This window comes from Labeo rohita, unplaced genomic scaffold (assembly GCF_022985175.1).
Source record: "Labeo rohita strain BAU-BD-2019 unplaced genomic scaffold, IGBB_LRoh.1.0 scaffold_57, whole genome shotgun sequence".
Taxonomy (NCBI): domain Eukaryota; kingdom Metazoa; phylum Chordata; class Actinopteri; order Cypriniformes; family Cyprinidae; genus Labeo; species Labeo rohita.
The window spans coordinates 56283-128371 of NW_026129493.1; the positions used below are offsets into that span (position 1 = coordinate 56283).

Consider the following 72089-nt stretch of genomic DNA (forward strand, 5'->3'; position numbering starts at 1 on the left):
CAATGACACACACAAATTTTGGTGTCATTATGCCAAAGCTTTACAGAGATACAGCCTCAGAATCATTTTGGCATCAAGCCTAAAATCTGCAGTGGCGCTGTTCGAAAATGGTTTACTCTATCAACACGAAATCCATAACTTTGAGTCAGGACAGTCCGAAGATGATCTGACTCAATTTTGGTGAAAATCCGATCAGCGGTCTAGGAGGAGTACGAACAAGTAGGTTTTGTACATTAATCAAAATGGCGGAAAGGAAGTTCGGCCAAGTATGGTAAAATTGGTATGTATATTGTCGGCATGACCCAAGGAATATTTTGAGACCAGTTTTATTACATTAGGCTAATGCAATCACAAGTTATTAGCATTTTTGAAAATTTCATTATTAATGTTTAATGAATGGTGTATTACTTCTGAATTGATGTGGCGTGGTCAGGGTGTGGTGATAATAGCACATATAAAATTTGGTGTCAATATATGTCAATATGTCAAGGCTTTGCAGAGATAGAGACTCGGATGTAGCTTGGCATCTTTCCAGCAAATTTGTTGATGCGCTAAATGAAAACGGTTTTGTGTATCGACGCAAAATTCATAACTTTTTGCCAGCTTGCTCCGAGGATGATCCGAGTCAAATTTGGTGCAAATCATACGAACAGCCTAGGACGAGTTCGAAAAAGAAGGTTTTATGAACAATTGAGAATAGCGAAAAAACTAAACCTTACGATTTTTGAATTTTGGTGTCCATTTGACTCGGCATAAGCCAAGGAATCAGAGGAAAAAAATATTTTTGTTGTGTGGCTTACAGTTCAAACATTATTAGCATAAATCTTTTGAAAGTTTGGACAAGTGGTGGCGCTAGAGAGTTTGAGTTAGAGACTCCAAACTTGCTATGGTTAATGTTGGGACTGTCCTCTATCAGTGTGCAAAATTATACAACTTTCCCGCAAGCGGTTCTATGGGCTGCCATAGACTTGCGGCGGAAGAGGAAGAATAATAACTCCAACGGATACAATAGGTGCCACCGCACCTTCGGTGCTTGGCCCCTAATAATGATAAAAGGCAAAATGTCTTTTATTATTTATCCAAAAAAAGTCTTTAGAGTTAACAGGAAAATTGTAGAATTTGACAGAAAATGAAAAGAAAATCTTGGTAACACTTTACAATATGTGTACAAAAATATGCATTAATTCATGCTTAATTAATGCACAGATAATCACGAGTTAATGTATAATTCATGATGCACTAAAGCATTTATTAATGATTACTACATCAGCAACAATTGAACATTCTGTATGATTCATAGATTAAGTAATCATTAAATTGTTATTAGTAAACACATGCTAAATTCATATGTTAATTACCACTGTGTTCAAAGCTATGTACTTCAACTTCCAGTTGTCTTTAAATACTCATTAGTTAATGATTTGCAAATGTATCATTATATTGTGACTTTACTTGTTGAGGCACATGACTAACTAACTAATTGTAAATCCATAACCACAATGACATATTACTTAACAATTACTTACTAATTCTGTGCCTCAAAAAGTAAAGTCATAACATAATGATACATTTGCAAATCATTAACTAATGAGTATTTAAAGCAGACAACTGGAAGTTGAAGTACATAGCTTTGAACACTGTGGTAATTAACATGAATTTACATCATTAGTTAATAAAATAAGTGATAAAGGAAATTAATGCATTATGACACATTTATTATTACTTAATCTATGAATCATACAGAATGTTCAATTGTTGCTGATGTAGTAATCATTAATAAATGCTTTAGTTCATCATGAATTATACATTAACTCGTGATTATCTGTGCATTAATTAAGCATGAATTCATGCATATTTTTGTACACATATTGTAAAGTGTTACCAAGACTTTCTTTTCATTTTCTGTCAAATTCTACAATTTTCCTGTTAACTTTTTTTTGATAAATAATAAAAGACATTTTGCCTTTTATCATCATTATTCTTATTATTATGAAAGGACACGTCAGAAATGACAAGAAGTGACATGGGGGTGGGATCAGGAAAGGCCCCGAGTAGGGATTCAAACCCAAGACAGTGCTGCCCACAAAGCTATCGGCATCAACATCTTTGAAGGATATATAAGAGAATATAACAATATACAGGTGCTGGTCATATAATTAGAATATCTTCAAAAAGTTGATTTATTTCACCAATTCCATTCAAGAAGTGAAACTTGTATAATGTATACATTCATTCCACACAGACTGATATATTTCAAGTGTTTATTTCTTTTACTTTTGATGATTATAACTGACAACTAATGAAAACCCCAAATTCAGTATCTCAGAAAATTAGAATATTACTTAAGACCAATACAAAGAAAGGATTTTTAGAAATCTTGGCCAACTGAAAAGTATGAACATGAAAAGTATGAGCATGTACAGCACTCAATACTTAGTTGGGGCTCCTTTTGCCTGAATTACTGCAGCAATGCGGCGTGGCATGGAGTCGATCAGTCTGTGGCACTGCTCAGGTGTTATGAGAGCCCAGGTTGCTCTGATAGTGGCCTTCAGCTCTTCTGCATTGTTGGGTCTGGCATATCACATCTTCCTCTTCACAATACCCCATAGATTTTCTATGGGGTTAAGGTCAGGCGAGTTTGCTGGCCAATTAAGAACAGGGATACCATGGTCCTTAAACCAGGTACTGGTAGCTTTGGCACTGTGTGCAGGTGCCAAGTCCTGTTGGAAAATGAAATCTGCATCTCCATAATGTTGGTCAGCAGCAGGAAGCATGAAGTGCTCAAAAACGTCCTGGTATACAGCTGCGTTGACCTTGGACCTCAGAAAACACAGTGGACCAACACCAGCAGATGACATGGCACCCCAAACCATCACTGACTGTGGAAACTTTACACTGGACCTCAAGCAACGTGGATTCTGTGCCTCTCCTCTCTTCCTCCAGACTCTGGGACCCTGATTTCCAAAGGAAATGCAAAATTTACTTTCATCAGAGAACATAACTTTGGACCACTCAGCAGCAGTCCAGTCCTTTTTGTCTTTAGCCCAGGCGAGACGCTTCTGACGCTGTCTGTTGTTCAAGAGTGGCTTGACACAAGGAATGTGACAGCTGAAACCCATGTCTTGCAGACGTCTGTGCGTAGTGGTTCTTGAAGCACTGACTCCAGCTGCAGTCCACTCTTTGTGAATCTCCCCCACATTTTTGAATGGGTTTTGTTTCAATTCTCTCCAGGGTGCGATTATCCCTATTGCTTGTACATTTTTTTCTACCACATCTTTTCCTTCCCTTCGCCTCTCTATTAATGTGCTTGGACACAGAGCTCTGTGAACAGCCAGCCTCTTTTGCAATGACCTTTTGTGTCTTGCCCTCCTTGTGCAAGGTGTCAATGGTCGTCTTTTGGAAACTGTCAAATCAGCAGTCTTCCCCATGATTGTGTAGCCTACAGAACTAGACTGAGAGACCATTTAAAGGCCTTTGCAGGTGTTTTGAGTTAATTAGCTGATTAGAGTGTGGTACCAGATCTCTTCAATACTGAACCTTTTCACAATATTCTAATTTTCTGAGATACTGAATTTGGGGTTTTCATTAGTTGTTAGTTATAATCATCAAAATTAAAAGAAATAAACACTTGAAATATATCAGTCTGTGTGGAATGAATGTATGCATTATACAAGTTTCACTTCTTGAATGGAATTAGTGAAATAAATCAACTTTTTGAAGATATTCTAATTATATGACCAGCACCTGTATAGCTATGTAATGCATTGTGACACTGCCATTCATTTTCTGTAGAAATTCTACACTAAAACATCGTGAACACAGATAGAGACATGATTGTTTAGAGAAAGAATTTATTGAAATGTTCATGGTAACTCTGAAGAATTTTTAATAATGCATGTAGAAAAAAAGGAGCAAACATTAAGTGTTAGAATGTATTTTAACAAACTTTATTTGTTCAGAAAACTTCACAGTATCTTCGAATGTAATATAAGTGTATCTTCTATAATGTACAATATAAATACGTTTTGTAAATACTTTTTCCCTGTTTTCGGGCACATTTAGTTTTTAACCGCTGAAATATTGATGTTCGTCAGCTTTTTGGCCGCTTCAGTGTTTCTCACAGGTTTGAAGGCAATGTGTGGTGGTTAGCCCTTGGGGGGGGTTAGATGTTTGTCTGGGAGGGGGGGATGGGGGGGTTGCAAATGAAAAGAAGGATTGGATAGGGGATACGATTGGATCCCCTAAAGGTATTTCCTAATTCCTAAAGCTACTACATCTTTTTGTCCATCTCACCTGTTGCTTCAGCTGGTTCTCTCACAGCAGCATGTTGGATGCTGTCCTCCTCTCCTACTCTTTCTTCAATGCCTAACAAATCTATTTCTTTCTCTCCCTGACCTTGTCTTTCTGCTTGACCAGCACTAGTTGAAGCCTGAAAATATTGTAAACAATAACATAACTAATTACACTGGTCGAACTAAGCTCTGTTTCAGACTGATACCTGCGGTTCAGGATGGTCCTCATCCTCAACACGTGCCTTTTTCAGTCGCAGAAAATACTTTTCAGTACTCATCTGGATTGAAGCAGCAAACATTCAGTGTAATAGTAAAGAAACAACATAATTTATAATACGTTTATTTGATTCACAGCTGCTACGTATAGTGCTTTGACCTCGACAACCCAACTAGACTAGCCTACATTTTACCGCAAACTTGCAACTAGTTCACTTTCTAAAGAAGGCGCAATCGCGTTTGCTAAGGGTCGGGACTTACAGTAACATCAACACACTGAAACTATTGTATTCAGAATATAAACTATTTTATAGCACTTTTTAATCTGTGATTGTGTGTTAAAAGTGTTCACGAGATGCCAACCTTTCGCCAGCCATCTTCTCTCCACAGATGATCCAGACAGATGTGGTGTGCACGGAGGGGAGAGGCTGTGTGTGTGTGTGTGTGTGTGAAGGGAGAGACGCCTGAGTGACAGAGAGATGAAGAGAGAGCAGGGAAAGGAAATGCAGTGGAACGAATTCGCTGCGTGTTTTAAATAGCATACAAAAGAATAACGAAACGCAACATGTGACGGTCGGTATTGATTTTTTTTTTTTTTTTTGTCGGTGTTGAATCTGTGGCGGTCGGAATTTAATCTGTGGCACACCGCCACGGATTCGTCTATTGCTGCGTCCGAAATCGCATACTTCCCTACTATATAGTACGTGAAAAACAGTATGCGAGGCGAGTAGTATGTCCGAATTCATAGTATTCGAAATTCAGTAGGCGAGAAGTACCCGGATGACCTACTGCTTCCGCCCGAATTCTGTAGTACGCATATCATGGACACTTTCCTATCCCATGAGGCTCCGGGAGAGGAGGCGTCATATTCGAAAAATGGCGGAAATTGGAGACGCGGCTCATTTCAAGTTTAAGTACCTCAGGAAAAAAACGTTGTTTATTGTGATTAAATTACACTTGTTTAACACAGTCTAAATAAACGGATGCTTATTGAAAGTTTAAACATTGTAAATCGGCTGTAAGAAGTTGTTTTGTACATCAGCTTGTTAACACAGCTTTTTTTTTAACGGAGACGTTCGTTGTTAAGCAGTTTAATGAGATTAGAAAATTAAACGAAATTAAAACGATTTGTTTCCTCTTTTACTAGTGTTAATTTTTAGTTGATATTTTGTTGGTTACATATTAAGCTAGTAATAAGTAACGTTATGCTTCAGCTTGTCAATGTAAGTTAGCATTAATGGATTGATCATGACTAATGATTACTGTTTTGACATTACAGGGACTGATGAACACACTCGGCTCCTTATCCAGTGGAGAGTGGCTAATGAAGCCCTCTTCACTGGAAGGAGAAATGCTGCCATCAAAGGATTTGAGTAAGTAAACAAATTCTGTAAAATGTACTTTTATTCAGGTGCTGTTGACACTGAATGTAGTACACACTAACACTTCAAGCAAAGGTTTTACTGCATTATTTTTATGCTTGATTTCTGTGCATTTATTGTGACAGAGCAGAAGCTGGATGGTAAAATTTTAGCTGCGCAAGTTAAAAGAAAATGGGAAAACCTAAAACAAAAATATAAAGTAAGAATTAAAAAAACAATTGGTTCAGCCCAAAATTTGAGTTCTTTTATGATTTGATTATGCTAATGTTGTTAATGTTATAGTTATCTAATGAATATAATTGTTGTTGGTATTTTGCTTTTACATTTTTTGTAGGATCTTAAATGTCCACAGACTGGTGTGAGCACCGAGGATGGTGAGGTTACAGCAGCATCTTGGAAATGGTATGCTGTCCTGGATGAGGCAATAGGGGGCAGACCATCCATCACACCACCCACCCTTATTGCCTCATCCGGATCAGATGTTGCTGTAACCTCACCATCCTCCGTGAGGTCAACAGCTGAAAGAGCAGGGAGGAAGAGGAAGGACATAGAGGAGCTTATGTATGAGATGGAGGAGAGGGAGGCAGAAAGGGAAATTGAAGCAGGAGAAACGGAGGAGAGGCGATGGAGAGAGATAATGGAAAGGGAGGAAAGAAGAGAAAGAGAGAGACGAGAGCGTGAGGAGAGACGAGAACAAGAGGCCAGGGAAAGAGAAGAAAGAAGAGACCGAGAAATGAGAGAGAGAGAGGAAAGACGAGACAGGGAGACAAAGGAGAGAGAGGAGAGATTTCTTCAGCTTTTAGAGCTTTTTGCAAAAAAATAAATAAAGAAAAAATATTAATAAAAACTATGCCTTCTTTCCATTTGTTTATGCTAGGTTTTTCATTGTTACATACTGGTTATCAAGTTTTAATGCAGTGTTAGTTTCCAGGGATTTACAGTAGCTAGATTTTGTCAGTTGTAAAGTGTCAATTAATAAAATGTAGCATTGAGTAACAACAATTTTAAAGCACTTCTGTGCACACTAATTTTGTGGTCGTTTCCAGCTGTTTTTTTAAAGCACAATGTAGAAATATCTAAAAAATGAGAATGAGTGTCGTACTGTAGAGAAAACCCAGACCAGACAGCTTTAAAAATTATTCATTTTAATTTTGTTTTAAATATAACTTTTACATAAATATGATCACAAAGATTAGGGCAAAAGCATTTTTGTATCAAGTAGTATATAGAGTTTAAATCAAACGGAAATTTCTTCAAACATTTTTATAATGGGTGCCAGGAAAATGAACTTCAGCATCTTCAGACAGGTAACGTTCACATACAGTTTTTAAGTCTTTTGAGGTTAACGTGTAGTAATATCATCTATTAATCTCACTAATCTTATTTATAGGGCTTCACTTTATTACCCTAGAAATAAAGTAATTTATAAAATTAAGCTTTAATATAAAAATAACCCACAAGTGCAATTCATGCTATGTAGCTAGAATTTCAAAGAATTGTTATACAAATTTACACACACACAGCCTTAGGCAGTGTGACAGTGGTTGGTGGGTGTCACCTCTGGGGACCACTGCAGCTCCGAGATCCCCTGTCGATTAGCCTGGGACTATCCCCAGTTACCATGTGCAGCCACGAGGAGGCCCGACAGGAGTCTTGGTGATGGAGAGGCTGTGCACTGACAGAGGAAAAAGTGTTTTTCAGGTCTTAAAAAGTCTGATTCGTCATTCCACAATTTTATGCTGCAGAAAGCCTTAGATTTATCAATGCAATAATGCACATGCTCTGCCAAAAACTAATGTCTTCCAGAGTTTTTGTCCCAATACAAATACTAAATATAAATATTACATAAAGATAAATTTATTTAAGATGCAAAATGAAGAAATTGTCTTGTTTATGCTTAAAACAAGACTATTTCTGTCAATGGGGTATGAACATTTATTTTTCCATTTGAATTAAGTAAAAACATTTCTGAGCTCACAGGCAAATATTTGTCCTTGTTTTAATCATGAACTTCATTTTGTTTAATTTCACAGAAAACAAGGCTTGTATAATTTTTTAACAAAAAGAAATATTTTTATATTTTCTAGCTTTTCTATTTTTTTCTGTTTATTTTACAATTAACAAAAAAATTGCTTGCTCTATTCTTTTTCTATCTGTTTTCTTTTTATTTACTATATAATTAAAAAAATCCTTGCTACGTATAATGCATTAAGCTAATCTGAGACTTGTCAGAGCTTACATAGCATTGTTCTTTTGTTGATTTTGATTGCTTCCATTGTCCTCATTTGTAAGTCGCTTTGGATAAAAACGTCTGCTAAATAATTATATGTAAATGTATCATAATTTTGCATCCTAAGTACTGATTAGTTGTATTCCCTTTAACTTTTCATATATTTACTTTCATAAAACCGTCAGAAACACTGAAAAAACTGCTTTTTCATCACATTGCCAGTGGCAGTGAGCAGTAAGCATGAGGGATGCACACAGATGCTATGCACTTCCACCTCTCTCTAACTACTACTGCTTTTTTTTAGCATCACAACACCCTGTGGGCTGTGCCCACCCACACACACCTAACTATTTACATGTTAACTAGCAAACGTAGACAAGCTTAAACAATGTCAATCTGAGAACAAGAACTGATTTGCAGAGTCTTAACCTGTTAAATTGTCTTACAGGTAATCATGCTCATGAAGAGCAGGCACACAGTTGTCTGGTGCAGACACAGCTGCAGCCAGATTGTCCCGCACATCCTCTCCAGCGCTGGCTTCTGTGTTTTGGGGTTCAGGTGGGTCATCCTCAACAACCTCTGCATCAACAATGTCCCCGTTCTGAAGACAGAGGTTGTGGAGCACTGCACAGCAAGCAACAACTTCTGGCACAAATGCAGGGCTCACTTCCAGGGCCTTGAAGAAGATGGACCTCCGGTGTGTCTTCAGCAACCCGAAGGCTCTTTCAACAATGTTGCGTGCACGAGCATGCTTGGCGTTGAAGCGAGCCTGTACGGGATTCTGTACAGGCTCTCTGTACGGGGTGATGAGGCAGATGGGCGCACTCAAACAGGGATACCCACCATCTCCGAGGATGCATTTTCCTGCAGGTGGATATAAGCGGCCAGTGTAAACAGGGCTGTTCTTAAGCACCCTGGCATCATGCACCGACCCAGGATACCCAACAAAGATGTCAATGAACTTCCCTTTGTGGTCGGTGATGGCCTGCAGCTGAACAGAGTGGAACAGCTTCCTGTTAAAGTAGCATGGGGCGTCACTTGCTGGTGCTTTGATCCGGATGTGGCAGCCGTCTATTGCACCAGCTACCGTGCAGAAAGCTGGAGACCCAGCCAGCTGGGCAAAACCTGCCCCCACTTCCTCCAGATCATCTGGGGTCGGGAAAGTGATTACCCTCTTCAAAATACAGATAACTGCCCTGCTAATTCTGTGCACAATGTCATGCACCGTGGACTTTGGGATGTCAAAGGCCATTGACACCACCCTATATGATGCTGCGTGGGCCAGCCAGTACAGAAACACCAGCACCTCAATATCTGTTTCCCAGCCATGGTCAAAATCTGACCTCAAAGCAGCGATGAGGGACGTGATGGACTGTCGTGAAAGCCGCAGGCTGGGACGAAGGTCAGATCCATCTTTGAAAAACAACTGAAGAATTGGCACAGCAGCATTCAGGCGGCAGTAGGTTGTAGGGCTCACCGTCTGTAAAAGTGTATATAGTTTTTTCTTTAGAATATGAATACTTTATTTATTTTATTTATTTATTTATTTATTTATATACACACACACACACACATAGCTCACCATCTGTAAATGTATAGTTTTTTTTTTAGAATATGTATATATTATTTATTTGTGTATCTATGCATAATATATTCATTTTAACTATGTATTTATCCATTTATATAATATATACACACACACACACACACACACACACACATATATTTATATATATATATATATATAAAGTGTATATATTCATTCAAATTTATTCATTCTTGTTTTTTGTCCTGTGTATTCATTCATAACAAGAATACTTTGTTGTTGCTTCAAGTCAGCCTCTGTCGTGGTGTTCACAGAGGTGTTTTTTTATTCTGAGGTAAAATTTGCTAGCTAAATAAGTAATTATACTTACGTTATTTGATAAATAATCTAAAAGCTGTCTACGAAGGCGTGATCTGCGAGCAGCTGACCGACGCCTTCTCTGAGCTGTCTGTCCAATCAACGTTAAAACGCCAAACATTGCCGGTGCCGGTGTTCGTGCAGTGGAGCGGTCTCTTTAAATTTTCGCGCTGTTGTGACGACGCATGACACGTGACAACATCAATATGGCGGATGTAGTACGTCCGAATTCTTTAGAAGGCGGTACTTATTCGCCTTTACGGACACGTATGATGAGCACAAAACAAGTCTGTAACTGGTCGCCATTTTGTGAGGGTCATTCATTCGCGGTTCAATCAGTTATGGGGTGATTCTTGAATGATGTCTGTGTCTGTGCAACCAGAGTCGGTTTATTGTGTGTATTTAAATTGTGATGAAAGTCAGCATTTGATCGTCGTCATTCGCGGACGCACAAAACAACTTTGAACACACACATCACAAGAAACGGTAAGAGCCAGTGTTTTATTTTCATATTTAATGTTAAGTGTTAGCTTCGTTTAATTACCATTATTTAAAATAGAATATTTAGTCACCATAAAATGTATATCTCACCGATTATTTTTGCTATAGTATTTACAGTAAATTGGTGTAATACTGAGTAATTGTTTTGAGGTAAAAAAAATAATAAATATTTTAATTAATTCTAAGACAAATTTTAATCTTGCAAATTATTATTTTGTATGTTCCAATCGATTTCTAATGTTCCCGCCCAAAATCCATCTGTAGTGTCGTCCTAACATTAAAAATGGTTGTGGACGCCATGCTTTCCTGAGAGGGTCCTTCGCGGCAGTTTGGTCGGTTAACGGTAAGTTCAGTTGATTTTGAAAATATATGCATGCCTTAATATAATTAGGAGCAGGACTTGCATGACACAAGCCTTAAAACGTGCAACCAAAATGTTTTCTCTTTTGTGGTTTAGCTATTCCATTTTAATATCAAATACACTAAAAATTGTGTCAAAATGCTCATTAATAGTGCAATCATGTAAATTAAGTCGGGTTTGTCTTACCTAAACAGTTGTTGAAAACCAAAGTTTGTCAGTTATCTGTGCTTTAGGCTTTAGTGACAGCAGCATAATAATCCTGCTTCTGTCTAAATGTTAAAGTATCCTGCAGTCACCAATTCTATTACTTAAAACTCATCTTTGATGATCAAAATTACATATGTAAACGTTTTTCCCATTGAAATATATTTCTTTTGTGTGTCTTAATTTTGTTAATGGTTATGGCTATGTCAATCACTGTAATTTTGAGAGTGAATCTATGAATGAATTTATTCAAATTCTTATAGCCTAGAAAGTGAGAACACTTCCTTTATAATCACTAAAGCTGTCGCTCATCTGTTATTGTACAACAATCTTGTGTTATAACTGCTATACATTATATATAAAGTGGTGGCCAATATTACTAGAATAGTTGTATTTTAACCAGATGAAACCAGATGATGGTTTTAAATCAGTTATTTCTATCTGTGTCAGCTTGAAATATCAGTTTACATTTCCAAACATTCATTTTGCCATTAATTGTAATAATCCAATGAGATTTTTGTTTGCTCCACACAGATCTGATCTCATCATCATCCAGTCTGTCTGGAATGACATGAAGAAACAGAACGAGACAGACTAAATCCAGAAGATCTGTGGCAACGTCTTTAAGATGCTTCAAGAGACCTACCTGCGGAGCTACAGTACTGTTAAAAGTTTTAGACACTTGTGTGAAAATGCTGTAAAATGAGGATGCTGTCAAAAATAATGCCATAAATAGATCTTCTTTATCATTGAACTTCTATTAACTAAATTTAATTAACATTTGGTGTGACTATCCTTTGATTTTAAAGCAGCTTTTGCCCTAGGTGCACTTGTGCCTAGTTTTTCAGGTAGCTTTGCAGGTAGGATTCTTTAGAATCCAGTTCTTCTGGATTTAGTCTGTCTCAGTTTTTGTTTCTCTAGTCATTCCAGACAGACCCAATGATGATGAGATCAGATCTTTGTGTGGAGCACTGACTGTTGTCAGACTCACTGGACTATTACAATTACTAATGTAAACTGATATTTCCAACTGACACACTGCAGCAAAAAATAGAAATAACTGACTTAAAACCATTTTTTTTAGCTGCTGAAAATACTTGCGTTCTAATAATTTGGCCACCACTGTATATACATTATATTATATTTTTGTAGGTTTATCACCTAAGCCTCCTTGGAGGCAAAACACCTGGAGATGCCATCCGGATGGTGTTGCGAACAGTTGGAACAAACAGTGTTTGGTGTCAATACAGCATTAAAGGAAGGAATGGGGGAAGAGCTGGACATTGCGGCATGATCATTCATAAGTATTACATTTTTAACTGACAGAATTAACACAAAGACATTACTCAGACCAAGCATCACCTATTCTTTTAAGAAATATTTCGGTAACACTTTCTATGAATCCCGTATTTATAATACATTATGATGGTATTCTTAAGGCATTATAATGAATGCATAATGCATTATAAAAAACCTTATAATATGTTATATCATCTCTTGAGTATTCATAAGAACAGTTTTAATGTATTATATTTTTTACTTATTTGTGGTTATAGTTTTTAAAAGTATGATTACCTCCTCATAGTTATAACGTATTATGAGTCTAATATCTTGCCATGTTACTCATGTCACTTTACTTAAAGCATACAAAGACCACTTATAAGTAATTCTAATAATATTTCCCAAAGAACCCTAAGATCAGGCATCAGATCAGATGAATGTGTAATGACACATTTGTATTATCAGTTTGATTATTTTGATGGTACCTTTTAGACAGCTTTTAATAAGTAACTCTGCTACTCCATGTCAGCTAGCAGTAATCATTATTAGTAGTATGCTAAATATAAGCTAACACTAAATTTTGATGTTTCCTCAAAAGACAAACTATTATATTATATTAAAAGTAACTTTGCAAGTATGTGAACCTTCTACCTACCCTAACCTTAACCTAAGTCTACTAATACTCTAAGGAGTGTTAGTTGACATGTAGTTGGAATGTTTAAGCTTATAGTAAATAAGACTAAGGGGACCATCAAAATAAAAGTAATATAATGTAAAAAATAAATGTAATATGATATAGTCCATTATAAATTAAGTAGATTTAATATGGTGTCCATTGTGTGTTATAAATAATCATAATCTTAAAAGGTATAACCTGAAATACTCATATTATAATGTATTATAATTGTTGTTATGATTATTCATGAGATATAACATATTATAAGTTTTTTTTATAATGCGTTATGCATCCATTATAATGCCTTAGAAATACCCTTATAATGTATTATAAATAGGGGCTTCATAGAAATTGTTACCAATATTTCTTTTAAGGGGGTCATGAAGTAGATTTTTTTTTTTGAGGTCCACATAATTTTTCCCAAAATTAATTGTGAAGATTTTACTAAACATGTTTCTTAAATTATGCCAAACTTTTCTTTCTAGAGGCTTGCCAAAAGATGCATCCAAAAGTGCCAGTTAAGGTGTTAGAAGAGTTCATCTTGAAGTATGCTCCCCATCGTGAGTCAAGGGTGAGTCAAAACCCAGAATCATGACAAAAGTAATAAAAATAAATGGTTCTACACAAAATGTTTTGTTTAAAAAGATGCATCCAAAAGTGCCAGTAAGGTGTTAAAGATCTTGAAAGTATGCTTTATATCGTGAGTGAGTCAAAACCCAGAATCATGACAAAGTAATAAAATAAATGGTTTTTTTTGTTTAAATAACACATTATCAATTCTAAAGGAAAAAAAAAAAAACTGCATGACAATTATACACTGTTTCGTTTCATTTTCACGATCATGCTACAAGTTCACAGAAACCAAGATGTCTGAAAGTATATTCTGTTTGCTTTCTTTATTTTACAAAGACACAATGTTTGTTTTTATTGTGGGTGTACACAAATAAAAGTAGACCCTTTACAGCAGGCATCACCAAACATAGTCTTGGAGGGCCAGTGACATGAGTGAACTATAAAGCCTTGCTTACATAATAAATAATAGTTTAACAAACTAGTGTTACATCGCAAATATTAAAACATGTATTTGTGCTCAGTGAGAGGTGCATGTTTCACTTGTTTTAAGTAAATTCATTTTGGCTAGATATTTATTTGTAATTTATAATAAATGCCATTTATAATGTGTTTTAATTTGTAATTGTGTCAATGACTTTGTATTGTAGTTTTATAGTTACTTATATTATCTGTTATTTGTCTTGTTTCAGAATACTGATACAATTTAAAGGATTAGCTAACAACTTATGAATAACTTCCCCTTCTTTTTTTCCTATTTCCTTTTTGACCCTGCAGATTTCAATTTTTTAAATCCATGCAGCAATTTTTTTTTTTTTTTCAAATGTTTTATCTCTGAATTTGCTCCCCGATTGAGGTCAAGTGATAGTTTATCAGCTAATTACATGTAACAAGGCAACATTTGTCATTTGTTAACTTTATTGATAACTTCTAAATGTTAATATTTTGAGTTTTTTTCTGTTTAAAATTGGTATAAAATGGAAACTGCATTTGACTTAACTACCCTATTATGACTATATTTCAGTTGTATGCATGTGTATACAAATCAAGATGAATAAATTGTTAATTTAAGCCAGGGATGGGGAACGTTGATCCTGGAGGGCCACACTCCTGCAGAGTTTAGCTCCAACCTTGAAAAAAACACCTCACCTGACTGTAGCCCTAGTAATTCTGAAGACCTTGATTAGCTTTTTTTAGGTGTGTTTGATTAGGATTGGAGAGTGGCCCTCCAGCATTCCCCACCCCTGATTAAGGATTACCTAAAATATTTTTTAAAAATGATGTGATGAAAATGTATTATTTGAATGCTTATATTTTTTATAATCTGATGATGCTTCAGAAGACGTTTTTCTTAATGCTGCTGTTGTCTTTAAAAGTAGTGTATGCCAAGTCAAATGAGTATAAAGTCAAATGAGTTTGGCATCTACAGCATTTTGACAGCATTTACCTTATTTTCTGAGTTTTCATTTTGGGGTGTACTCTTTTACAATGTTTTCTTGAACCGTCCTATTGTATAACTTTTTTTGTAAACTGGATTTGACTTTTGAGTGATTAAATTTTTGTAGAACTTGCAGCACAGATCCTAATAAATGGTTTTGCATAGCCACACTAATGACTTCATAAGCATTTTGTAATAACACAATTTGTAACATCAGCCAATCTGTTTACTTTACAGATGGAGTGTGAAGAGACAGGCCATGGACCACAGTTCCCGCAGTGATAGTTTTTCAGCACCCACACACAATTCAGAAGTTCTCACTGATTAAATGTTAATATGATAGTTTACGTTTACCTGTGAAGTTGTCCTTGTCATGAATATTAAACTAAATGTAAAACTTTTTTACATGATAGGCAATTTTCACTAATCTGTTTAATCTGTTAATGAGTTTTTTATTTTTTTTTGAAAGTGTGCATCTTTATTAATTAAAATACCTGAAATGCCTGCAATGTGCTTGTATCTGGAATGTTGTAATAATGATGTTGAAAGATGATGTTGCAACACTGCTAATCTTAAAATAACATTTTATTAAACTATTCTTTGTAAAGTTCCAAATAATTGTTTTTAGAACTTTGTATTTTTAGTAAAATGTAGGTAATGTTGTAGGAATGTTATGCTAACAATAAAATAACACTTGTTCTATTTTTAACGTTTAGGTTGCAAACTGGAACATTTTATTGTTCTTGGAATGTTTTAACGTTCTTGGAAATAAACGTTCATAGAACGTTATATTTTTAATGAAATTTAGGTTGCAAGAACATTGTAGGAACGTTATGCTAACCATAAAATAACGTTCTAGTAACGTTAAGCAAACTGGACATTTTAACGTTCTTGGAATGTTCCAAATAAATGTTCATAGAACGTTATATTTTTAATTAAATTTAGGTTGCAAGAACGTTGTAGGAACGTTATGCTAACCATTAAATAACGTTAAACAAACTGGACATTTCCACGTTTTTGGGACATTCCAAATAACGTTCCCACAACCAAAACAGAACGTTAGCAAAACGTTCCCAGAACAAAAATTTGTTAGCTGGGAAGGTGCTCACTCTTTGGGTGTACAGCAATACACAATAAAGTGCTATATTAATCCCTCATTCATTCAGTCATGAACTTTTTCTGACTTACAGTAGTTACACAGAATATTGAAAAGCTCCTTAAAACATAGAATAACTGAATACATGTATATGCAGTGGAAAGAAAAACAACTCTCTAAAAATGAAGACACCAAGGCTAAACCTAACCCACTTAATCCATACACTTACTTCATTTACAAATTCTCTCCCCTGATCTGAAAGAATTCTCTGGGGACAGCCATGTCTATAAATGATGGAACAGAGATGTCTTCCAACTTCAGCAGCTGTTTTTGTTTTTAAAGGAAAGGCCTCAACCCACTTTGAGAAGTAGTCTGTAGCTGTGAGGATGTATTGAAAGCCTTCTTCAGTTTTAGGTAATGGTCCAGTTAGATCAATTCCTACAAGCTCCCAAACTGTAGAAACCTATAAAATGTAAAGTAGGTTGAGTGTGTGTATATATATATATATATATATATATATATATATATATATATATATATATATATATATGACAAGTTCAGATGCAAACCAGCTAAAAGCCAGCTCGGTCAAAGATGAGATAACAATACTGAGTGAATGCTTCTGACACATATTATACATCCATCAAATACTTTTACTTCATACTCACTAAATTCCAGCCTCAGCCCAATCAGAAGTACCAGTACTTGCATAGAAACCTATACAAAGTACCCAGAAAGAAATGCTTATTTTAAAGAAATGCATTAGATGGATTTAGAGGCTTTTATGATATTATTATTATGTTTCTATTGTGTTTTATGTGTTAGTATAGTTATTTTTACTTAATTAAAATAACCCAACTGTAGTATGATTGAGATTAACTCCAATGCACAATGAAAAAAAAATGTTTTTTGAAAATTTAGTTAAATGTTTTTGCAAATGAACTTTTCATATATAAATAACACATACCCAATTTTCAATGTCAACTGACATGTCATGCCAGTAATATAATATAATTACCCTTTAAGTTGAATTTGAGTGCATATCTACGAAGGTTCTGCCTTTTGGATTTATCATACTCTGATGGGTATGATCCAACTGACACGAGATTATAAACTAATTCCCATTTACCTTCCACACCTGTTAAAAAATGCACAAAAAAAAAAAAAAAAAAAAACAAAAAAAAACACACACACACCAATAAACAGAGAGCTATAAAGAAAATAATATTTAAAAAAAAAAAAGATATTTTACACCAAACAATCAATTAAATTTGAAATGGTTCACTAATCAATGATGCATGCCCCATATGTAGCCTAATGTTAACTTTTCCATGAAAAATGCTAACAAACATGATCACTGATGCTACATGAAAATGATGCTAGCTTGCTTCGCAATGTGACCGTAAACAGTTCTCATTAGCTGTCTTGGTATAATAAAAACTAATAAAAACAGAAACAGCCAAAAACTGACCTTACATGAAGAAATAGTGAAAAACTTACCTTACATGAAGAAATCCACACGCAAGTAGTAAAAAATTATGGGCGTGTTTTTCAGCATGACAAAAATTATGCGATATTGATGTGCGCACCCTGGTAGGAAAATCTGACGGGTAGGATGAAATGTTAGAACACCGGAAATAGGATCAACTCATCACTAGAGTCAATTATATTAACTCGCTGTAATAACACTGACTCTGAACAATGACTTACACTGCAAGTGTTCATGTCGTTCAAATCAACACCAGAATCAACACTTTTCAACATTAGAAAATTAACACCATAAAAACAACTCTATACAACACTGGAAATTTTGCTGTCAAATGTACGTGATTCGGCACACATTGCCTGGGAAATTTTCGTACATGGGTCGTACACCAAGTTTCAGTGAAATTTCCATTGTCCGATTTATCCCGGAAATTAGTGTTTTAATGCACTGGATTTTATTCATGATACAAACATCAATTAAAATCTGATCTCAAGTTGATTTGTCATTGTGTTTTATTATTTCTGCACAAAAACAAGAGAGAGAAATGAATTACATGTTTGTGACATTTTTACATTTTGACAGTAATAAAACAAATGATAAGACACGACAATAAAAACACATATAGACTCATACACACTGTTACTGTCTGTATGAGGATTTCTGACACATTTATTGACTGTTATTTGAGTGACAGAAGTTGAGCTGCAGTATTAATATCATGAAGAGACTCCAGAACATCTCACTCTTACTGATTCATTATCAGCTCAAAGCATTATGGGTAGAATCTCTCATCAGTCTATTCTGATTCATCAACACAGTTTCACTGATGATCCAATAGAAACCTTAAACCCATGATAGAGCGTCTGAGTGAATGTGGTCTGGACTGTGTGGATGAGACTCATTGTATCAGAGACGCTGTAGAAGGACAGAGTTCCTGCACTCACATCCACATACACTCCTATTCTATAGATATAATCATCATCATCATCATCATCATCACATACTCCTATTCTACTGATGATGGGCTTCACAGGGAGATCAGTCTTTATGTTATTGTGTCTGAATGAGTATCTGTCAGGAGAGCAGATCAAACTCCAGGACTGATCATTAAATCCAAACACACACTCATCACCCCGTCCCTTCCTGTTGATGCTCTTATATGACACTGATATAAACACATCTCCACTCCACTCAATCTCCCAGTAACAGCGTCCACACACACTCTCTCTACACAACACCTGAGGATTATATCCATCAAATCTGTCTGAATGATCAGGATACGACTGATACTCAAACACACCTGTCACTTTTCTGTTCTCCTCAGACAGACTGAGTTCAGTGTTTGCTGTGTTTGGATCCAGTGTGAGAAAACAGGCATCTGAACACAAGAACAGACACATTTATAACACAACAATAATCACTACAGCTGTGTGTGTGTGTGTGTGTGTGTGTGTGTGTGTGCACCTGGTATTCATCACGTTATGGGGACCAAATGTCCCCACAAGGATAGTAATTCCAGTAAATTTTGACCTTGTGGGGACATTTGTGAGGTCCCCATGAGGAAACAGGCTTATAAATCGTACAGAATTAGTTTTTTTGAGAAAGTAAAAGTGTGCACAGTCTCCTGTGATGGTAGGTTTAGGTGTAGGGTAATAGAAAATATGATTTGTACAGTATAAAAACCATTACGCCTATGGAATGTCCCCAAAAAACATGTAAACCCAACATGTGTGTGTGTGTGTGTGTTTGTAGACGTACATTTGTTCAGTCCTGCTGTAATCCTGGATTCTCCTCCATGATCAACACTAGAAAACACACACACACACACACACACACACACACATTTCAGTCAGTTAACAAACTGTTGCTATGCAGTTGCCAAGGTACTCAGGGTGGTTGCTAGGGAGTTGCTATGTAGCTGCCAAGGTACTTGGTGGGTGCAGTGATGTTGATAGTATGTTGCTATGGTGTTACTATGTAGTGGCTAGGGTGTTCTGGGTGGTTTTTTAGAGTGTTTCTATGCAGTTGCAAAGGTGCTTGGGGTGGTTGCTAGGCTGTTGCTAAGTTACTTGCTGTGTGGTTGATAACACATTCTGGGTGGTTGCTAGAGTGTTGCTATATGGTTGCTAGGGTACATGGTGTGGTTGCTAGTAGGGCTGTGTATCTGGATATGGGACTGCAGTGAATTTCAGCAGAATGAAACAGCTGTTTATTACACACTGTAGGATCATTGACAACTACAGACAGAACAGACAGTTGATTTCATATATTTATAAAATCATCTTCACATTGCTGGTAGGTGATCACTGCACAAATAATAACACACTCTCTACATAAAAAATAAATAAAAATGAGAAGTGTTGTAAACACTCAGGGTCTTCACTAGTAGTTCACACACATTCAATCACATTGAAACTTCAGCGCTGACCCACAAATTGTTAATAAAAATATTTTAACTTCTGAAGAGCCACATGATCTTTCTCTGCAAGGAGTTTATAACATCATTGTTATTTGAATCAGTTAAAGTCACAGCTGCACTGTTAAATGATAAACACAGCAAAATGGAAGTAATTAATTCATACACAGTCTCTCTCTCATAAACAAACACTTGATCAATGACAGTTTTCTGAGAAGAATATGAAGTGTATGTTCACTAAACTCTGAGTTTCCTGGTGTTTTCAGAAAGCAGTGCTTTTATCTACAGTGGAGAGAGAGCACATTCACATGGTTGCCAGGTTGACAAAAATAGGTAACACATTTAGCAGATATTTCAATATTGCAAATGCGAAGCTCTGTTTCAGGGATTACGTCTCTTTATATCAGGCAACCTCAGTTGTGTTCCTTTGTGGCCAGATTCAACTTTGTAGTAGCCTATAATATACTCTATTCACTGTTTTTCTGTTTTATTCAAATTAAGTGAGCTCCACTGATGTGGAACTGATACAGAAACAGCTGCATCAATATCCTTAACATCAAGTAGTACATTGTCATATGTATCGAATCCTAGTTCCTAGAGTCTTGCTATGCTGTTGTAAAAAATAAATAAAAGTAGTTCAATAAATTGTTGTGAAATTGCAATTTACAGTAACTTACAATTTACAATAAATTACAATTTAAAATAACTCAGAAAATGATTTCGATGATTTCAAAAATAAATCTAAAGGATCGTGTGACTGTGAAGACAATGAAAACTGAAGTAATGGCTGATAAAAAAAATCAACTTTGCATAAGAGGAATACATTTTATTTTTAAAGTATTTTAAAATAGAAAACATATTTTATATTGCAATTATATTTCATTATATTACTGTTTTATCTTTATTTTTAATCAAATAAATGCAGCCTTGATGAGGACCTTTTTAAAAAAAAAAAAAAAAAAAAAACATTAAAATCTTACTGATCCCACAGTGTATAAAGTATATATACATTATATTAGTGCTGACAGTTGATTTTAAAAAATAATCATACTTTTTTCTAAAATGAACTGCGATTAATGCAACCCAACATTAAATATACTTTTATATTGCAATAATTTTGCATTCAATCTTCAAATGAATTTACAAACAACATATACAGTATCTGTTTTATATTTGTTTAATGGCATCCTTTTTTGTTTGTGTTTTTAAAAAAAGGTCTGTATCAATGATACCAATACTACTGATGTCTTTAGAAAGTTGTTTTATTCCTAATATTTAACCATGAACTATAGACATTCAACATTATGTATGGAAAGCACACACTCTTTTTCTCGCACTCTCTCTCCTTTACAGACGCACACACAGAAACATACACTTTATCAGTATAGTTTAGCAACTTAAAAGCTGCATGATATATTTTTTTTGCTTTACAGCACTTAATCTCTCTCTCTCTCTAATAACTTTCATAAGTCTGCTATCAACAGGTCAAGCCTTCGTTATTCTAAAATGAGGTTTCTGAATTAGCAACGGAGGCACTGAATGAGATGCATAAGAAGTTAATCCTACTCATGTGTTTTAAGTACAAAAACTGACAAAAGCCTTGAAATAAATCACCTGATCTATGTCTTGAGGTGTGGTAACTGTAATATAAGCAGCATAATTAGTATAACTCCAGGTAATGCAGCCATGACCCAAAGCAGAAGGTGTGCATTATTTTTCTAATAATTCAATGGCCTGGAGTCAATTATTCCTTACATAATTGAGAGCTTTCAATTTTAACATTTATTAGACTTTAAAACATAATTTCTAATTTAAATGAACTTAAAACAATCTTTACCTAAACTCATAATAAATGTCATATTTGGCCCTTCAGCAAGTAGGAAATATACAGAAATTGAATAAAGTTAGCAAAAACTAAACTCTATGATTAAATATAGATGAATCCTTAAAGCTATAAAGTTCTATTATTAGTTTTATTTTATTGATTTCCTCTTTTTTGTTGTTGTTCTTTGATTTATAGACATCACAGCAGCTGGGTTATTAGCTTATTTTGGCTGCTATTTCTTTAAGATCTGCTGCTGCTGAACATGACTTAACTGATGATATAACTACCACTGCATGCTCGTAGTTTCTTTCGTGCTTTGATATGAAATGACACCACCACCACATTTGTGCATGCAACTGAAGAGTACACCAGCACAATATAACACTGATAAAAACAGGAAAATTCATTTTTACTGACATATGACCTGACAACATCTCATCCGACTGCAGTTATCACCTGTACCATTTCTGTGCTTGTTTGACTAGTGCCTGGTGCTGACATGAAGTTGGAGAGTGCATCTGAAAAGTCCAATCATTACGATGTTCTGTGTCTAAATAAACACACTTCTTGTCAAGAAAAAAAGAGACAGAAGCAGCAGTTGTGAGTAGGGCTGTCACGATTATGAAATGTGGCTGACGATTATTTGTCTAAGAAATAATTGCGATGATGTCAATTAATTGTCTGGTTTAAGGCATCGACAGTTATGACAATTATGGTGATTAATTGTCTGTTTTATTTTTTTGACATACTTTTTTTTTTTTTTATGCACTTTCATATGTTGAATAAATTGTTAAAAAGGATTGTGATTAGGGACAAAACAACATATGAATGTGTTTTACCATCAGACACACATTCATATAAACCCCCACACCAATATTTAGATTTTTCTTCTTATATTTTGAGAATCATGAACAATGAATTTGCTGTGCCCGTGCAGTATTTTTTGTTACTGCATCTATTCTGTCCTCTCTGCGACTGTTCTGGCCACATACATACTGCAGCAAAATTCAGTTGTCAGTTCACCTTGTACTCCTTAATAGCATTCTGTACACACATAATTAAGTAAAATACAGGAGTGACAACCGCATTCGACAACCGAATTGCCTTCTGAAAAATACAGGTAACGTTAGTGACTGACAACCACCTTTACAGAAATGCTATGCAGTGAAAAGCCCTGCATTTCAGCCCGGGCCCGACAGGCCCCAACTTTTTTATGACCCTAGGACTGGGCTTCGGGCCAATTTTCATGCCACAGCTCAGACGTGGCAGGGCATTGGGCCTGTTTTAGGCTTCTCCTTATTTTTATATTTAGACATCCATCAATGAAAAAAAATTTGTTGAAACAACACAAGACTTAACTTACGCTTTGACTTTCAAGACTCGGATGGCATTTAGTGTCTCAGGCAGCAGCAATGCCTTCAGTGCAGCTGGAAGAGATCCACGTTCAAGTGCACACAATAGGCTGAAACTTGCCACAAAGCACCAGCAAAAGTAATTACAAATGAATGTGTCGGTGGGGAAATAGTAAGGAGATATTTTAATTATTTATTAAAAAACTAGTGTACTCTGAGTCAATGTCACAAAGATCCTGACTCACAATCTTCTCTTTGGACACACCTAGAAAGAAATACATCTTTGTCGATTACATAATGAAAAGGTTTTTGTTATCAATTTGTTTTATTTCATTCAGGAATAATTTACAGCTTTCTATTTATATATACATATATATATATATATATATATAGTATATATATACATATATACTATATACATATATACTATATATATATATATATATATATAGTATATATATACAGTCATGTGAAAAAGTTAGGACACCCTATTGAATTCCATGGTTTTCTGTATCAGGACATCATTTAAAAAAAAAAAAGGGTGCTTGGCTGGTCTTATTTTGAAAATAAAACCTCAGATGAACAACAACACATGACAAATTGCACCGTGTCATTATTCACTGAACAACAATAAAGCCAAAATAGAAAAGCCATGTGTGACAAAGTTAGGACACCCTTACTGTTAACACTGGAATTAAGAGGGTAAATAACCGTCAAGCACTGATAATTAAATACCTTTGATTAACCGATCATCAGCAAGTCTGAGCGCCTCTATAAAAGCATAAGCTTTGTCAGTTTGCTGGTCTGGAGCCTTTAGGTGTGCGTTAACACATTGCCAAGGAGGTAAGACATCAGCAATCATCTTAGAGAAGCAATTGTTGCTGCCATCAATCTGAGAAGAGTAATACAGCCATTTCCAAACAATCTGACCTTTATTCACAAGTGGGAGACATTTAAAACAGACACCTCTCCTTCCAGGAGTGGACGTCACAGAAAATTCACCCCAAGATCAGACCGTGTAAAGCTCAGAGAAACGGCAGACAACCCAAGAACTACACCTCAGACTCTACAGGCCTCAGTTAACAGGTTAAATGATAAAGTTCATGACAATGGCATTAGAAAAATATGGGACGAAAATGTCATGTTTGGAAGGCTTGGTAGAAGAAAACTTCATTGGAGCATTGCAGCACAGTTTAGGTCTGCAAAGTTGCATCTGAACAAAACACAAGTCTTCTAAAATAATATCCTTTGAACAGACGAGACCGAAGTGAGGATGTTTGGCTATAATGCACAGCACCAATTTTGGTGAAAACCTAAAAAGCATATCAGCACAAACACCTCATACCAAAAGACAAACATCCTGGAGGAGGGCTGATAATTTTGGGCTTGTATTGTAGCCACACGACCTGAGCACCTCACAGTCATTGAGTTATCCATGAACTCCTCTGTAAATCAAAGTATTCTACAGTCAAATGCGAGGGCATCTGTCAGACATCTAAAGTTGGGCCAAAACTGGATCATGCAACAGGACAATGATCCTAAGCACACCATCAAATCTACAACAGAATGGCTGAAAAGAAAAGAATCAAGGTGTTGCAACAGCCCAGTCCATGTCTAAAGCTCATCCTGGCTCAAATGCTGTGGTGAGAGCTGTGCATAAGCAAATGCCCACAAACCTCAATAAACTGGAGCAATGTTGAAAAGAAGAGTGGTCCAAATTGCTCCAGAAAGATGTGAGAGACTGATAAAGTCACACAGAAAATGAATGCTTCAAGTTATTGCTGCTAAAAGTGGATCTACAGGCAATTGACTCATAGGGTGTCCTAACATTGTCACACATGGCCTTTCCATATTGGCTTTATTGTTGTTAAATAAACAATGACACAGTGTGCCAAGGACCAGATAATTTTTTATTATGTCCCGATACAGAAAACTATGAAATTCAATAGGGTGTCCTAACTTTTTCACATGACTGTATATATATATATATATATATATATATATAAATTTATAATGTCTGTCAGGCATGTTTTTACTGAGTTTCGGTTAATTTTTATGAAGTGCTCCTGTTCAAGAACAAGACGGCAGAAAGCTTTACTTTATAAAAGCACTGTTTGTAATGTTTTGTTAATATTGTGAGTGCACACAAATAAAAGTAGACCCTTTACAGTTCTGAATGATGTATTACTCTTACCCTTGTGAGCAAAACATTTTAATTGTAAATTGTTTTTTAATTGTCTCCACTGAAAAAAAAGTGTTCGCACTGGCACCTCCATGTCAAAGCACACTTCAGCTTCCACTCTCTGCACAAACTTTAATGTTTAATGTTTAAACTAGTATTGTTATATATTTGAACTGTTTTACATCTATAGATTTTATTTCAGGCAAGTCGTGATGATTTGAGAAGGCAACCTGATAAAAAAAAACAGTTTTCTGCTGGCCACTGTTCATTAGTTTAAAAAAAAAATGAATATTTAATGAACAAAACATGCTCCAAACGTTTTTTCTAAATTAACTTAAAAAAAAACAAAAACGAAATATTATCACTTTGCCATTACATACAAAACAAAATAGCTGAAATAGTAGTAAAAGTTGTTTTGGGAGAAGGGGCTAAAAAGCTTGGGTCAAACTCTGGCTTAACCCAGGGGTCACCAAACTTGCTCCTGGAGAGTCGGTGTCCTGCAGAGTTCACCTCCAACTTTCCTCAACACACCTGCCTAGAGGTTTCAAATATAACTAGTAAGACCTTGATTAGCTGGTTCAGGTGTGTTTGATTAGGGTTGGAGCTAAACTCTGCAGGGACACCGGCCCTCCAGGACTGGATACGTGACCACTGCTTTAACCCTTTGATGTGTACAATCACACCGGTGTGATCATTCTTGGCTGGTCCCTGAAGTCTACGATAACACCCGTGTGATTAGAACGTTGAGGGCGTCACGTGATCAGCTGCTGAATTCAAATCTGCATTCGCGCTTTGGCTGGTGCTGAGCCAGATCAGACGCGCTGATCTCCTGTCATATTATCACAACTATTCAGTGTTTTCAACCATATAATGCTTATTTTAGGTTTCAGACATTTAAATACACATAAGTACTAGCAAAATCATACATTTACAGTTTGTCAAAATACACGCTGATGTCCTTGGAAGCAGCAATAACGATCCTACAAATATAACCTGATGTTTTATTAATATTGTTTTATTAATATTGTGTAGGTAACTACAAGTTCAATCTGCTCTTCTCCCAGTTCACCGGAGACTTAGTTTAATGTCTTAGTTTAATGTCTTTCGGGAGGAGAGAATTAATTTGCAGGCTGTAATTCCTACAGCTCTGATTCAGCGTGAACTAACATGGCGGCGCCAATCACCCGTTATAGATCAACTAACACGATCATTATAAAAGTGTTTAAACTTCCAAATACATTTACTTGGGCATATTTCAGAATCGGAATATCAGATATTTCATAATCTAACAAGCAAATTTGTGAATGTTAATAATAAAAAAGAAAAACAAAATAAAATCGATCCATGTGCCTTACAGCTCTATTGGGCATGCGTGTGTCATGTGACAAGCATGATGTGTCGCCATGAAAACAAAGCGATACGTTCTAAAATAACAGTCACCTAAAAAAACTCCCTGGGGGCTCAGCTAGAATATTTTAAACTCACGTGTTAAAGGGTTAATGCAGTGTGTGCGAAACGGAACTGAACAACTGGTTGCTAATGAGGTTTTTAACGTGCATAGATGTGTCTCTCTTCTGTAGTATGTGTAGTGAATTCATGGTTGAATCACAGGAAAAGCAGTACCAGAGCAACAAGAGCCTTGACTCGCTTGTGTTGCCAGATCTTGGTAGAAACCATAAAAAACGTAAATAAAAAAACAAAAAAAAATAAATAAAAAAATCCGAATGCTTTATGCTAAAAATAAAACCAAATATAGTGACTGGTGTCTGCTTGGTTTGATAGTTCCATAAACCTGATTGCTTTTCCATCCGAGCTTAAACAACAAGCCCAAAAAAGTGCTTGTAATGAGTCATCATGGCAACACAGACAGCACACACTCTGTGAAGCAGCATGAACAAACATAAACAAAACACAATGCCTCCGTGCACAATAATTGCGTTTGTCTGACTTGACCACGGTTGGATGAAATAACCGATCAGACTGTTATTTAATAATGACGACAGGCCTACTTGTGAGTGGGGTGTCTAACCCTATCCCTGCCCCTGCGTTAATTGTGTTAAATATTTTTAATACGTTAAACTAAAAAAATGAATCGCTACATACATATATATATATATAATTGTTTTATGTCAGTCATTTCTGTCTTATTTCTATCATCTATCTCCATTAATTGTAAGTAATCCATTGAGATTTTAGTTTGCACAAAGAATCTGATAACAGCCAGTGGTCCACATAGAGATCTGATCCCATCATCATTCATCATTGTTTCTTCATGTCATTCTAGATGATGATGGGATCAGATCTGTGTGGAGCACTGGCTGTTGTTAGACTCCTTGTGCAAACAAAAATCTTAATGGATTACTACAGTTAATGGCAAAATTAATGTTTGGAAATGTAAACTGATATTTTCTACTGACACTACAGCAGAAGATAGAAATAACACAAACCATTTTTAGCTGGTGAAATACTACTAGCCTAGGACTTACACACAGTATATAAATATATTTGTGTGTGTGTGTAAAATATGTAAATATGAGTATATGTATACAGTATATATATCACATAGTCACTAAGGAAATGAAATAGAAAAGTCTAAAATCTTCCTGTTAGACATACTTCAGTTTGTCCAGTGAGCAGGTTGAATCCAACAGTTTTTCAGTGAGTAGTTTGACTCCTGAATCTCCTGGGTGATTGTAGCTCAGATCCAGCTCTCTCAGGTGTGAGGGGTTTGAACTCAGAGCTGAAAACATATAACGACAGCCTTTCTCTGTCACCATACAGCCAGACAATCTGAAAACACAGCAATAGTCAACATGACAATCAGACAAATCTCTTTCACACATTTTAGCCATGAATTATTCCTATAGGGCTGTGTTATAAATAAATGTATATGGAAAAACATCTTAAATGTCACGTACACATTATAAATCATACGATGGAAATGCTGTCCAGTGTCACCAGTGTTACTGGAAAGACATCACTTAAAAACACAGTTTAACATAACTTTTTCATCTATTTGATGTCATTTTCTCAATTTTCTAATTTGTATAAATCAGGTACGTGCTCTGGCATAGTGATCTGCGCTTATACATCACTCATTGTTTACACTGCACAGAGATTGTGGGTATGACGGCTATTCAAAATGGTATTTAATTGCGCTTATCCTGATTGTTCAAACCAATTTAAAGCTGAAAGATTACGTTTTCTTCTGCAAACTCATGCGGGATTGTTGACTTTTCACCAGTTCTCAAATTCTGAGCCCGATCGCTTTAAGTTATGGTTCTTGCTCTTCGGCTGGATACCAACACATGTCATTTGCCAGACGCTGTGCATGCGCTCAGGACAGTAAGTTGAGCAGGTTGGATTTACTAGGGATGACTTTTCTTAACAGTGCACACACATACTCTCAATCATTCACTTCTTTAATGTCATGCGCGCTCTCGATTCTGAAGCATTATGGGCAACTATTCTTAAAGGGGAACTGCCCAATAAATGAATACTTAAACTATTTCTGTTCTTATTATTGAAAACAATTAATTAAATGTATATTAAGCATTTATGACTAATATTTCTCTAATTTAAGTCACAACATCCTTTCCCCCATGAACAACTGTTCGTCAACTTAAATCTTTAATGCATAAAGAACAGGTCTTCTCAACACAGTCCCTTGAAGGTGCGAACTGCACAGGTTCTGACTTTCCCCATCTCTGCCTGGAAACAGCTCTTCAATTTTTCGTAATTTCCGGGTTTGTTTGGGCATGTTGGCATATCTGATGAGAACAATGTCACCTGTTTTGAGCTCTGTGGGTTTCTGGGGGCTGCAGGAATGTGCAGATTTCAGGTTTAGCAGGTAGTCTTTTCTCCAGCGATTCCACAGGTTGGTCATGAGTTCTGTATCTCCACCTTCTTGTCATCTCCTCCTTACTCACAGTGGGATGATCATGATCTGCAGGGAATGGTTTTGGCAGGAGTGAAATTGGTCGTTGGGTGGTCTTTGCTTTAAATCTTTTGCACACAGTACATTTTGACAGGATAGTTTTTACTAGTTGTCTGCCTCACAGAATCCAGTATCTACATCTGATTTGTGAGACCAGAATGCATGGTAACTTCATGGTTGTATTGAACCAGCAGCTCGCAATATCTGCCTTTGCTAGGTAGAATCCATGGATGTTTTTCTCTGGAACTGATGTCCGACTGTTGCAGTCTGCCTCTAACACAAAACAATTCGTCAGCATCAGAGTAAGGTTTCAAATCTCGGATTTTTGAATCCAAGTTCAGGGTTTTACCAGCTTTGAGCAAACTTATCTCAAGACTAAAGCTGCTAACTTGTGTCACTTTGGTCCAGTACTTCTCAGCATCAAACATTTCTTCAGCAGTCAACTCACCTCGTTTCTTGGAGTTGTGCAAAAACCTCTTAATCCAAGCAGTGACCCGCAATACTTTCTTCATTTTACTGTACTTCAGTAAATCTAGCACAGGTTCTGTTTCACTTTGGTCGTTGCTGCTGCTGAGTTGCACAGTGATCTGCTGGACTTGTTTGAGCTCATTAGTCACGTCTTCATCACTCTGATCTCAATCGCTCTCCTCATGCAGGTTTGGTGTAGTCAGAAATGGGGGTCCATTCCACCATAGTTCACTTTCCTTCAGGTTTGCTACAGTCTACTGGATTGTCTTTGCTTTTACAGTGCGACCACATTGCAGGGTTGGTTAAAGACTCTATTTCTGCTACTCTGTCTGACACAAACTGTTTCCATTTGTGAGCTGAACTGCGAATCCACTGTAGCACGATCATTGAATCTGTCCAAAGACTCCAACTTGTCGGAGCTCCATATTCAGAGGCTTTGGCTGGTTGTTTCCTAGTTTCACTCCAATCACTGCTCCCATCAACTCAAGTCGCCGCAGGGACATCTTCTTCAGCGGAGCTACTCTGGACTTTGAAGTGACGAGGCATGTAGTCTTTGTTCCATCATCTGCCTCTCGCAGCAGGTATGCAACTGTACTATAAGCTTTCTTGCTGGCGTCACAGAACACGTGAAGTTGTTGTGCATCATGCTTGCGCTCAGACTTTATTCTATACCAGTGGGGGATGACAATGTAGTGGATCTGTGTAAGTTCTGAACACCACCTTTCCCATTCTTGTGCAAGATCTGTAGGCAGCTTCTCATCCTAGCCGAGGCCTCGTATCCATATCTCTTGATAAAGGCATTTCACACGCACAGTGAAAGGGGTATTGAATATATGCGAGCAGAGAGTTTCAGAATGCCCTTTTTGGTGTTCTCTATTTTTGCTACAGCATCCAGCAATGCAGTCAGATCAAAGACGAAATCATCCGTTTCAGTCCTCCACACCAAGCCTAGGACCTTCAGTATAGCTCCTGGTGTCTCTGTCTCTGGTGCAAGCTCATTCGTCGTTGTTTTCCATTTCTCCTTCAACTCTGGACAGTTCGTTGTCCATCTGCAAAGGTCCATGCCAGCTGTGGACATGATCTGTTTGGCATTAGCAGTAATGGAGAAAGCTTTCTCAACCACACTTGCACTTAAGATGAAGTCATCGACATAAAGTGATTCTTTTATTATCTTTACTACCTCAGAAAGTTGTTTCATATTTCTTCAAATGTTTTTTCCCTGTAGCTGTGAGCAGAAGATATCTGGAAGTTCTGGCTTGTCAGGTCACCGCAGCAGTTCAACTTCGTATCATCCGTCTTTGTACTGAGTTGTCTTTTCAAACTGGTAAAGAGCCTCCTCTTTCTCAGGGCTGTCTGTCTGCTTCATTTTGATTCAGAGAGATTCGATTTCCCAGAAGGGTTTTAGGCACCGTGAAACCAGCGCATCTTCATTAACTTGTACTTGCATGCAGGCTGCATCAGCAACATTGGACATTTTGCCTGGGCCTTGCACTTACCATCCAAAGATGCTTTCAACAGCTACTAGTGCGTCTGTAATTCTTTCTACTCTGCCTGATGCTTTACGCCAGTAGCAGTCCGCACTAATCAGCATCGACAACTCTGTATCATGAGTGCTGTCATCTGTGTAATCTGCTAACTGACAGAATCTTGCGATGTGCTTTGGCCCAAGGCACACAACGCATCTACGTCCAGCATCTTCATCAGCTTTGTGTTTTGCAGCAGCACAGTGTTGTTCTGTTTAGCAGGCTGTATTTTACTGCATGTGATGCGAAGGAAGAAACAACATTGTCTTTGTGGTCATCACTGTCAGAAGTACATGTCTCTCTTCTCTCACATACAGCACTGTGGTGTCAGCTTCCAGATACATTACAGCACATTTTAGTTTTACAGAATCTTCTGTGCCTCCCAAGGCACATGTGCATCGTCCTATCTTCATCAATTTGTCTTTCTGCATAGCACTTTCTGGACACTGTTCTGTTTTGTGCGCTGCACTGTCACAGAATAGGCAGTTCTGTGTTCTCTGACTGGTTTACCTGACTTAATCAGCTGCATGGTTCTTTTTTCTGCTCAGAATGTCTTTCTGCAGGAATTCCATAACTTCGGAGACTTTCCATTCATTGCTGGTTCCTCTCTGTCGACTGTACTGGAGAGTAATGTCGACTGGAATCATCTGTAGCAGAACAGGGCACAGCAAGCTGCCATATGCCTCTGATGCGACACCCAGCGACTGTGAGCTGCGGATATGTACTTCAGATTCATCATAAAGTTGTCTCAGAGCAGTGACGTCATTAGATTTCTTTACTGGGCAGAGATTTAGCAATTTACTCATTTGTGCGTTGATAAGCAGGTTTTTTCTTCCGAAGCGATTCTGCAGCAGATCGATTGCGTGATTGTAATTACTGTCTGTTAACATCAGTCCCGCTATTGCCTTTGATGCAGTGCCAGTTAGATACGTCTTTAAGTAATTAAGCTTCTCTGTTTTGCTCAACGCATCGTTCTTGTGAATAGCGGTTTCAAACTGATTCCAAAAGTCTTGCCACAGACTAATTTCACCGTTAAACTTATCAATAATCAACTTGGGTAACTTAACTGTTTGTCTGTGCAGTGAGGGCTCTGTGCTGCTCGGTCTGCTGCTTTCCCGGTTTCTCTGCATCACTCAGTACGCGCGTGATTTCACGGTGATGACGCGCTCTTTATGCTCCTCAACATCTGCAATCTCATTCTCTAAATCATCTGTGTCCTGATCCTTCGGTGTCAAGTCAAGTCAGGGCTGCACGTTCAGTGCCAAATCAAGTGACAGCTGTGTTTCCTGAGCCACGTCAAGTTACAGCTGTTACTTTGGAATTAAGTCAAGTTACAGCTGTAGTTCTTGAATCAAGCCAAGTCACAGCTGTTCTCCATGAGTCAAGCCAAGTCACAGCATTTGTTATCCATGAGTCAAGCTAAGTCACAGCTGTTGTTCCTGAGTCAAGCCAAGTTACAGCTGTTGTTCCTGAGTCAAGTCACGTTACAGCTGTTGTTCCTGAATCAAGCAACGATACAGCTGATCTTCCTGAGCCAAGTCAAGTCACAGCTGGTCTTTACGAGCCAGGTCAAGACACAGCTGCTCTTCCTGAGTCAAGTCAAGTCACGGCAGACCTCCCTGAGTCAAGTCAAGTCACGACAGACCTCCCTGAGTCAAGTCAAATCACAGCAGACCTTCCTGAATCAAGTCAAGAAACAGCTGCGCTCCTAACAGCACCTCTTCACGACATGGCTGTTAGTACAGGGCCTCGCCAAGCCACGGCCGTCCTGCCAGAACCTCACTAAGTCCACTCTGACCTTCCAAAGCCATGTCACATCTCAGCTGATCCTCTAGAGTCTCGTTGTGTCTCAGCTGATCTTCCAGAGGGTCGTTGTGTCTCAGCTGATCCTCTAGAGCCTTGTTGTGTCTCAGCTGATCCTCTAGAGCCTCGTCATGTCTCAGCTGACCTCCTAGAGCCTAGTCACATCTCAGCTGACCCCCCAGACCCTCGTCACATATCAGCTGACCCCCCAGAGCCTCGTCACATATCAGCTGACATCCCAAGCCACGCAGAGCCCACGCTCCCAAGCCAAGCAGGGCCCACGCTCCCAAGCCACATGTCCACAGCGCCCACACCCTCAAGACCGGCAGGCATCCCACTATCTACTGTGCTGCCTGTAATGGCTATCGCCATTTTAAGCATATGGGGATTCTGTAACGCCACGCCAGCAGAGGGAGCCCTCACCCATTGACTCTCTGTTACCACTCCTTCTGCAATACTTCATGGGGCCTGTTTGGTGAAGGCCTCCTTAAATAGCCACCAAACAGGCCCCGCCGAAGTATTGTTTTGCCTGTGCGGACTCTACTAAGCATTTATCCTGTTTCATTATTTTCCACAGTTTTGTTTATTGTCAGTTTTGTCTTGTTTTCTGCCATAGTTTTGTTTCGTTTCATTGCCATAGTTTTTGCCTAGTTTCATAGCCTTGTTCATTTGTCATTTTGGACTGCTCTCTCTTGGATTTTGACCTTCTGCCTGTTTAATTGGATTCGTCTTTTGTCTTGCCTACGTGTTACTGTTTTGTTTGGATATCGACCCTGCCTGTCTTGACTACGCTGTGTTTATTAAAGCTCACATCTGGATCTATCATGCTTCCTACGAGTCCCGTTACACTTTGCCACCTCTGTAGGGCAAATTAATTTTGTTAATACTGATTTCATTTGATAGGTAACTTATTTGAATTAGAAATGAATTAGAAGTTTTGATAAAGCTTATAACACCTTGAATTTGACATAAAATTACACTTTTAATGAAGTTAGAAAAAATGTTTTAATTGACTGTTAAAAAGGCCGCTATAACTGTAAGAATAACAAGTTTTCTGATGCCATCATTCTCTCTTTTGGTGAGACTGAGTGACATACTGGCAGCCAATCTGTGTTCGCTGATCAACGTGCAGGCAAACCTCCCGCCCACATCGCTTAGTGCGAAGTTGAGAGTGAGACCGACGGAGCGCTGATGCACATGCTAGCTAAAATTTTGCCATTGCCTGTCACATATATTTCTGCATATTCCACAGGTGTTGTGCGTCTGTTTAAAGTAAGTTTATTATATCTGATTTTGTAACGATTGCTTGTGTGATATGCTTGACCTAGCTGTTTGTCATATTTTGCTGTCTGGTGTGCTTTAATTCGTTATGGCTAATGCTAAGATACAATCCTGTCTTTAGCACAATGCTGTGCTGTATATATATCACCTTTAATCGTAGTTGCCTTTATTAATATTATCTATGTAGAATTCATTTGTGTATCAGTGCAATTTATTCACTAAGTGCTTGTTTCTGCGGTATTCAAAAAGCTGTAAACAGTTTAATGCGCATACGCCGCAGAACATCTCCAAACAGAGTACACTGATGCGATATGCCACAGATAGAGCTGTTTACCATTGAAGTCAGTGTATATAGCATAGCGAATTTGTTTTCTTTTATTTATTTACCTGTTCAATTGTGTATTTGCTAAATATTCATCATGTATATTCGTATTTACTTTTCATTTTAAACCACACATACGAACCCTTGTTAATCACTGAGTTGTTGTGGTGACAAATAAATGGGTTACTCCCATATTTCAAACACCTTTGACCAAGTCTCTTACCAGACACCCTGTGGCGGGTTTCAAAATAAGTAAATGAGACTCTGTTACTAAAGCAAACTCATTTTTTCATTGACCTTTCATTACAAAGATATAAAAAAGCCCCTGTAAATCACTTTGAGTGAAGGAGTCATCTTGCAATGCTGATCAGAAGGTTCTCCTGAATAGTACAAGTGCTAAAAAGAAAAGTAAGTGTAGAGCCCTGATTTGATGTTAACATGTTAGCGTTCCACTGTACCGCCCGATGGGTAGTTACATTTTATAGGAATGCTAAGAGGTTAATATTGATATTCTTCATGCTGCTGTGGGATTACAAATTTAAGAATCTGTTTAAAATATGCTGATCCTATGCTAAGTTCCAAAATAACAACATGAACTGAAAAAGTTATGTATGTTGTGACAGTCTAAGAGCAGGCAGCCCAGGCCCTGAGACAGTAAACTTTTGTCTTTATGCAATTCCTGAACATCTGGCAGGTGTTCCCAAGTTAAGTGTGAATTCTAAGCTCAAGGTACAACTGTGCCTTTTGTTTAAGCACCTATGCATTTGAATGACACTTGTATGCTAAATAAATCAAGGCTGGGAAAAATCTTTTACTGGACTGATTTCCTATACTGCATTTGCATGCTTTGTTTAGATTGATTCCACCTCTGTGTACTCCTCCCCCTTCAAACCTATATACTCTGCTGTGCTGAGCTTTTGTCAGATGACTTTTTGATGACTGCAGTGCCACGCAGTGAGTATCTGAATAAAGAGAAACTTCTGCTTCAAGATATCCAAAACGTCTCATGGTCTCTAAGAAAAAATTTACAACACTGCTCTGCTTCACTCCATTACACACATATTAGCTATTTGTTTGGATGACAAAAACATTTAAACAGCTGTCTAACAGTACATGTCAAGTCAACTGGTGATTAGGATCTGGATATTCAAATCCAGATAGACATTGAAAACAATGGAACATGAGCTTTTAGCATGAACATAAACATAGTATGTTATACTATGTATAATTATATCAAATTACCTTGCAAGCTTTAGAATTTGATAAACATACTTTGCTTATTTACTTTATTGAAAACATTTACCCCAGAATCTCCAGCTGACAGTTTGGACTCTTCAGTCCATCAGAAAGAAGCTTCACTCCAGAATCCTGCAGGTCATTGTTACTCAGGTCCAGCTCTCTCAGGATGTTTGCTTTGGAGGATTGTAAAGCTGAAGACAGACTTTCACAGGACTGAGCAGTGAGATTACATCCACATAGCCTGTATAAAAAAAAAAAAAAAAAAAAAAAAAAAAAAAAAAAAAAAAAAAAAAAACTATATTGAAAACAAGTAAAAGGCCTTTCTTTAGATTTTAAATGTATGTTTCAGTAATTCAATTCTTTATAGAACACCTGTTACAGCAATGGAGGGATAGAAGAGTGGATCCAATTACAGCAAGTTTGTATTAATTTAACTTAACAAAGAAAATGTCCAAAAGGGTCCAAAGACGAAGAACACACATGCATTATGACCTGAAGAATAAATATAAGTATAAATATACAAGATAATTGTTACAAGCGCGGTCTCTGTGGCTCCCTCTGACCGCCGCCAGCGGGAATCCTCCCCGGAATACTAACACTACATTTCCCATCAACCCCGTACCTGAGCCGCTGACTTCCGGTTCCGGGTCTTCCCGGTTCACTTCCGCCTGTCTGCCATTTTAGGTGCGTCTCGATCGGCGTTTCCTCGCGAAGTTTCGTCTTAGTTATGCTAGCGATCCTGAGCGTTTTTTCGGACTGTCTTCTCGTTGCCGACCGGACTGTTAAACGTGTGTGTGAACCTTTGCTGCCTGCCCTGTATCGACCTACGCTATTGTCTCGGATTATTCCCTTTGTTTGCCGCCGGCCCCGACCCTTTGCATGGACTATCGTTTCCCCATTTGGATTATCTTCACCACACCTGTCCGCCGTTGCTGAACCCCGCCTGTTGACACTGTCTGTATTAATAAAGTTGTTGCGAATGGATCCTACGTCTCTGAATCAATCCTTAACTAGCTTACAATAATGAAGAACTAGACTAGACATAGACAAACTAATCAGCAGATTATTAAAACAAATGAAAACATACTTAGGAACCAACAAGATAAAAAACAAAAAATACAACAGGATGAAAAGATGATAATAATCATCATCATCATCATCATCTAGTGATTAGGAGATTCAGATGGCCAATCAAATAAAATAATGTTTGATTGAAATAAAACAGATGTTTGATGCATGTTGCATTTTCAAATCCAGGAAGACACTAAAAACACTGGATCATGAGCTGCTTGCATGTTAATTATAGACTTCACAGTTTAAACACTACATATTTTGTTAATTTATTTGATTGAAAACCATGTACCTCAGTATCTCCAGCTGACAGTCTGGACTTTTCAGTCTATCAGTAAGAAACTTCACTCCAGAATGCTTCAGGTCATTGTTACTCAGGTCCAGCTCTCTCAGGACAGAGTTTGAGGATTGTAAAACTGATGATAAACTCCCACAAGACTGAGCAGTGAGATTACATCCACACAGCCTGTTTAAAGAACAAAACAACTATATTGAAAACAAGTAAATTGCCTTCCTTTAGATTTTAAATGTATGTTTCAGTATTTAAATTCTTTATTAAACATCTGTTACAGCAGTGCAGTGAAGGAAGGGTGAATCCAAGTGCAGCACGTTTGTATTTACTTAAATTAACAAAGATTTTGTGAGAAGATGAAGTGTCTACAAGAATAAAGCATTGCTAATCAAGACATTGTGGTTGACACTGATAACGCTGCCTATGTGAAGGCTTTTGTTGCTGCACTTCAGTCATTATTCCCAAACTCCTTGCACATAAAATGCATGGCCCACATCATGAACCTCATCGGGATTCTACATGGGAGTTAGAAATTGAGGTAGGTCTGAATCAAATACAAATCTCTGTACAAGATTAAGTATAAGTAAAATTATTCCTCACAGACATAATTCAAAACATAATAGATCAAACAATATCATAGCCTAGTTGTATACTTTTTTCTTACATTTCAAAATTTAATTACATGTAACATTGGTGTGTACACTGTATGACTGGACTCATTTTGACTCTCACTGTGTATTTTTCATTCCCAGGTGTATGTTCATTGCCATCAGTGAAAATTTAATATTTAAAACATTCAGCATGCACTCATGTCACCTCTGAGCCTAATTAAATGTCTATAAACACACCTACATGCCACTTTTATGTTCTTCTTTGCCACCTCTGTAGTACAAATTAATTTTGTTAATACTGATTTCATTTGATTGGAAACTTATTCTAATTAGAAATTTTAATTAGATATTTTGATAAAGCTTATAACACTTTTGACATAAAATATGACATAAAATAACTTTTAATGAAGTTAGAAAAAACATCATTACAAAGATATAAAAACAATAAAAAACACTTTGAGTGAAGGAGTCGTCTCGCTATACTGATCAGAAGGTTCTCCTGAATAGTACAAGTGCTACTAAAAAGAAAAGTAAGTGTTGAGCCCTGATTTGGTGTTAACATGTTAGAGTTTCACTATACTGCCCGATGTGTAGTTACTTACAGGAATGCTAAGAGGTTAATATTAGATATAGTATTTATGCCGCTCTGCTGCACTCCATTACCAGTGTTGGGCAGTAACGCGTTACTGTAATTTGATTATTTTTTTAGTAACGAAGTAATTTAACACGTTATAATTTCCAAATTAGTAATTACAGTATAGTTACAAGCATGCATTACCGCTGCATTATGTCATTGCTGACAGAATGTGATTTATCATGTAGATTATAAAAAGGGTTGGCTAGCACACTCAGCGTCCTTTACCTGAGAACTACTTTGACTGGTAAGCACCTATGAGGTGGATACTACCAATTAAAACACAGTCAACATGGAGAGAGGAAAGCACACGTTCTGTAGCTGGAAATACAATCATTATTTTTAGTTTGTTTCTGTCAAAGGCAAGAACATTATTGTGCATTGTCAGTTATCTTGTATAGAGGGGAAGAAATCCTTTTCAACCGTGAAAAACTTCAAATCCAATTTAAAACCTCTGAAAGGGCAGCACGGCACATTAAAACTTACAGAGAACGTACCGGGTGTGGAGAGCAATGCAGCTTCTATTGTTGTACTGCACTGCTCTGTTGCGTCAAGTCCAGTGAGAGTGGTCTCTAATCCACTGGCACTGGACTCCACACAACAGAGAGTACAAGACTTGCTCGGTATACAAGACTTGATGGGCGAGTGCAGGTGGGCAGAGACTCGTGTGTGCAGGATGCCATAGAATAAAATGATTTGCGGGACTCCCACAAAATTGAACTGTCTAAAGATAAAATATGTAAAACAAATTAATTGCTATTTATGTATTGCACAAAACCAACAAGAACAACTATATAAAACAAAAACGATTAACGGTGAGTTTCTACTCACCGCTCGAAATGCTGTGTATTCTGCAATGACGCACGCAGTAGCCATTGCTTTTAGTTAAAACAGTGGTTCCCAAACTGGGGGGCACAGAGTTATGATAAGGGGGTCGTGGCAAGGTCAGTGTACAGCCGATTTTTACAGAAATTCAAAAGAGATAAATGGCCGAAAATATTTGCCGTGCAGTCCGGCAGTATTCAGCGCACACCACTCAATGTGTGATGTTCTGCTCAGTATTCCGCTCTATGAATGTGCATCTCGTTGAGTTACTCACGGGCCATATGAATGCTATATTTCCGCTCAAATAACGCGCCGACACAAAATGTCTATGTATACTTGTTCCTGTTTGCAATAGCGTCGTAAACTGTGCTATAACATGCTGTACTGCTGTACTGGACAACATTGGTAAAATGATGCTATCTTGTGATGGTATGCTCTGCTCATATGCTCTGATAATAATAGCTTTATAGGACTATACATTATTTTCATAATTAGTCAAAAAAAATTGAGATTTAATATTCATATATTTTCTGTCCAATTTTATTGTTACTTTCATTTATTGGCTTGTGATTTTTTTTTTATTCAGTATCATTAATATTATTGAGTTAAATTAAAAAGTCTTACAAAATGACTATATTAAATAAAATAATTTATTACAAAGCAGTTTCAGTTTCAGCCAAGAATTTTTATTTCGGTACATCCCTAGATTTTTATGTAAAAAAGAAACATTTTCAGGTTGATACAAGACCCCACTGTGAAATTATCTTGCGTCTTATACGACTACTTGCCACATATGTAATTAATACAAAATATGAATTTCATCATATTTTATTACCTTAAGACGACTCGCAGTACCTGCTGCAGATGTCTGTTATCAGTTGTAGTGGTTTTTGTTGTAAAATAACAGAACACTAGATGGTGCAGTTGATATCAGAAATGAGAATTGCCGTTAGTCAAGTAAAACTATGAATGAATGACGCATAGTAGTTCTGATCTAATCATGGACAAGTTTTTGAAAAGACAGCAAGTGCCAGGTAAATGTAAAGTAGATGATGAATCTACTTCAGAGATGCAACTACAACAAAAAGAAAAAAAAATATGAGAAAATCTGTTTAAAAACAATGAATGCTGTTACATAGTACAAAAAATAGAACATAGTAAAGCTGCATGCTTTTAATGTTTCTACTCTAAAAGTAACTAGTTCTTTGTTAATTTTTCTCAGTAAGTTGTCACACACTGAATTTTAATTATTACATTTCAAATAATTCCTTCTGAAGTTGTGTTTATGTTTATATGTAAATGCGGGGGTGGGGCTTTAATTTTTTTTTATTCTGCAAAAGGGGGGGCCCGGCAGAAAAAGTTTGGGAACCACTGAGTTAAAATAACAGCGGTTTGTGAATGTTGATGCTTTAATAACAAATATTTTATTGGAGCATTTATCCTGGGATAGTAGGCAACACACAAGTTCGCTATTTCACGTAAATTTCATGGATGTACAGAAAAAAAGTAACGTAATGATTAATGTAACTAATTACTTTTGAAATAAAGTAATCAGAACAGTCATTTGATTACTTTTCAAAGGAGTAATCAGTAATCAGTAATTTAATTACATTTTCAGAGTAACTTGCCCAACGCTGTCCATTACACACACATTAGCTATTTGTTTGGATGACAAAAACATTTAAACAGCTGTCTAACAGTACATGTCAAGTCAGCTGGTAAATAGGATGGCCAATCAAATAAAAGGGCAGATGTTTGATATATGTTGTATTTTCAATTCCAGTAAGACATTGTAAATAATGGATCATGAGCTTTTTGCAAGAACGTAAACATAGTGCTGCACTGTATAATTATATCAAATTACATCGCAAGCTTTACAATTTGATTAACACACTTTGCTTATTTATTTTATTGAAACCATGTACCTCAGAATCACCAGCTGACGGTTTGGACTCTTCAGTCCATCAGAGAGAAGCTTTACTCCATAATCCTGCAGGTCATTGTTACTCAGGACCAGCTCTCTCAGGATGTTTGAATTGGAGGACTGTAAAGCTGAAGACAGACTTTCACAGGATTGAGCAGTGAGATTACATCCACATAGCCTGTATAAAAAACAAAAAAACAAACAACAAACAATTAAAAGGCCTTCCTTTAGATTTTAAATGTATGTTTAATTAATTCAGTTCTTTATAAAACACCTGTTACAGCAATGCAGGGATAGAAGAGTAGATCCAATTACATCAAGTTTGTATTAATTTAATTTAAAGGGGTCATCGGATGCAAAGTTCACTTTTACATGTGTGTACACAACCACCCTATAATGATAAAAGTCCACCTAGTGGTTTTTATTTAATCTGTAAAAATAATTTCTCCTTTTTCAAATCAAGCCATTCTTAAAATCTTGTCTGTGTGACACCACACAGACAGAGGCCACACCCATGACAGTTGACTGACACAGACGTCTTATCTTAGACCCGCCTTTAATGAGCAGTAACAGTCCAATTGCCATTGTTTCGATACTGGAGCAGGAATGCAAACAAGAATGGCTCCTAAGTGAATGAGGTGCTCTGTTGTTGGATGTAATGAACATAGTGGTCATCATTTACTCCTGACATCTGAGCTGCTGAAGATGCAGTGGATGACTTTTGTTTGTGAAGGGAATGTGCCTCCCGATATACATATATTCGTCTATGTCAGGGGTCACCAAACTTGTTCCTGGAGGGCTGGTGTCCTGCAGAGTTTTACCTTCAACTTTCCTCAACACACCTGCCTGGAGGTTTCAAGTATATCTAGTAAGACTCTTATTAGCTGGTTCAGGTGTGTTTGATTAGGGTTGGAGCTAAACTCTGCAGGGACACCGGCCCTCCCTGGTGAAAAAACAGCTTATGCTGGTAAGTATGTTTTGATGCTGGGATGCTGGTTAGGTATGTTTCAATGCTGATTTAAAGGGGTCATCGGATGCCCATTTTCCACAAGTTGATATGATTCTTTAGGGTCTTAATGAAAAGTCTCTAATATACTTTGATTAAAAATTCTCAATGGTTTTGTAAAACAACACCCTTTTAACCTTGTCAAAATCACCTCTGGAAAAATCATCTCATTCTAAGGGGTTGTTCCTTTAAATGCAAATAAGCTCTGCTCACCCCGCCACTCTCTTCTCTCTGTGGAATGACGATCCTGTTTACTTTAGCCGCATTTAGCCGCTAAACTTCCTAACTACCACGTTATAAGGAAAGGCGATCACAAAGATTAAAAAAAAAAAAACGCCTTTACACACTTCTGCTGTAAGTGAAGCTGGATCATGAATGATTTGCGCGAACATAGACAGATATATGTAGATTGGGAGGTGCATTCCATTCACCAACAAATGTAATCTACTGCATCTTTAGCGGCTCAGATGTCGGGAGTAAATGACGACCACTATGTTCATTATTACATCCAGGAACACAACACCTCAATTGCTCAATCAGAGATATTCTTGTCTAACTTACATCCCAGTTTCGGCATCAAAACAAGGAAAGTTACTGGACTGTGACAGCTGGTCTGAGGTAAGAGGTCATGTCAGTCAACGTTTGACGGCGCACCGACAGGCATCTGAGAACGGCTTGATTTGAAAAAGGGGATATTATTTTTACAGATTAATTAAAAACCACTGCATGGATTTTTTATCATAATAGGGCAGATTTGTACATACACTGCCAACACACATTAATGTTCAAACAGCATGAAAAAGTGAACTTAGCATCCAATGACCCCTTTAAGCTGGTCCTTAGCTGGTTTAAGCTGGTCCTTTGCTGGTTTATGCTGGTCATGTTGCTGGTCAAGGACCAGCATAAACCAGCAAAGGACCAGCATAAACCAGCTAAGGACCAGCATAAACCAGCAAAGGACCAGCTTAAACCAGCATCAAAACATACCTAACCAGCATGCCAGCATCAAAACATACCTACCAGCATATACTGTTTTTTTCACCAGGGCTCCAGAACCGGGTCTGGTGACCCCTGGTCTATGTTTACGCAAATCATTTGTGATCCAGCTTCTTGTACGACAGATGTGAGTATAAGTTTTTTTTTTTTTTTTATGAATCTTTGCAATTGCCTTTCCTAATAACGTGCTAGTTAGCAAGTTTTGTGGTTAAATGTGGCTAAAGTAAACAGGCTCGTCACTCCACAGAGAGAAGAGAGGGGCAGGGAAGGGCCAGCAGAGCTCATTAACATTTAAAGCAACATCGATGCATTTAAACCAGAACAGGATGATTTCTCCAGAGGTGATTTTGGCATATTATAGACTTTTCAGTAAGACCCTAAAGAATAATATCAAGTTGTGGAAAATGGGCATCCGATGACCCCTTTAACAAAGAAAATCTCCAAAAGGGTCCAAAGACGAAGAAAAATATAAACACAATAAAACAGAGAGTTAAAATAGAGTATAAATATACAAGATAACGAAGAATTAGACTAGACATAGGAGACAAATTAATCAGCAATTATTAAAACAAATGAAAACGCCATCTGGGATTGACACTTTAAGGAACAACATTAGTGCTACTGGTGTCATCATCATCATCATCTAGCGATTAGGAGATTCGGATAGCCAATCAATCAAAATAATGTTTGATTGAAAGATAAATTAGAGTCTCAGAACATAAACAGCATCATCCTGACAACACCAAACCTGGACAATTTACCCAATATTTTATGTACCAACTAGTTTCCTTAAGTTATGATACAATTTACAAAATCAACTGGGTAAAATGTGGGTACAACAAAATAAAAGCTCTAGTTTTAAATTGCCACTGCTCAGAGCACATATTATATACAGATCACGACTGTATAAAAGGTTTAATGTGGATCAGATTCATTCATTGATTCACAGTGATTTATAATCCAGATTCAGCCAAATATTCACATTGCCAAATCCAAATTACCAGTGAAAGAAACCATATATTGCAATGTAGGCTACATCTATATAAAGAACAAACAGTAAAACAATCATAGTGGGGTGTTTTCCCATGATTTAAGGGTTTAATTTGAAGTAACTAAAGGAAGGTTACAACTATAATCATGGTTCCCTATGGAGTGAAACGAGACAATACATCTGGGATTGACACTTTAAAGAACATCATTAGTGTTACTGGTGTCTAAATCATGTGTGTAAACACAACATGTCTATTGGGTAAATAAAGCCTATGATGTCATTACCGGAGCACCATGAGTATAATATATATATATATAGTATATATATATAGTTTTTTTTCTTCAGGAGCTGCTTGTTTGTTTACATGTGTAACACAAACTCTGAATGTCTTCAGGAGCTGCTTGTTTGTTTACATGTGTAACACAGGCTCTGAATGTGCTCATGACATTGCATTCATGGAAATCTCCTTTCTTGCTTTGTTCCCTCTTGAGTAATGAGATGATGATGATGATGATGATGATGATAATAATAATCATAATCATCATCATCATCTAGCGATTAGGAGATTCGGATGGCCAGTCAAACAAAATAATGTTTTATTGAAGTAAAACAGAAGTTTGATGCATGTTGAATTTTCAAATTTAAAGAGACACTAAAAACACTGGATCATGAGCTGCTTGCATGTAAATTATCATAGGCTTTACAGTTTAAACACTACATATTTTGTAAATTTATTTAATTGAAAACCATGTACCTCAGTATCTCCAGCTGACAGGTTGGACTTTTCAGTCCATCAGTAAGATGCTTCACTCCAGAATGATTCAGGTCATTGTTACTCAGGTCCAGCTCTCTCAGGACAGAGTTTGAGGATTGTAAAACTGATGATAAACTCCCACAAGACTGAGCAGTGAGATTACATCCACATAACCTGTTTAAAGAACAAAACAAACAACTATAATGAAAACAAGTAAATGGACTTCATTTAGATTTGAAATGTATGTTTCAGTAATTCAGTTCTTCATAAAACATCTTCATAAAACTGTGCTATGCAACTCATATTTATCACACAGTAAAAATGCCCCTCCTCGTGCCCAAAATGGGTTGCCTGTGATGATAATCCAAAACAAGGACTGGTGGAAAGTTGTCAAGTTTTGCACATGTAAAATTAATACAAATTTTGGTATTTTAACAGGTCACAGACACTTATCCTTTCTAAAATATTTAAATTTTAATTTAAAATAATCTTGTTGGTAAACAGTTAATAATCGGTTAAGGAGCGTCGGCTGTTGGTTAGGAAAAATAACCTAAACGAACAACAAACTAGAATTAGATTCTTGCCACAGTTAGCCAGGCATAAGCAATACAGAGGATAATCTACATTTACATATACATATATAATATGTATAAATGTATATATACATTTTCTTCAGGAGGCCACGGTGTTTGAACTCTGTAACACTGCATTCATGGTTCACAATGTGTTACAATGCAATTCCACAATTCAGTGATGTGCCACAAATTGAACTAACTTCTTACTTGGCAATGGTCAGCTTGAGTGAGCTGGAGTGGTGGATTTGGATGTGATTTGGAAAGGCCTCATTGAGAGACTACCTGCTAAATAGTACCCCGGCTAAATAATACAAAGATGCCGTCTCAAACTCAGCAGATGCTGAAGAAAGCAACAGCATCTACAAGCTGGTTTTGTCAAGCTGAAGGAGATCAACAACTAACCAAAATCTCAGAGCCTTGATTTCCATGTACCACAACCAATGGCTTATCAGTGGAGTTTTTGAGAGAGAGAGAGAGAAAACTTAGGATAATTCAGTAGATTTTGATCTTATTTGATCAAATACAAAACTGTAGTCAACTAAATGTAATAATATCAGTTTTACATGAAAATATTAATATTTGCACAAATATTTGCACAACAAATAGAAAGGGGACTGTGTACAGGGGGCCTATAAGGCTCTTCCTACGGGTCCCTGGCCCAGGAATGCGATTTGTATTGAGAGGCATCTGCTCACCTCAAGGCGATTTATAATCTCCAAACAGCCTCCACCCCAACCCTCAGAGAGATTTTTTATCAAGGGGTTCCTCCTTGTATTTTATGTGATTACTATGTATTTTATCAGATTTTTAGGCCACCTGCCATCCCCCATAACCTCCAAGGGGGGAGCAACATAAGACTTACTTTTATTTTTCAACATCTCAGGACAATGTTCACAGTTAATACTAGCAGTTGCATTGCATTTTCTTTTTTCTGAAAAAAAGATAAGATTAATATATGCCTGCTTTCTACATTTCTGAATGTCTAGCCCCATGGATGTTACACGTTGACGATACATGTTGGCTTTAGGTCAAACTAACAAAACCACCATGTCATGTGACCCCCATACTCCAAACAACCTCAACTATGGTAATGATAACAGTATTGGATGAAAAATTCTTCCTCACACCTCCTACAAGTGACTAAAGAACATGAATCCTGTGGTGCATGTTGCCTGTTTAAGGGTTAACAAACCATTAACTTTGACTTTTGCCTCAATAACCTCCTAATGTGCTTCTTATTAATATTTAGTAAGATAGTTGTTAAAATTAGGTATTGGGTATGATTTGGGATGTAGAATATGGAAATGCAGAATATGTGTTTTATAAGTACTAATAAACAGCCAGTAAGTTATTATTAGACATGCTAATAAGCAACTATTTAATAGTGAGAATTAGTCCCTTAACTACAAGTGTTACCATTGACTGTTTATTTATTTTAATTATTTAATTCACTGTTTTATAATTAATGTTTGTATTTAACTGTTTTTACATTTAATATTAAAGAGAGTTTATATTTATCATTATTTATTAAATTTTAATTTGTTAAAAAAGCACATGCTAAAATCATAAATGTGCTCACATTTTTAAAGCAGAGTGATTGTTTTTAGTGTTACTTACCAAACTGATCTGGATTCTTTAACCACAGGTAGCAAATACTGAAGAACTTCATCTGTTGTATGTTGTTTTCCAATAAACTGTTTTAGATCAAAAACATCCATCTTCTGCTCAGATGTCAGCAACACATAAACCAGAGCTGACCACTGTGAAGAGGAGAGTTTGGTCTCTCTTATTTCTCCAGATTTCAGATAACGCTGGATCTCCTGCATCAGTGAATCATCACCCAGTTCATTCAGACAGTGAAACAGATTGATGGATTTCTCTGGAGAGTGATTCTTCCTGATCTTCTGTTTGATGTACTGAACTGCTTCCTTTTTGATGTAGGAGCAACTTCCTGTCTGCGTCAGTAGTTTTCGTAAGAGAGTCTGATTGGACTCCACTGAGAGACCCAGAAGAAAACGCAGAAAAAGATCCAGATGTCCATTCTTACTACGTAAAGCCTCATTCACAGCTCTCTGATGCAGATCAAATAATGAATTACATTTCTTCTTGTCTAACTTCTTAGACAACAGACTTTGTTTGGTTTGGTCAAACACATTGATGTTGTTGATTGTAAAGGAGAGGTGCACATATAGAGCTGCTAGATGTTCATGAAGGCTCAGATGAACAAAGCAGAAGACTTTTCCCTGATGCAAGTCCATCTCCTCTCTGAAGATCTGAGTGCACAATCCTGAGTACACTGATGCTTCTGTCACATCAATGCCACACTCTCTCATATCTTCATCATAGAAGATCAGGTTGCCTTTCACAAGTTGCAGAAAAGCCAGTTTCCCCAGTTTGAGGATCATGTCTTCATCTGTCACACTGTTCTCATAGTCCTTCTCATGTTTGATGTTGGTCTGAAGGATCAGGAAGTGTGTGTACATTTGAGTGAGAGTCTTGGGAATCTCTCCACTCTCTGCTTGACTCAACATCTTCTCTAGAACAGCGGCTGAGATCCAGCAGAACACTGGGATGTGACACATGATGTAGAGGCTCCTTGATGACTTCAGGTGTGAGATGATCCTGTTGGCCAGACTCTGATCACTGATTCTCTTCCTGAAGTATTCCTCCTTCTGTGGCTCATTGAAGCCTCGTACCTCTGTCACTCGATGGACACACTCAGAGGGAATGAGATCAGCTGCTGCTGGTCTGGAGGTGATCCAGATGAGAGCAGAGGGAAGCAGATTCCCCACAATGAGGTTCATCAGCAGCACGTCCACTGAGGCTGATTCAGATACTTTACACAGTTTCACTTCACTCTTAAAGTCCAGAGACAGACGACACTCATCCAGACCATCAAAGATGAACAACACTTTATATTCATCACAGGATATTTTCATTTTTTGTGTTTCTGGGAAAAAGATATTAAGAAGACCTGACAGACTGAGTTTTTTGCCCTTCATCAAGTTGAGCTCTCTAAAAGGAAGTGGAAATATGAGCTGGATGTCCTGATTCTCTTTCCCTTCAGCCCAGTCCAGGATGAACTTCTGCACAGAGACTGTTTTTCCAATGCCAGCGACTCCCTTTGTCAGCACAGTTCTGATGGGTTTGTCTTGTCCAGGTAAAGGTCTAAAGATGTCACTGCATTCGATGGCTGTGTCCTCTGTCACTGCTCTTCTGGATTGTGTCTCAATCTGTCTCATCTCATGCTCATTATTGATCTCTCCACTCTCACTCTCTGTGATGTAGAGCTCTGTGTAGATCTCATTCAGTAGTGTTGGGTTTCTCTTTATTGCTGTTCCCTTATACAGATACTCAAACTTTTTCATCAGATTTGTTTTAAATGTGTTGTAGATGTCATGACTGTAAAATAAATATTCCACATTACTAAATTAGCTAACGAGCACAATGTCTTATACATTCTGTATCATATTTTCAGATCATATCTCTTACAGAAATGTTATACCTGAGACCAGGCTGTGTTTCTCCACTCTTACAATCTAGTGATTGAATCACAGATGTGTCACTCTTCATAGACACACAGCTGGACTCTGCTTCTGATCTTTTCTTGTGAACTGGACTAAAGCAGAGAGAGATTAATGTTCACCCTTTAAATGGCTGTATGAAACAAATAAACGATACATTTATCATCAAATTCACTTTAGAGTGCACTTTATAATTATTTAATATACCGTGTTTATACAAAAACTGTGAACTGAACTGTGATAATATGATAATATAAAATGTTGTGCTATAGTAATTTTTATACAAATGTTATACCTGAAACCAGGCTGTGTATCTCCACTACTAAAGTTTATTGGTTGATTCATAGACATGTCTTTATATGTAGTGTCTTTAACTACTATGTATTACATCAAGATAATAAATTGTTAGATACAATGTACCTATTGTGTTCATGCTGAATTGCACAACACTTTTGCGGCTGTTGAGTTGGGACACATTTAAGGTTATAAAGAGGTTCAGTAGTATGATTTGGCTTACAAGTGTGTTAAGGTGTTATAGAAGGGTCAACAGTATAATTATCAATGTAACTACATTAATTAAAGATGTAATTACAGGAAAGTATTTTAAGTAGAAATACAGTGTAAAATATGTATGTACACAATAATTGCATTGTATCAGATGATTAATTTTTAATATTGGTACATAGCAGTTAAAGAAACTTAAATAAAGTGGGTCCATTAATCCTTGTAATTGCTGTTTATCAAGAACTCAACTACATTTATTATTATCAAATTCACTGTAAAGAGCACTTTATAATCATTTCATACACTGTTCATACAAAAATTGTGAACTGTTATATGATAATTTAAAAGGCCATGCTATAACCATTTTTATAAAAATGTTATACCTGAGACCAGACTGTGAATCTCCACTGTTAAACACTATTGGCTCCATCATAGACGTGTCACTCTTCATAGACACACAGCTGGACTCTGCTTCTGATCTTTTCTTCTGAACTGGACTAAAACACAGAGAGAGATTAATGTTCATCCTTTAAATGGCTCTATGCCACAAATCAACTATATATTTATCATCAAATTCACTATAGAGTGCACTTTATAAGTATTTCATATACTGTGTTTATACAAAAACTGTGAACTGAACTGTGATAATATGATAATATAAAATGTTGTGCTATAGTTATTTTTATACAAATGTTATACCTGAAACCAGGCTGTGTATCTCCACTACTAAAGTTTATTGGTTGATTCATAGACGTGTCTTTATATGTAGTGTCTTTAAATACTATGTATTACATCAAGATAATAAATTGTTAGATACAATATATCTATTCTGTTCATGCTGAATTACACAACACTTTTGCGGCTGTTGAGTTGGGACACATTTAAGGTTATAAAGAGGTTCAGTAGTATGATTTGGCTTACAAGTGTGTTAAGGTGTTATAGAAGGGTCAACAGTATAATTATCAGTGTATAATTAACTACATTAATTAAAGATGTAATTACAGGAAGGTATTTTAAATAGAAATACAGTGTAAAATATGTATGTACACAATAATTGCATTGGATCTGTTACGCGGAGTGAGAGACGTGAGGCGAGCGGATCCACTTGCAAGCTTTTATTACATGGACGAGACAGATACATGGTCGTGCAGGCAGGGTCAAACAACAGTAAACAGGAATGTAGGAGGCAAGACGAGAGAATAGTCCAGGAAGACGAGCGATAGTCCGAAAAGGCAGGCGGCTAGACAGACAATAACGAGATAACCAGGTGAGAGATCAAAAACCAGGAACTAGGAACTTGGAACAGGAACTAGGAATACAACAACACAACGATTCAACAATCCGTGAAGTGCACTGGGGAGGACCGGGGTTTTTATAGAACGCCTGATTGGTCACGGGGGCTGACGCAATCAGAGCAGTGGAGGATGGGAGATGCAGTCCGAGATGCAAAGTAACAGTCAGAGTGTGTAGGTGAGGTGAGAGTGACATCTGGTGGTGAGTGGACAACGGGACACTGACCAGATTCGTGACATAGCCCCCCCAAGGAGCGGCTTCCAGACGCTCGAAGGAAACAACAGTCCAGGGGAGCGGTGGGGCGGGAGCGAGACAGGGCGAGGGCTGGAGGGCCAGGTCCATGTGGAGGACCCGGTGATTGGGGCAGGACCGACAGAGCAGGTACCCTCCAGGGCGGGGCCGGAGGCGGAGCAGGAGGCGCAGGAGCCCTCCAGGGCGGAGGCGGAGCAGGAGCCCTCCAGGGCAGAGCCAGAGGCGGAGCAGGAGGCGGAGCAGAAGGTGCAGGAACCCTCCAGGGCGGAACAGGAGGCAGAACAGGAGGCGCCGAGGCCCTCCAGGGCGGAACAGGAGGCGCCAGAGCCCTCCAGGGCTGAGCAGGAACCCGCGTCATGGACTGGGACCTGGGGAGAGCAGGGACAGAGGAGGCAGAGAGAACAGGGAGAGAAGCAGAGAGACCACAGGATAACGCCGCCTCCATAGGAGGTTCTACAGTCGACGCTGACACCTCTGGAGGCATTGGCGCAGCTTCACTGATGGGGAAGGCCTCTGGAGCAGCCCTGAGACCAGACGGGACCTCTGGAGCAGACTTGAGACCAGACGGGTCCTCTGGAGCAGACTTGAGACCAGACAGGACCTCTGGAGCTGACTTGAGACCAGGCGGGACCTCTGGAGCAGGAGACCGCGTTATGGCCTGGGACCTAGGAACGGCAGAGACTGAGGAGGCAGACAGAATAAGGGGAGAAGCAGAGAGGTTATAGAGGGATGCTGCCTCCATGGGAGGATCTACAGCCAAGGCTGACACCTCAGGAGGCATTGGCATGGCTTCTCCAAGTGAGGGGAGCTCTAGAGCAGACTTGAGATCAGACGGGAGCTCTGGAGCAGACTTGAGATCAGACGGGAGCTCTGGAGTGGGCTTGCGATCAGACGGGAGCTCTGAAGCAGGCTTGTGATCAGACGGGAGCTCTGGAGCAGGCTTGTGATTAGACGGGAGCTCAGGAGCGGGCTTGTGATCAGACGGGAGCTCTGGAGCGGGCTTGTGATCAGACGGGAGCTCTGGAGCAGGCTTGTGATCAGACGGGAGCTCAGGAGCAGGCTTGTGATCAGACGGGAGCTCTGGAGCAGGCTTGTGATCAGGCGGGAGCTCAGGGGCAGACTTGTGAAAAGATGTGACCTCAGGAGCTGACTCAGGAACAGACGTGACCTCAGGAGCTGAGTGTGCAGCCCACACACACCAAAAGGCAACTGCCATTAAGGGAAGAGCAGCGGCGGGTGGCAGGACCTCTTTAATGGTGGTTTTAGAAGGTGTTAATGCCACTGGGATGTTTGCAGCACTCACTGACACTAGTGGTGGGTCCAGCACGCTGGCCGTCATGACAGGCCGTGACCCTGAGATGTCAGACGAGACATGGCGTGGCTCTGGGCAGTCAAACGAAACATGGCGAGGCTCTGGGCCGTTAGGCGGGACGTGACTGGACTCTGGAGCAGCAGCAATAACTTTGTTTGGCTCATGAAAATCAGCTGTGGTTTGACTTGGTTCTTGGAGATTGGCTGTGACTTGACTCGATTCGTGAAGAACAGTAGTGAACTGCTTTGACTCATGGAGACCAGCGGTGACTTGACTTGGCTCATGGAGATCAGCAGTGACTTGATCTGACACGTGAAGACCAGCGGTGACTTGAACTGGCTTGAGAAGATCATTGACTTCACTTGACTCAGGAACCACGGCTGTTACCTTGCTTGACTCAGGAATGACCGCCTTGACGTTGCTTGATGCAGAAACGACCGCTTTGACATTGCTGGACTTGGAAGCTTGACTGGACTTGGAAGCCTGACTGGACTTGGAAGCCTGACTGGACTTGGAAGCTACAGCCATAGCCTGACTTGACTCCGGAGCAGCGGCTGAAGCTTGACTTGGCTCTGGAAAAACAGCAGCAGCTTGGCTTGGCTCATGAGGACCTGCTGTAACCTGGCTTGGCTCATGGAGATCCGCTGTAACGGGACTTGACTCCTGAACAACATGGCTTGGCTCAGGAACAACATCTGTAACGTGACTTGACTCGTGAAGAACAGGTGTGACTTGGCTTGACTCGTGGGGGACAGCTGTGACTTGGCTTGACTCGTGGGGAACAGCTGTGACTTGGCTTGACTCTGGGGTAGCCGCCGCGGCATGAAGGAGCGCCATTTTTGCTGCCCATACTGCATGCGTCACTAGAGGTGTGTCCAGCACATGGGCCATCATGACCACAGATGGCGTCCGGGTGCTGACCACAGGTTCCGCGGCCGCCATCTTGTAAACGGGCACCGTTGTCGCCGCCATTAGAGCAGCGCTATTCACAGTCGTCGCCATTGCTCGCACACGCTCCGATACGGCCGCCATTTCACGAGCGATCCAGGCAGAAAACTTGTTTGGGGCGTCGTGATCCGGCGTTACCGCCAATTTGCGAGTAGGACGCGCAGGCGCCATTACCGCGTTATCGTGTTCCCTCTGCGTGACCCCCACAGTGCACGGCGAACCCACACACAACAGCGCAGAGTTCAGAAATGCCTCCAGTGACGAGCGCGGGCCCTCGCGTCTCAGTCGCGCACGGAGGGGCTGGTTCACGCCGTCACAAAAAATCTCAGTTTTTATACAGTCCGGGAGAGTGGAATAGTTGGCAATCGAAAGAAACTCATGGATGTATTGATCAAGTGTGTGCGGTCCTTGTTTGATTCTGCAAAGAATTCTGTCAGTGTCCATATCGAAAGATTGTCTGGGGGTGAAGCTGCTGGATCCTGTTCTGACGGATTGTTCTGTTACGCGGAGTGAGAGACGTGAGGCGAGCGGATCCACTTGCAAGCTTTTATTACATGGACGAGACAGATACATGGTCGTGCAGGCAGGGTCAAACAACAGTAAACAGGAATGTAGGAGGCAAGACGAGAGAATAGTCCAGGAAGACGAGCGATAGTCCGAAAAGGCAGGCGGCTAGACAGACGATAACGAGAAAACCAGGTGAGAGATCAAAAACCAGGAACTAGGAACTTGGAACAGGAACTAGGAATACAACAACACAACGATTCAACAATCCATGAAGTGGTTTTTATAGAACGCCTGATTGGTCACGGGGGCTGACGCAATCAGAGCGGTGGAGGATGGGAGATGCAGTCCGAGATGCAAAGTAACAGTTAGAGTGTGTAGGTGAGGCGAGAGTGACATCTGGTGGTGAGTGGACAACGGGAAATTTACTTTAGTAAATTGTATATTCTTAATTGTTTTTCCCCCATTAGAAATTGTGTAACTTGATGAAAATGTAAAAAAAAGGCAATCTATGACAACAAACAATGAATGTTTTGGGAAAGATGCAAAACAAAATAGAGTTTTCATACAGACATTTTACTGTGGTTCAAGTGGCTCTTGTTGTTTTCCTATCTTCTTAAGCACCTCCACAATCATTCCCAAGCTGGTCAAAACCTTTTTAGTTTTCGATTCTTATTCGATTCTTGTTTTTTAGATTAAAGGATCCTAATTTCGCAATGACTGCAGGACATAAAGATCATAAAAAGTAGCCTTCTCATAATATGAATCTTTGTAAAAATTACAAAACAAAATAAATTACAATACATTTCTGTAGCTCTGACTGATTTTAAATTGTAATTTTGTCTGCATTGCCCATAAAATTACTTATAGCCTACAGCTCAGCAGTGGACATGCATTTATTACATGAATAAAACAAGACATGAAGTGTACATGTGCACAGCTGAATTATGTTTACTCTGACAGTAGCTATGCTTTGCACAAAATTAGTAAACTCTACACCGAAACAAAACCAGAAGATTAACAACAGCACTGATATAAAAGCTTGTGGTTTGTCTGTCAATCAGATGCACTCTCGGCCACTGATCTGTACTTTTGGTGTTTTCTTTCAGAATTATCATTGGCTGACAAACAGGTTAAAAAAAAAAATTATTTAAGATGGAAATAGGACCAAGACCCTCTGTCAGGATTTAGTCTTGTCTGTTCTGTTTTCCTTGTGTTTTTCCCCAGTGTTTCTAGTTCTTTTGGTTTGTTCCGTTTTGCTCCCCCTTTTGGTTCGTGTATTTGGTTTAGTCTTGCCCTTATTTGTACTTCCCCTTGTTATCTCGTTTGTAACCACACCCCTGTTCCTTGTATATAATGTTCCTTGTGCCTCACTCCCCTTGTCTGTGATTATATTGTCTTCAGTGTCTTTCCGTTCGTCATGGTTGCTGGTTCCCTGTGTTTCCCTGAGTTTGGTTTATGTTGGATTATTTAATAAAGCCACATTTATTGGATCTCCACTCTCCTCCTGCTCCTTCCACGTACACGCACAATGTACACACCGTGACAGAATCACCGACCAAAGAACCAAGGATGTCCTGGGCTGAGGACCTCCTCCTAAACCTGCAACAAGGTGAGCGTTCGCTGGAGGAATTTGTGGAGGAGTTTTTGAGTGTTTACCATCTGGTGAGATGGAGCGACAAGATGGTTAACGCATGTTTCCAGATGGGACTCAAAGATGATAGTTTGTTTCAATTGATAAGTCCTAATGATTGCTACCGTCCTGTAGCAGATTTTATAAATTTTGTTCTTGATTTATGTGGTTCCTCGTTCCAAGTCATGGTGGAGGATGGTAATCCTCCTGCGTGTCCCCAAGTCTGCCATAGCCCCACAATGGTCCTCAGCTCAGCACCTCAGGCTGCCGCCAATTCTAAGTGTGCACGCAAGATGGCCGCCGCCACGCCAGAGTCTGCACAGAAGATGGCCGCCACCACGCCAGAGTCTGCACACAAGATGGCCACGCCAGAGTCTGCACGGAAGATGGCCGCCACGCCAGAGTCTGCACGTAAGATGGCCTCCGTTCCTGAGCCCCCGGCCAAGATGGCCTCCGTTCCTGAGTCCCCGGCCAAGGTGGCCGCCAAGACTGAGGTCCCCGTCCTTGACGCGGTTGCCCGCACAACCTTGGAGGGCTCCAGCGCACCCTCCAGAGCCGGAGCTCTGTCCAGCTCGCCCTCCAGAGCCAGAGGTGGAGCACTGTCCAGCGCGCCCTCCAGAGTCTGTGCGCCCTCCTCCAGCGCACCCTCCAGAGTCGGCTCCTCCTTCAGCACGCCCTCCTGCACGCCCTCCTGAGCCAGCACCTCATTCAGCGCTCACCAGAGCTGGCAAAACCGTAAATTCCCCCAAGAAAATTTTGGCGGGGGGCTACTCCCCTGTTCAGCCATGGCCTCCTGGACTGTTTACCCGGCCATGGCTCCCTGAGCCCCCAGATCCACCATGGCCTCCTGGACTATCTGCCCGGCCATGGCCTCCCGAGCCCCCAGACCCGCCATGGCCTCCTGAACTGTATGATCCGCCATGACCCCCTGAGCTCCCTGATCCGCCCTGGAGGCCGTCCCTGTATCCTGTATCTCCTGTGTCCCTGCCTACCGGCCTCCAGGGCGCCCGCCCTCCCTCCCTCCCTCTTTAGTTGGTATACGGCGCGAGATGCGCCTTTTCGGAGTGGGGCGTTAATGTCAGGATTTAGTCTTGTCTGTTCTATTTTCCTTGAGTTTTTCCCCAGTGTTTCTAGTTCTTTTGGTTTGTTCCGTTTTGCTCCCCCTTTTGGTTCGTGTATTTGGTTTAGTCTTGCCCTTATTTGTACTTCCCCTTGTTATCTCGTTTATAACCACACCCCTGTTCTTTGTATATAATGTTCCTTGTGCCTCACTCCCCTTGTCGGTGATTATATTGTCTTCAGTGTCTTTCTGTTCGTCGTGGTTGCTGGTTCCCTGTGTTTCCCTGAGTTTGGTTTATGTTGGATTATTTAATAAAGCCACATTTATTGGATCTCCGCTCTCCTCCTGCTCCTTTCACGCACACGCACGACGTACACACCGTGACACCCTCGATCACATCATTATCTATTCTGTCTTGCAGTGCTCAAAATTGTGGACAACACGAGCCAGTTCCACTGTAAAATAGCTTATGAACATAATGAACTTAACTAGTTCATTAAAACGATCTATCCGAATGAACCTTGTCGTGGAAATGAAACAGACTTCAAATCACTATTAGCGAGCATGTGGCAAATAAATGAGTGTTTCTCAAATGAAAGGCTGCATCCACAGATTCAGTACAGACTAATTTTCATTAAGTTTATTTTTGTGAATCGATGTTCAGTGAAGTTTGATGACTTGGCAGCTTTGAGAGGCACCCATAGATAAGCTTTGTTGAACTGAAAACTGCTCTGAATGAGGAGTCAATTCCCTTTGATGGGATCAATTACAAACTTTAGAATCGACTCTTGATTCCCAATGCCTCAAAATCGAGGAGTCAGTTCTTTTTGGAATCAATTACCAGCCCTACTTCTGTCCAGTTGCCACCAGAGGTCACTCTTTCATTATATTGACTCTCTCACCACACAGACTGTCACGTCACTCGGATTACATTTTCTATCATACATTGCACTAATTACACACACAGCTGCAACCAATCACACACAGTATTTAGCACCCACCATACCTGTCAAGTATCCCGTTTTGGCCGGGAAAGTCCCGTAATTTACCCTTCTTTCCCGCCGTCCTCCCGTATTAGTATTTTTGCGTAAATCTCCCGTATTTTAACCTGCGTTATTAAAAAAAAAAAAAACGCCCCCCCCCCAAAAAAAAATCTGAGCTCTGTCACTAGCCTCGCGATATGCGACTTTAGCATCACACACGCGGGAAGGAATGATGTATGCCAGCACGAGAAATCCGCCAAGCACAAGCGCGGGCTAGAGGCACAAAGACATGCCCAGGCGATGTCAGCATTTGTGACGAGAAATGCCACTGAGGCAGACCAGGTCACAAGTGCAGAGGTAAAAATGGCAATGCTGTGTGCCAAAAACAACATTCCTTTCTCCTTCCATGATGACTTCAATAAGTGTGTAGCTGACATGTTCCCAGACTCTGCTATTGCACGAAAATACTCAACGGGAAAAACGAAGGCTACTCAACACATCAAAGGTAAGTTAGCTATATAACGTTAGCTACCTATCTTACTGCTGGGCTACTGTACGTTTGCTAAAACGGTATAAAATGGGTTTAAAATGTGTTTGAATATTCTAACATTTGAGCATCAACCCATGGCATGCATGTTGTAGGCTACTAACTAATTACTGGACACTCAACAGGTGCCATAGCAGCAGAACTAGAGGATGAGTTGGCCAAAACATGCCGATCTCAGCCCTTTTCACTGATGTGTGACGAATCAAACAACAGAAAAACAGACAAAGAATTCATCATCCTGACTAGACTCTACGATGAGGCCACTCTGCAGGTCGCTACAAGATTCCTGGAGATGCCTACATGCAATGTAGGAAATGCAGAAAATCTGTATGGAAAGCTGAGTGAAGCATTAAGGTAAGGGGAACTGCACTGTATTGTTGACATGTTTAGTAGTTTGGATTTAATTACAACCTTACATTTTGTCTGAGACAAAGGGCATTGTGGCATTAGCTCAAAGGGAAATGTATATAAATAATTACAATTAATTATGATTAATTACAATTATTTATATCAGCTGCCAGTAGTAACTGTAGCAGAATCAATTTTCCATCAACTAATCTGTTCGCTCAGCGAACATTCAGTATAATCTTTATATCAACTCTAAGAAATGATATTTTCTTGGCCACAGAAAATAACTTTCTTAAAGTACCTTTGCATTAGAGCATGTAGCTCGAATCGGAATCGTAAAGGGACATTAATTTGCAAGGCAGAATCAGAATCAAAACTCATGTAATTTGTGCACAATAGTTTATTAACGAAGGACTAACACATAACTAATCTAAACAAACAAACATGAAGTCACTCATACATGGGGGAATGGTCAGTGAGAAGCAGTTAGAGAGAGAAACAAGGAAATGAAGCTATGAAACCACCTGCTGTAAAACCATCAGTGTTATCTACAGCTTATACTAAACCTCTGTATGTTTAGTTAAGTGTACGATACTTGCATTGCCTTGGTCGTCGAACAAGTGTCCAAATGCAGTCTCTGGTGAAAGATGGTTTGGAGCAGTGGTGGGTTTTGGAATTGCAATCACGTTTCTCCGGGTCTGAAGAGTGATGAATTCCAAAGATGTTCTGACTCAATGGTGACTGGGAGTTTCTTCCCATGTGAAAGTGAAGAAGAACCAAGAGCTGAGAGGGACTCAGCTGAAGTCCTGTGATCCTTGGGGAATGGAAAGACAAGGCCGCAAGGCCTGGCGCGTGCTTAGGGAAGTCCTGAAGAGTTCTAGCTCATCTTCTTAGGTTCTCCAAGAACCACTGACTGACTGAGGCGAGTCATGAAGATGAATTCCAGGGTTAAGTCGAACTGTCTGGCTCTTTGTGGTCGAGAGCCACAGCTCTGTATGTTGGGCCTGTCGGGCCCGCCGGGCACGCCCTGTGCCGGCTCCGGCTCCCCGTGGGTTCCTCCACACGGGCAGCAATCGGAAGATGTTGCAGACGAAGGAGAAAGTGAAGAAGAAGGAAGAACTAGGGAGGCGGTCAACCGTTTGCCTTTAAGCTCTCTGGAGGCTGCGCCTCCAGGAGGTCCATGAACCAATGGTAACTTTCACCTTTGGAGAGAAAGTTTATGACTCTTTGTCCGTGAGCATGGTATTTTGCATATGTAATTCGACTGGGTGTTGATGCAAAAACTACTAGGTTTCTTAAAACACTAATATGTTGCATAGGTATCAACATCTAATTTACACCATCTTTTAGATCATCAACATACGAATTAAAAGAGACCAAACATGACATAGGTGCTTTATACAACTAGTCATCTATCATAACGCATGCATAAAACAGTAGAAAGACAAATAAAAATACAACAGACAAAATTAAAATACAATGCAGTAATACTGTACACAATGACCTGGGCTATGTGTGATAGGAAGGTCAAAGAAAGGTTTGTCTGGGAATGAATAGGAAAGAGTCTATAGGCATTGTGTCTTTCCTATGGCAAATGTAGCATGGGCAGATGTGCATTCCTTGAAGCAATAAAACCTCTTATCAGATAGTCACCGTGGCAACTAAGCCCTTTTGGGGTGTTCGTTGCTTTGGGGGGTTGTCTTCAAAACTCCAGCATATAGCTGGGTTGTTGGTTTTAAAGATTATTTGTTAAATGTAACAAATAACTGTATGTCTGATTGGTCCAGATGCTACATATTCCCCCCCCTTTCGAACGTTGTTGTCTGTCCAACAGACAACAGCGAGCGATGTCCGAGGTGCAGAACAATCAGACATGCACCTGTCACTCATGGCTGGGAGAGAGCGGTGGCTCTCTGGCTGTTGGTGCCACTAGGAGTGGTTAGGGTGCTGTCAGGTGGTGTGCTGTGATGGTGTAGACAGTAGCAAGGTGCCGGTCCTTGAGCTTGTGCAGCAGGTGTCATGGCAGTGTCACCTGTCGTCCTGGGGTAATTTGGCCTGGGTCAAAGGGTTGCTTTAGGTGTTGTTTGGAACAACTGGTTGAACTCTCACTTGTGAGAGGGCAGGTGATTCCGAGGGTCGCAGGGAATCGTAATGGAGATGGTAGTGTGAAGAGAGTTTCAGACTGACCTAGTGAGGATGGCAGGAGGGCAGCAGGTGGTTGTTAGCCCTCTGTTCTGCTTGAACGTCACTAAAAGTCTGATGTTGGCAGTGTTGCTTTGCTTTGGTGGCAACACTGCCTGAGTTGTGTTGGCAGAGGTTTGGCTGTTGGACCTGTGGGCCCGTTGCTCTATCCAACATTGTCTGGCTGCTCCCGGGGTGTCGGCTGGTTTTGCGGGCTGCTCCTCCCCTGGAGGAGTCTGATGCTGTGTTATGTTTGACAAGGAGTCAAAGTTTGTCCTTTCTGGTACTTCTCAGTGGAGTTTTGTTCAAGGAGCTCTTTTGCTAGTGTCAGCAGCTCCTGTAACTCAAAAGTGGGTGTGTCCAGCTGTCGTTGTGCACCCTCCATTTAGCACCTGTGTGAAAGGTGTGGAGGAGGATGTGGTTGACTGCTGTTGGACATACCGTGGTGTTCGCAGGCTGAGGATGCCCTTTTCCATGGCTCCTCCCAGTGGTTGGTCTGGAACCTGGGTCTGTTGCCATGGCGATGGTTATGTCCTCTGCTGGCTAGTGTCTTTCTGTAGAAGGGCCTGGCACTGTGGCAATGCTGGGTGCCTTCTGGTGCCTGCTTTGAATTCTGGGTTGTGCAGTCCAGAATCAGTGGGTTCTTACAAACACCTTTGGAGGAGGCCTTGTGCTTGTTAAAGGCCTTGTGTGTCAGGTCACGCAGTTGTTGAATAGGCATTGATTGAGGGCAGGCTAGAATGCCTAAATGGTGACTCACAATAGGATGCAGGTTTTGGAGGAAGAGGCTCTTGAAGCTGGTGTCCGGTACTTGTACCTCAAGTAGCAGGCCTGACTGGTAAGGAGTAAGGAGACACAGGATTTAGTCTACTAATGACCTGTACGGTTCATTAAGGGGACATCAGTTGCTAGAACTGCTATAATCCTATACCGAGAGGGAAGATAGTGATGGTCAGATAAACTAAAATAAGGGAAGAAAAATGAAAATATCCTAATAGCTTTAGGAAGCTAAAGGAAAAGTAAATAATTTGATTTAATTAAATTAGTGACTTAATTAAAATCAATTTAGCTGAACGGGTACATTCAAGCTAAACAAAGGTTAAAAAAATGAAATAAAATCCAAGCGAGGTAGACCAAAGTCAGAATAAATTAACACAGTTAAAACCCAAGTATGTGAGGAGGGCCAACCTAACTGAGTCTAAACAGAATGTGATAGCACAAACAGGGGGTGGAACCAAGAGAAAGGGGGAGAGAGAGGAGAGGAGTGGCTTGAACATTACACTTTACACTCACACATGTCTAAGCATTAGTCGGATGTTAACAGCTAACTGTTGAGGTAAAGGGCTTAGCTTAAATGCCTGTATGGCTGCTAAAGAGTTAGCCTTGGCTACACTCAGTTCTACTCAGTTTACACAAGGGTCTGTGATGTGTATGCTGTTATCAGATTGAACCGGAAGAGGCTGCTCTCAACTTCCGGGTGAGACGTTGCTAAGAGACCGATGGATGTTCACAACAACGAACAAGCTGAGCAGAACTTGTGCTGCTGTGAAACAGGCATGGGAATCTTACACGCAGTCAGTTATGACTTTTTGCATACAACTTCATTCACAAATCAGATCAGCACATTCACTTCACAGACAATGGCAAATTCCTAGTTAGCTAAGATAGAATTACACCATTAATTCGCTATTCATTTGCATAATCTTCATGATTACAATGATATGCGATAGTTACAAGAAGGCCTTAATTCGGAGAAATGAGGAACATCACTCAAATCACCATTACAATAACAATACTGTAGCAAGATTTCTTCGTCGCTCAGTTTTAATATCAATGCAAGTGGGATTTCTTCGCCATGCAGATTATTTAATGCCGCTAATCTGAAATTTCCTTGTCAGACAAGACTTATGCATTTAAAGCTAAAAGTGGGGATTTCTTCGCCCAAATTTAGATGAATTTATTCATTTATGTGGTCTGCTAATCTGAGATTTCTTCGTCAGAGAAGACTTACTTCCACATTTAAAGCTAAAAGTGGGGATTTCTTCGCCCAAATTTAGATTAATTCATTCTGGTACCATTTATACGGGCTGCTAAACTGAGATTTCTTCGTCAGAGAAGGCTTACGCTCTACTAACAACAGAAATTAGGATTTCTTCGCTAATATCAGGTTAGTTTCTTATCGTACGATTTAAAAATGTGTTATAGCATTGAACAAGTTTCTACTGCTCGTGGTAGGGCACATTCAAGCTATAGTCTATCTGATGTTATCAGAAGCTGCATGTGTAAGACGTTAATAAAATTTATGGAACAAACACAAAAGTTTGATATTGAATCTGCTTGCAAATAATGTTTAAACGATGCCCGCATTCTCCACCATTATGTAGCGAATTTAGCTCAAAGGGAAATGTATATAAATAATTACAATTAATTATATCAGCTGCCAGTAGTAACTGTAGCAGAATCAATTTTCCATCAACTAATCTGTTCGCTCAGCGAACATTCAGTATAATCTTTATATCAACTCTAAGAAATGATATTTTCTTGGCCACAGAAAATAACTTTCTTAAAGTACCATTGCATTAGAGCATGTAGCTCGAATCGGAATCGTAAAGGGACATTAATTTGCAAGGCAGAATCAGAATCAAAACTCATGTAATTTGTGCACAATAGTTTATTAACGAAGGACTAACACATAACTAATCTAAACAAACAAACATGAAGTCACTCATACATGGGGGAATGGTCAGTGAGAAGCAGTTAGAGAGAGAAACAAGGAAATGAAGCTATGAAACCACCTGCTGTGAAACCATCAGTGTTATCTACAGCTTATACTAAACCTCTGTATGTTTAGTTAAGTGTACGATACTTGCATTGCCTTGGTCGTCGAACAAGTGTCCAAATGCAGTCTCTGGTGAAAGATGGTTTGGAGCAGTGGTGGGTTTTGGAATTGCAATCACGTTCTCTCCGGGTCTGAAGAGTGATGAATTCCAAAGATGTTCTGACTCAATGGTGACTGGGAGTTTCTTCCCATGTGAAAGTGAAGAAGAACCAAGAGCTGAGAGGGACTCAGCTGAAGTCCTGTGATCCTTGGGGAATGGAAAGACAAGGCCGCAAGGCCTGGCGCACACTTAGGGAAGTCCTGAAGAGTTCTAGCTCATCTTCTTAGGTTCTCCAAGAACCACTGACTGACTGAGGCGAGTCATGAAGATGAATTCTTAGGCTGTCTGGCTCTTCTCTGTATGTTCTCCAAGAACCACCTCCACACGGGCAGCAATCGGAAGATGTTGCAGACGAGTGAGAAAGTGAAGAAGAAGGAAGAACTGAGGGAGGCGGTCAACCGTGCCTTTAAGGCTGAATGAACCAATGGTAACTTTCACCTTTGGAGAGAAAGTTTATGACTCTTTGTCCGTGAGCATGGTATTTTGCATATGTAATTCGACTGGGTGTTGATGCAAAAACTACTAGGTTTCTTAAAACACTAATATGTTGCATAGGTATCAACATCTAATTTACACCATCTTTTAGATCATCAACATACGAATTAAAAGAGACCAAACATGACATAGGTGCTTTATACAACTAGTCATCTATCATAACGCATGCATAAAACAGTAGAAAGACAAATAAAAATACAACAGACAAAATTAAAATACAATGCAGTAATACTGTACACAATGACCTGGGCTATGTGTGATAGGAAGGTCAAAGAAAGGTTTGTCTGGGAATGAATAGGAAAGAGTCTATAGGCATTGTGTCTTTCCTATGGCAAATGTAGCATGGGCAGATGTGCATTCCTTGAAGCAATAAAACCTCTTATCAGATAGTCACCGTGGCAACTAAGCCCTTTTGGGGTGTTCGTTGCTTTGGGGGTTGTCTTCAAAACTCCAGCATATAGCTGGGTTGTTGGTTTTAAAGATTATTTGTTAAATGTAACAAATTTAAAGATTATTTGTTAAATGTAACAAATAACTGTATGTCTGATTGGTCTCAGATCTTTCAGTGAGTATATTACCCAGTAGTTATATTATGATATCATCTTTTGAGTTATGATTAAGTCCACGAAGAAGACACAGAGAACCACTACGCGACCGCACCCCCCGCTGGCCCTAGTGAGCATCACATAAAACTCATAATGAGAGACTCATTATTAGCACCTGAAATAAAATACATTCCAAGGTATAAAAAAAAACATACTTAATGCATAAAAATTAAATGCCATTTCAAACACAACACAAGTGTAATACTTTTGTGGACGTCACACACTCCCCGGCAAAAAGAAATGGGTCCCACCATTTTTACCACCTCACATTTACTTTTGTAACTTTCAATCCCTTTACTACCTTTGCTCAACAAGCCAGAGATACGGGATTGATGGATGGTCTTGGGGTGTAAGAATATTGTATATGGGTGAAGTGGGGATAAAGGGCTGAGTATGGACTCAGGAGGGAAGGAGGTGTTGTATAGGGAACGAGTGAGTGTAAGTGCTGTGTAACATGAGGCCAACTGTATGCTAGGGAAGGCAACGTAGCATTTACAGAGTTGACTGTAGCTGGTGTTGTCAGTGTAGGCTGGCCTAGGCTTTCATATGTCAGGATCCTTCTAAGCTGTCTGTCCCGACTTGACCTTCTGACCTCTGACTGTTCGTCTGTCCCTGAATGGACGAATCCTTGTTCCTCATGAGTAGGCCTTGAAATCTCCTCACTTCCATCTTTCTCCTCAGGTTCAGCAAGCACCGGTTCGTCTTCCTCGATGGATTCCCTTTCCTCGGTTTCCCTCATTGGCACCAGGTTTGCATCAGGTATGCACTCGAGTATAACGGGCTCCTCCCTTACAGATACCAGAGTAGAACATCTTGAACTGGAGGTAGGTTGTTGGCGTTGGATGGCAGCAGGTCTGTCCAGAATTCTTTCTGTTGGCACTCTTAACCAGTAACGGAGTCCGTTAGAATCATCATCAGACCCTGAATCAGAGTCTTCCTGTGGGACAACCGGCTCGGTATGAGGAACCAGGGCTCCGCCTTTCCTTCTTTTCTCAGAGGCTGACATGGTAAGATTTGAGGGCATTTCCACAGGAAGGTCATTCACTAATAATAACAAGTTGCGGTGCAGCCTTCTTGACGTTTGTTTGTTCCCTTTCTCTGAGTACACTACATACACTGGGTTTTCCGCAAGCTGTTCTTTCACGATGTATATAGCTTTTTCCCAGTAGGATCTTAATTTTCCCGGCCCTCCACGCTCACTGAGGTTTCTCACTAGAACCCGGTCGCCAGGCTGTAACACAACACCTCTCGCCTTTCTATCATAGTGTACCTTGTTCTTTGCACTGGCCTGCTTGCTATTCTCACTGGCAATTCGGTAGGCTTCTGACATTTGAGTTGCCCACTTCTTAGCATATCCTTTTGTGGTGTCCCATTCTAAATCGTCTACCAGCCCAAAAAGAATATACTCAAAGCCACCACGGCTTGTTTCCAGATGCAAGAAGTCTATGCACACTAACTCTAGAGGTAAGCTAGAGGTGATGCTACTCATTGGGGCTCTAACATGAGTAACTGGCTTCTTTGACTTGAAGCATGGGCATCTTTTTGTGATATAGTCCTCAATCTCTTTGGCCATAAAAGGCCAATAGAACCTTTCCTGAACCTTTCTCGCTAGGTTCAGGACTCTTTCTGTGCCTACATGAGCCATTTCATTGTGCAGTTTTTTTAGCACAAGATCTTTGTACTTAGAGGGAAGTACCAACTGTTTTCTCTCATTGGTCAGTCTGTACAAGAGGTCACTTTCGAGAACAAGTTTTCCCCATTCATGAAATAATCTTTTGGCTCCTCCACTTGCTCGCCTACGTATTTCATCAGTCAGGAGTGAACCTGCTTCCTTCAGCTTTCTGACTTCACTAATGGAGTCATCCTGTCTCTGTGCCTGCACCAGTTCGTCGTGGCTAATGGTAACTGATCAAGGGAAGGGTTAGGTGAAACCTGAGATGAGATTTTCAGGGCTGTGACCCAGGCCACATCTTTCTGCTTAGCCATCCTACTTCCATCCCAGACAGCACAGACCACATCACTTGTAAATTCCTCTGTACAAGACTTTGTATAACTGTCAATGTCCAGTGGGAGACGTGACAACGTGTCAGCGTCTGCATTGGACTTTCCAGGTCTGTATTTGATGTCAAATCTAAAATCGGAAAGTTCCCCAACCCATCTATGCCCTACTGCGTTAAGTTTTTACTCATGACATAAGTTAATGGATTGTTGTCGGTATATACGGTGAAGTGAGGGGCGTAGAACAAGTAGTCTCTAAACTTTTCACACACAGGCCACTTCAGTGTCTGTGTAGATGATAATTGCGCTCGGCTGGTGTGAGCGTCCTCGACCCGTATCCAATGACTTTCAACTTGCCCCCTTGGTCTTGATAAAGGATGGCACCAAGGCCTTGGTCTGATGCATCTGTGTGCAATACGAAAGGCAAGTTAAAGTCTGGATATGCTAAAACCGGAGGACTCACGAGCAAAGTAATGAGCTGCTCCAGCGCTTTTTGATGGATTTGCATCCAATCCACGGGTGTCCGTGAGGTCATTTGTGGTCCCTTGCTTTTGCCACTCATTGGGGTTGCTGCTTCTCGTTTGCCTTGAAGTAACTCATAGATTGGCTTGGCTATTCTTGAAAAGTCCTGAATATACGAACGATAATAGCCCAGAAATCCCGTCAGCTTCCTCACATCTCCAACTGTCTGTGGGGTCTTACTGGCTAGCAACCGCACTGCATCGAGGTCCTTAGGATCAATCCTCACTCCCTGTGCTGACACGAGGCGGCCAACGTACCTGACTTCCGATCAAAAGAGCTCACATTTTTCCAGCCTTAGCTTCACCCCATGCTGCAGTGCCCGTAGGACTTTCCGAACTCCTTCTACGTGTTCATCAAAGGTTTTTGCATAACACAGGACATCGTCCAGATACGGGATGCAGCACTCATCACGCAGAGTATCTAGCATTTCTTCCATGCTCCTCTGGAAGGCCGCTGGGGCGTTTGAAAGGCCAAACGGGATCCTCACCCATTCATACAGCCCCCAGGGAGTGGTGAAAGCGGTGACATTTCTAGAGTCCTTGTCAATAAAACCCTGATGATAGGCTTTACCTTGGTCTAGTATGCTAAACCAAGAGTAGCCACCCAGGGAATCTGTCAGATCTTGTATCCTGGGCAAAGGATGTCTATCTGGAATTGTCTTTTGGTTTAAAAGGCGATAGTCAATACAGAGGCGGAGCGTCCTGTCTTTCTTTCGGACACAAACCACCGGTGAAGCATAAGAGGATTTTGATTTGACAATCCAACCTCTCATTAACAGGTCCTGTATATACTCTTTGACCTCTTTAAATAGGGGTTTGGGGACAGTGCCATATGATCTCTGTACTGGAATCTCGTCTTTGAGCGTGATTGACATCCGTAAGCTAGGGATACAGCCAATATCTTGACTATCTTTGGCAAAAGCAGCTGACTCTTCAAATAACATCTACTTAACCCTTCCTCGTTGGTCATCGCTAAGGTGACTTAGGTCCACTGGAGGGTGCCACAAAGCAGGGCAAGGCGCAGTATCTGTCGATGGGACAGCATTGACTACTACTCTTGTCTCCGAGCTCTCTGGTGAGCCTGCTTCAATCACCTTCGCCACCGTCTGTACACTGCCCAACGCTGTCTTCCTCGGTATAGTGATAGGGTGTTTGGTGCTATTCTTGACAGGGACAGTGACATAAGGTTTCTTGGCGCCCTGTATTTTCATCGGACCCTCTCCTATCCCTAACTCTGCCACAGAGCACTGTTTTCATCTGGCTCAAAAAGGAGGGGCTCTGACTGATCAACAGTGGAAGAAACAAGGCACTTTATCCAGGCCACTTTCCCCGATTGAATCACTGTGTCACAGTAACCCGACCGCAGGCGTTCCTGTTGCACAGAGGCTTTGCCAGCCTGAATGAAGCTGACTAGCAACGAAGCTTTTTCGGGGTGCATTGACATTGACTCAGACAAAAGATTGCTAAGAGTTGGGATGAGTTCAGCTGGCCGACTCTGGACCACGGCCTCCAACACATTGAACCCAAGTAGTGGCTGGTCAAGGGGGATACTACACACAAGGAAAGGTACTATAATGGGCTCACTGAGACTGCCCTTTTCAAAGCTGACTGTGATAATGACCCAGCCATCGAAAGGGAGAACATCCCCATTCACGGCATGGACTTCCAGCTCCTCTTTGTCGTCAAACATCTCACTTAGGGGCCTCACCGGTGTGTCCGGTAAGTATCTTCCCTTCCAGCCTCTGTCAATCATGCTCACCTGAGCTCCTGTGTCTAGCAGCGCCATTGTTATCAAGCTATTAAGATTGCACCGTACCAGGGCTTTAGCTCCTATAAAGTTAGCTAAATGCTTGCTCTCCTGAGTAGGTAGGGAAAGGGTGGATTGAGGCAGCGCTTGTTCACTGAAGTCTTTCGGAGTGTGGGTCATTACACCCGGCTTAGTTTTCTTGGTGTGTGAGCCCACTTGGGACAGATGATGGAGCCCGGTCACTGTTTGTCCCGCTGCAGGGACCGGCTCCAGTTTTCCTGCTGCTCGGGCTTCCTCAAGCAACCCACCGCCCTGTGCCCCTCACCACCACAGTTAAAGCAATGGAGACAGCCAGAGCGGTTAAGTTCAAGGCATTTAGTACAGCTGTATGACTTCTTCTGACTTACTTGCCCTGGGCAGGTGTGGCATGGCACTGGTTGCTGGGCCCGCTGCAGTTGTTCAACTTTACTCATTAACTTCTCCACTTTCTCCGTCAGCTGTTGGAGTGGATCAGCCTTAGGCTTTCTGTCTAAATTTGCTTTCTTTGCACTGCTGTCATCTTGCACTGCAGCCACTTCGACTCCTGCACCATGGACATTTACAGCTTTCTGCCGCACAACTGTCCCCAGACGTCATTGTCTTTCGTTTTCAGCATTTGTAATCTTCATAATTTGCTTTAGAATCATCTCGTCTGACACATTGCTGTCTGAGAGCAGTGGTTTGAGCTCTCGACGTATGTCGTCATGTTTGTGCGTAAGGCCCTGATATATTGTGTGGAGGAACATGTCTTGGACTGTTGTTGGATTGTATTTCACTTCAGAGTCAGCATATTTAGAGGCAAAGAGAATTTTTTGCTTGAGGCCTAAGATCCGGTACAAGAACTGTTGTGGTGTTTCACTATCGTTCTGTTTCGTGCACATGAGCTCTTGGAACAATTCTGTGTTACTTCGCCCACCCAAGTGGGACTGCAAGAAACCTTTTAGCTCATCTATAGTTAAATCATCTTTGTGCATTAGCATGTCTTTAAAGTTTCCGGATTTAATGACCTTGACAACACCCCTCAGGATTTCGGCCTCACTAAATCGCTCTTTAATGCCATTGTCGATCTGCCTACAAATGTTGTTGTAGCTTATGTCTAAACTCTGGTCACCTATTTGTCCACCTTGAACCTTAAACTCTCTGGGAAGCAGTGAAAGGTCACGAAGAGGAACCTCTCTGTCTTGTGTTTTAGGTGGCTCTTGTTCTGGCCTGCTGTTGGTGTATGTGTGGTCAGGATATTGTGGAGGTAAGGTTGGTGTGAATGTAACTGGATGAGGCAATGTGGGGCTATGAATGTACTGTAAGACCTTGTTACTTAATTCTGCATAGCTAGCCAGCATTCTCTGTAACTCTGTGTCTGTATCCTGTGTAGCCTTGCTACCAGTGTTAAGAGATGTAGTGCTGGGCCTAACTGTGTGAATTGTGTCAAATGTATCGATCTCTGCATTCTCATTTACAACCCTAGATGCACCTTTCTCTGCATTTTGTTTAGATGAAACAACATGACTCTGAATGATATGGTTCACAGTATCGTTAAGCTGCATTAAAACTGCCATACCTGAATCCTCAGACTCTACCAGTGTCTCATCATTCATGAAAGCTAGGATATACTCAAAGCTACTCTCTTCATCCTCAACCTGAAACGTGGATACATCCTTCCCCGACACAGGACCAATGCTCTCGGCTAATTGGAAAAGTTCATCAGCTGTCAGCTGATCTTGATCGTCCACACCAAGCTCTTCCTCTCCCGATTTGCCATGATGCCTTCTCCTCTTCCACGCAAGTCGTCCTGTTCAGGTATCTCGTCCACCGTCTATCCTGGCCTTCGTGCAGATTTCAGCTTCTCATTCGTCACTGTTGTTCAATTGTGGCAAAACCAGAGTTTGTCCATCAGAGCTGGGTACTGCGTGGTCTCCCCATGATCATCGGCATGGAGCTGGGATCACATCTTTACCAAACTGCATAAGCAGAAGAGGCACCAACGTTCTCAATACTTCAGCTGCTGATGTTTGGCTGTCCTCGTCGCCTGCGCAACTGTTGCCGGTCCCCGTACGGGCCACCAAAAATCTGTAACGGGTACCGCAGCAGCAGCACCACGTCAGCAGATAAAGTTCCTGAAATACAGGACAATAATCATGAGACAGGGCAACAGCGTGTCGAGTGCTCAGAATTCTCTGCAGTTATGATTAAGTCCATGAAGAAGACACAGAGAACCACTACGCGACCGCACCCCCCCGCTGGCCCTAGTGAGCATCACATAAAACTCATAATGAGAGACTCATTATTAGCATGTGAAATAAAATACATTCCAAGGTATAAAAAAAACATACTTAATGCATAAAAATTAAATGCCATTTCAAACACAACACAAGTGTAATACTTTTGTGGACGTCACATTAGCAGTAACCTTATAAGAGCAGAATAAATATGGCTATGTAATATGAACAATATGTACAGATATGTGCAATGTAGTGGCAGTATCATTATAGTAGTAGTAAAAACAAGATAGATATATGCAGTGTATTAATAGAATATATTACAGAAAAACTGAATAAATATGGATATTTAGTATGAACCATATAAACAGATATGTACAGTATGTACAGCTATGTGCAGTGTGGTAACAGTACCATTGTAGTGCAGAAATTGACAGAAAATAAAGGAGCTGGCTTAAGTTTAGGGAGTAGTGGAGCTTAGTCAAACACTTGTTTTACTTTACAGTGGAAAGGCTAGGGGCCCTGTTCCCTCAGTTGAGGCTGAAAGAGGATAAGATGAGGGAGGAATTCACAGACTATCAGGTGACAGATAGCAAGCAACTCCCCCAAGAAGACAGAATCGACAGATTTTGGGGCCTGGTAGGAAAGGACATGAGGTTCAGTGAGCTGCCAAAACTTATGAAGGCTTTACTATGCATTCCCCATAGCAATGCAAGTTCAGAAAGAGTGTTTAGCATGGTATGAAAGATTGTTACAGAGAATAGGATGTCGTTAGAC

The 72089-nt window shown here is 39.7% G+C and overlaps 1 protein-coding gene and 1 long non-coding RNA gene across 2 annotated transcripts; one reads left to right on the forward strand and one right to left on the reverse strand.

Annotated features, from left to right (window-relative positions):
• Positions 1-10281: 10281 nt before the first annotated feature.
• LOC127161176 (uncharacterized) lies at positions 10282-12384 on the forward strand. The gene is made up of 4 exons (XR_007826977.1): positions 10282-10509; positions 10789-10867; positions 11624-11748; positions 12242-12384. It is a non-coding gene; the product is annotated as an uncharacterized LOC127161176 (long non-coding RNA).
• Positions 12385-18189: 5805 nt separating this feature from the next.
• On the reverse strand, positions 18190-50188 carry LOC127161170 (NLR family CARD domain-containing protein 3). Its single transcript, XM_051103816.1, has 8 exons — positions 50075-50188; positions 49169-49282; positions 47281-49065; positions 45089-45262; positions 36049-36225; positions 28028-28201; positions 19395-19441; positions 18190-19014 (listed from the first exon to the last, which is right to left on the reverse strand). Exons 1-8 carry the CDS (start codon positions 50140-50142, stop codon positions 18446-18448), a joined length of 3108 nt encoding a protein of 1035 aa, XP_050959773.1. The 5' UTR covers positions 50143-50188; the 3' UTR covers positions 18190-18445.
• Between the last annotated feature and the right edge of the window lie 21901 nt (positions 50189-72089).

Coding starts and splice junctions, on each gene's coding strand:
- LOC127161170 (XM_051103816.1), bottom strand. CDS start 50,142: ATGAAGAGTGACACGTCTATGATGGAGCCAATAGTGTTTAACAGTGGA. Junction 45,263..47,280: donor AAAGAATCCAGATCAGTTTG/GTAAGTAACACT, acceptor TTCTTTAAACAG/GTTATGTGGATGTAATCTCA. Junction 28,202..36,048: donor TGTCAGCTGGAGATTCTGGG/GTAAATGTTTTC, acceptor CTGTGTTTTCAG/ATTGTCTGGCTGTATGGTGA.